We start from the raw sequence: 72,089 nt of genomic DNA on the forward strand, positions 1-72,089 counted from the left end.
ACCCAAAAGAGCTTGATTAAAACTCCCCAACCTTCGTATCCCTAACCCACTAGTAGCAATAGAACACACACTATCCCATGCCACCAAAGAGAACTTAACTTTTCATTCAAGGCACCCCACAGATAGTTTCTCTATAACCTCTCCAACCATTTAGCCACACTACAGGGAATCGTAAACAAGGAGAGGTAATACGTCGGTAAACTCAACAGTGCATTTTAAAAGCGCCAGTCTCCTACCCTCTGGCAATATCATCTTTCATTTCTTTCTTTGACATGGTATCATGAAGATACTATTATGGGTAGTACCCTTGTTTTATATGGGTGGTGAGTGGAAACGTTGGTAATGGCTCCAGTCTTCACCACTGTTGTTGTCGTGGAACAGTGGAACCAAGCCCATGGCTACTGCAGTTGGTGTTTTCCGATAAGAACAGGAGGCTTCATGGGCCTTTCATATCCTTTATAGTATGGGTACCGTGGTTCTCAACATGTTTCAACTTGGCTCAGTGTTTTTTCCTTTGATCTCACATCTCAGTGGTTAGTTGCCGAAGAATTGTAGCATTTCCTGTGTTCCTCAGTTGTCAATGGCAAGTTCCGTTGCCAGAGTGGTGGATGCCGACAGATTCCAAGTGCCATCCACAACATTGAATGCCAAAGTTAGAAGCAGAACCCCTTGTTTGGATCACAATGCTTGGTTCTCCCTATTCTAGGATAGGAATAGCCCCAAATTGTAAGTCCCACGTTTGTCTTTTTTTTTTTTTTTTTTGGGAAAGGTCCCATGTTTGTCTTTAGCCACTGTTTGGTTTTTTGTTTGATTCAGCCTTCTTATTATTTGTGGGCCCAGTTAATTTATATAAAGTGTTGAGCCCACAATACATTTTTGACCCACATTAAACCAAACCCAAATTGTATGCCTTGTAGGTATGCTCCATCAACCAATTGGTCCAATCTATCAACTCATTTGACCCACCAAGTCCAACCCACTTAGAAAGTTCATAATTCAATTTTAACTACGCTTTCCTATAGTTTTTAATTTTCAAATTTTCTAGAATGTGCTGTATGATGGAAGCAATGATGAGGCGGCCAACCAGGCATAATGATGTGGTGGTCAAGCATATCATCCCACATGGGAAGTTGATGTGGTAGTGTTCCTAAAGTAAGGCTTCTTTAACATGTGATTTAATGTTTTTAGAAATGTCATTATTGTTGTAAAAGTTAATTAAGCATGTGCTTAATTAAATTTAGAGATGGCTATAGCTTGTATTTGGGTTTTAGCATGGGATAAATGAACATGCTGAAATCAGGAAGTTTGTTATGAATGATGGTAAGGCGGTGCCATCGTGAGGTCATTATAACTAACCCATTAGGCTATAAATGTTAAATAGCTAAGCTTTAACCTTATAAAACTCAATAGTATACATTGAATAGGATTTTATCTTTGATCATATTGACGTTGAGATCCCCCCCCCCTCTCTCTCTCTCTCTCTCTAAGCCACTCTCTCTCTCTACTCAAATTCTCTCTCTTTCTTGAAAGCATTAATATTTTTCTTGCATCGCTATTAGATTGTAGCAATGGCCAATGAGTCATAGTAAATGTTAGTCCTTCTCCTAATTGGTTAGAAATTCTGAGTAAGTTTTCTTCATTATTATGAATCCTAGTAAGAGATTGAATTTAATAAACTTTCAGTAGCTTATTTTAAGTTTTGAGGGGGTGATTGCCTTCTCCTTCCTAAGTGTAATTACTTAGGGAATCTTGGTGTGATTTCCTATGGTTCATCTTCTTGTTCTTCTCATTATATTCACTGTTTAACACCAAACAGCCATCCATATTTATTAAAAATCCAATCTTTTATTTACCTAACCTTACCCAAACCCTTAAACATAAAACTATCTCAAGAATTCTTCTAGATCTCATCAAGAATCCTAATTTAGTGATTTTTTTATAAATATAACACATCAAAATTGGTATCAGAGTTTACTAAAGCTTTAGTAAGCTTCATACATATGATACATAGTCCCTGAGGAATACAAAAAGTGTATGTCAATTAGGAATATATAGAACGGTAATCTTTGTACACGTATTAAACGACTGAGAAGAATTTTTGTTTGTGAGCATAGTAGCTGCTGACAAAAATTCTATTTCAATTAGAAATAGGAATAGTAGTCCTTGTACACGTAACAAACTACTGGGAAGAGTTTTTGTCTATGAGAAGTTCAGCTATTGAGAATTTTTTGTTTGTAGTGGGTGGGAAGGTATTTCAACGTGGGGAGTGTTTTAGTTACATGTAGCTTCCCACTGTAAACCCAGGGGTTGGCCAAGTTGGTTGGACTCTTGGTCTCAAATTGCTTGTGCTGGGCTTGATTAGGTGTGCTTCCTAGTTTAAGTCCTGCTACTTGCACTTTGAAAAGAATTTTCTGGACCAGTGCTTTACCCCTTCGTGGGTCCATCCGGTATGAACAGTGATTAGTTTCTGGTTGAAAACCTTGAGGAAACACTGTGGGAAACCAAAAAAAAAAAAAAAAACTTCCCACTGTAACTATCATATGTGCATTACATTTTGATGAAGTAGTGTTTCAACTTTCAACGTGGGGTAGAAGTTACAGCGTGTCACATTCACACTCTTGTTAAAGATATTGTCATAAAAATAAGAAAATCGTACTTGATACTATCCACAAAAACTCACATGAAAGAAAGAAAAATAAATAGCGGGTTTTTGGGGAGTTACCTTCAACTTCAAAGCAAATATTTTCTCCTTCACGGTCACAATCCAACCATAACACCAAATAACCACAGCTGCGAGCTTCTTGACTTAAATGCCTACAAATATGAGCCTTATACCAAGAGAACCGGTCAAAATTATTGCAAAAGAAAGAAAGTCTGCAATATCCAAATCAGCATAGAAATGGAATTACGCTTCAACCCAACAACGATTTCTGACTATAAGTTTGATTTACATGGACAATTATCCAAAAAAAATTACTGGAAGACAATTATATGATACTAGTCTCTGAGCACGCGCTCATACGCATGCTCAAAGGCTCTTCTATTTTTTTGGAAAAAAGTTAATAATTTACATCCATTATAATTTGGAATTACTATGTTTTCCAATCACAAACAAATCTAGGAGTGTGATGAAAAAATTATTTCACCTGCTAATGCATAATACTCATCACACCTCTAGGTTTTTTTGTGATTGGAAAACGTAGTAATTCTAAATTATAATAGATACAAATTACTAATTTTTTTCCAAAACAATAGAAGAGCATCTGAGCACGCCCATGAGCGTGCTCAGAGGCTAGTGTGGATGAAAAATTTGCCATGGTTTAAAATCATGAGACACAATACTTAAAATTGTTGTGGGAATATCCATTACAAAAACTTGTTGTGCGAATGTCCATTACCAAAAAAAAAATTCCAAATACACTCCCCATTTTGATTATGAAAAAGGGAAAAATACTCTATGCAATATATATCTTCCCATTGTAATTGTGATTTATTTTTAGTTTTTTTTTTCACATTATTTTTCCTAAACAGGAAAAGTTTATGAAATTTCATAGCATAGTCCTCACATGAAAACTAACAAAAACAAAACATAACTTTTTTTTTTTTTTAGAAGACAAATATGAAGCCACCATAAAGAATTTCCAAATCCATTCATATGGATATGACTTTAAGCATTTGATACATTATATGAACTTACATTAAGAGGATGGGGCACCTTAAAGAGAAAGAGAGAAAGGGTAATAGATTTCATCGAAAGCAGTAAGCCTGTAACCACATATTTCATATTTACGCAATTTTCTAAACTTCCCTTGCCCTTCTTTTATCCCCTGATCCCCTTCCTCATCTCATATTCCTCCTAAAATGGTGATAGAAACAAATACCAATGCCTTGGTGCAAATCAAACTGACTTATGAATTCCGGGCAAATTGTTTTTCCTACTATGATCATCTAGGGCAGACCTCCCAGCTCCTAAGACAAATAGAAAGAAAAAAAATTAGAGAATTTATAGAAATCAAGGCATTACCTAAAAATGTCAATTAGATTTCATGGAAAAGTAAAATGTAAAATAATAAGTTCAAAGAATGCTAAAAAAAAAATAGATTCGTGAAAAGTAAGTCTTCAACCATAAAATTTCTAAAGCATCAACGTGTAGAAAAAAAAGTTTATGGTTCCATAGCATCCAAAGAAACAATTTTTCTTTAATTGAACAATGACCAAAAGAGAGAATGTTTATTTACTCAATTGGTATCCAGTGAAAATTGTAATGCTCACAAATGCCTCTCCCTTGGGCTTGTTCATATAGATTTACTGCATCATTGAAAATCCATTCTAAATCAAATTGTATATGAACAACAACCAGTTTTCATTTTCAAGTGTATTGCATCATCCTATGAAGCAGGGGATCCCAATTAAATAAGAATTACCAATCGAATAAACATATAGATTTATGTATTTGAAGTGTTACCTATTAATTATTATAAGATCTGGGAGTGAGAGTTGCACTTACTGCATATAATAATAACAGCTGTAGTATTCCCCAAGGAAAGTGACACCACTGCGTATGTTCCCAAAATAAAAGCTGTCATCAATGTTTAGATAGACCAATATGCCAAAGCATGGGCATGTATTGTAATTGTTCAATTAAAGAAAAAGTGTAAGACTTATTTAACTATAGGGTGAAGAACAAATAAGATGCTAAACTTATACGAAATTTTTTATCATGTGTCATTGTCAATGTCAAAATTTTTGGGAACCTACTTAAACAAATTGTAAACACTTCGTTATTGCCAGTGTCAAAATTTTTGGGAACCTACTTTAACAAATTGTAAACACTTCAATTTTCATTTTCAAAAACAAAGGAAGGGGAAAAAAAACCCAAAAATGTATTGTTAGCAAAATTCATTTAAATGCTACTCACTTTGATATGGCTAGCAATATTCTTTAAGGGGTTCAATGTTGAAAGTTGAGGATGGTGCATCTAGGAAGACTCTGCCTGTCTGCCATGGCTACTGCAGTCACGTTATAGTGGAAGGGTTTTGGTGTTGGTTTGTAGTTGTTGCAATGTTGGGAAGGAGATGGAGTGGAAGAAGAAGAGTGAGGAGGTAGTTTTGGTGTGTAGTGTGTGCATAGGAAACGGATGAACTGTATGTGGGTTAGTGGGAGGTTTAGATTTTTGGGATTTGTATGTGTTTATCCCTCTCGGTTTTTTTTTTTTTTTTTTTTTTTTTTTTTTTTTTTTTTTAATAATTTGCACAAAAGATGGGAGTGTTTCTTTTTTTTGGTAGAATTAAAAAAAAAAAAAAAAAAAAGTGGTCGGATGGGGATTTTTAAATTTTTTTTTTTTATATAGTTAAACCTATTTAATTGATGTGATAATTCATAATCTATTTTTCTGTTTAAAAAAAAAAAAAAACAATAAACGTATAGTTGCTTTGAAAAAGTGGATTAGTAAGAGAGTGTTCTTATTCTGTAGGTAATGTTTTAGTGCAAATTAGATATGTATTTTTATAGGACTATCCTTTAGTTTTGCCTCTACTTAAACCTAAGGGTGTAAGGATATTTTGGAAAGGAAAAAAATCTGGTTCAAACAGGAGGAAGCCTCTTAAATAGTAGTATAGACTAGCCTCTGAGCATGCGCGTAAGCGTGTGCTCAGAGGCTCTTCTATTTTTTGGGTAAGGGTTAATTTAGAATATTTATTATAATTTGGGACTACTACATTCTCCAATCAAAAAAAAAAAAAAAAAAAAAAAAAAAAAAAAAAAACCTGGGGTTGTAATGAAAAAATTATTTTACCACACATAATACTCATCACACCTCTAGGTTTTTTTGTGTGTGTGTGTGTGTGTGTGATTGGAGAACGTAGTAATCCTAAATTATAATAAATGTTCTAAATTAACCCTTACCTAAAAAATAGAAGAGCATCTGAGCACGCACGTGAGCGCGTGCTCAGAGGCTAGTATTCTGTAATTATTATCAATTTTTGCCAATTTTATTTATGTAGTAATCAATGTGTTATTGATTAGAAGATGATGCTATAATTTAGTATTAACCATTAGGGGAGGAAAAAAAAAAGATCCATTGAATAAATATTATAAATAATGTATATATTAAAAATGCATAATGAAATTGTAACAATAAAACTACTTACAAAATACATGTGATGACCTTCACAAAAGCTATTATGAAGAAGTTTTTTTTTTTTTTTTTGAGAAAGAAGACTATTATTTTATTGAAAACAGATCAGCCAGGATCAGCAAAGAGTACATCATAAAGGTGTGGTGGAATATCCTCCACCCACACCGACAAACCTCTAACATGTCTAGCATGTTTAGCTAGGTTGTGGGCAACTCTATTACCACTTCTACGAATATGTGAAAAAGCAATACAATTACTGGTAACTAGAGTGGATTTTGCAGACTCGAGAATATGGCCAAATGTTGACAGGGAAGCTTCTGTGTTTCGGAGGGTGTTTATCACAACTTCCGAATCTCCCTCAAGTATAAACTCGGTGATCCCAAGTTCCTGTGCAAAGGTCATCGCTCTCGCAGCAGCCATGGCTTCCACAATAACTGGTGCGAACGGTAACGGTGCTTGTTCAGAAAGTGAGGCAATGGCATTTCCATGGCTGTCGCGGACTACCACACCCAAACCAGCCTTGCCCAACTCCGAAAAAGTGGCCCCTTCAAAGTTTAGTTTAAGACAGTTTTCCGGAGGAGGACGCCACTGGACACTGTGCTGAGAACGTGTGGCTGCTGTGTGGTTTATGAGGGCGCATTGGGACTGTTGGAAAATAGCAAGAGCTTGTGAAGCTTGTTGGAAGATTTGTGCTTTGGGAAGAACACTAGAGTGTGCACGCTTTTGGTTTCGCCGATGCCATATCGTCCACATTACCATAGCCATGAGATCCACGTCCTTTCTTTTTTCGTGAGTCAGGTTGATCAGTTCTTTGATATTTGAAACATTAAACTGTCCCCGATCTTCAAAGCCTGGGATGTTTTGCCAAATCTCATCCAGCATGGGGCATTCCCATATAGCATGAGTTGTTGTTTCGGACTCCCCACCACACTTTTCGCATTTATCTTCGGTTAGGATCTTCCTCCTCAACAGATTGCGCTTAGCTGGTATGGCTTCTTTGCAAGCCCGCCACATGAAGTTCCGCACTTTATTTGGGACATTTAGCCCCCAAATCAACTTCCATACCTCAGTTTGCTGCTGTGTGTTACCTGCAGGAGCACCCAAAGAAGGTGGTTTAGTTAAGAACTTTGAACCTGAGTTTACCGTGTAGTTACCTGAGGGAGTGAAAGGCCAGATGATTTTGTCCTCTACAGGGGTGCGACTCAATGGAATACTAAGAACCAGTGCGGCTTCTTCAGATGACAACAACCCGTGCACTAAATTTGCATCCCATGTTCTTGTACTTGGATTAATTAGATCAGCAACTCTATAGTCTTCAAAACCTGGTACAATATCTGATAGGACTCGTGGATGTTCCTGTGATGGTAACCAGGAATCATTCGAAATACTAATATCCTCTCCACACCCCACCCTCCATCTAGCACCCTTTAATAGGACATCTCTTCCTTTTAGGATACTATGCCAAGCGTGTGATCCAAAGCTAGAATCTTGAGCCTCCCATAAACTACAATTTGGAAAGAACTTCGTTTTAAAGATTCTATAGAATAGAGAATCCTTATTGTGAAGTAATCTCCAAGCTTGCTTAGCTAAGAGAGCATCGTTGAAATTGGCCAAATCCTTGAATCCCATTCCACCTTCTTTTTTAGGAAGACACAGTGTATCCCATTTCACCCAATGGACTTTTCTTCGTTCTCCTTTCTGACCCCACTAGAATCTTCTTATTAGGCTCTCAATTTCTGAACAAAGCCCTATTGGAAGTTTGAAGCAACTCATGGTGTAGGTTGGAATAGCCTGAACAACTGCTTTGATTAATATCTCCCTTCCAGCTTGTGATAGGAGTTTCTCCTTCCAACCCTGCAATTTCTTCCAAACTCGGTCCTTTATGTAATTGAAGCTTGCTTTTTTGTTTCTACCTACCAATGAGGGTAACCCCAGGTATCTTTCATACTGCATAATTTCTGGAACTCCCAAAGCCAACTTGATTTGATTTCTGGTATCATCAGTGGTAGATTTACTGAAAAATATTGTCGTCTTGCTTCGGTTAATCTGTTGTCCTGAGCAACTTCCATACACATCTAGAATGTCTAAAACTTGTTGGCACTCCTCAATGGTGGCTCTGCAAAACAGCAAGCTATCATCTGCAAACAAAAGGTGTGTTAGGCGTGGGCTATTTCTGCAAAGAGAGTAACCCTTAATATATCCTTGGTGAGCAGCTTTATTGATTAATCCATTAAGACCTTCAGTACAAAGTAAGAAAAGGAAAGGAGAGAGAGGGTCTCCCTGTCTGATGCCCCTAGATGGTGTGATCATGCCCTTGGGTTCTCCATTCACCAATATCGAGTATGTCACAGTTTTAACACATAACATCATGAGATTGATCCAGTGCTCTGTGAACCCCATTTTTTCCATGACTGATTGTAGGTAGGACCATTCCACTCTATCATACGCTTTACTCATGTCCAGCTTGATGGCCATATAACCTTCCTTCCCTGTGTATTTCTGCATGCTGTGTAAAGACTCAAAAGCTACCAGAATATTGTCAGAAATAAGGCGGCTTTTTGTAAAAGCACTTTGATTCTCAGTGATAATATTAGGCAAAATTTTCTTAAGTCTATTTGCAAGAACTTTTGAGAAAATTTTATACAAAACATTGCACAAACTGATAGGTCTAAATTCAGAAGCAGATTCAGGATTATTCTTTTTTGGAATGAGGGTGATAAAAGTGTGATTTAGGTGCTCAGGTAAAGTGGCAGAATTAAGATAATGCAACACAGTTTTAGAAATGTCATCACCAATTAAATTCCAATAGTGTTGATAAAAGAGGGGTGGCATACCGTCTGGCCCGGGGGCCTTTAGCGGGGCCATTTGGTTAATGGCTTGCTTTACCTCAAGATGGGTGAACTCGGCTGAGAGCTTGGAGTTCATTTCCTCGGTAATCATGGTTTGAATAGAATCTGTAGCCGAAGAACAATAATGCTGGTTTGTTGAGCTAAAGAGGGTCTGATAGTACTGCACTAGACAGTCCGCTATACTTTCATTGTCCTCAACCACACGGCCATTGGAATCCTTCAGCTTCCGGATTAAATTTTTCCTCTTTCTTTGTGAAGCGTGGCTATGAAAGTATTTTGAGTTTCTATCTCCAAATTTTGCCCACATGACTTTTGATCTCTGGAACCAAAGTCTGTTTTCCTTATCCACCAGTTCAGCTATCTCTTTCTTCAAATCTCGGACTTGATGGTTATTTCCGGATCTCATAGCTACTTTTTCAGCCTCTTTTAATTCCTTTCTTTTTCGGCTCAACACCATTCTAACATTGCCAAAACAGTTCCTGTTCCATATTCTTAACTCTTTGCCACATTTGTCTATTTTACGAATTACATGATCATGAGCACCTTCGTCTTCCCTAGACAGCCACACCGCTTCTACAATATCTGAACACCCTCGATCCGAGAGCCACATTTCTTCAAACCTGAATGGTTTTGAGAAAGTCGGGATGTCTAAACCATCCAAGGTGATCCACAAAGGAGAATGATCAGAGGAGTCTGAATGCAAGTGGTGTATTTTTGTGCCCGAAAATTTCATGAACCAATCATGGTTGGATAACCCTCGGTCCAGTCTCTCCCATAGTGAGTGTCCATCAGCAAAATGCTTTCTCCATGTGAATTGCTCTCCCACATACCCAAGGTCAAGAAATCCGCACTCATCAATGACATCCCTGAAAAGTTGCATCTGAGCTTGACTTCTGTTATTGCCTCCCATTTTTTCTGAGTGTCTTACGATTTCATTAAAGTCTCCAGCACAAAGCCAAGGAAGGTCATGTTTATTATTGAGTAAGCGAAGTTTGTTCCAAGCTTCAATCCTTTTATGTGTGGCCGGCTCACCATAGAAACCTGTGAATCTCCATGCTTCATCACTTCCTTTATTGATTATTGAATCTATGTGATATTTAGAAAAAGAATCCACATGAACATCAAAGGAATTTTTCCAATACAGAGCCAGTCCCCCACCACCTCTAGGATTTCTATCCACATAAAACAAATTATCGAACTTAATATTCCTTTGAATTTCTTTTAGCCTAGCTTCATCCGCCCATGTTTCGGCTAAAAACACGACGGAGGGATCTTTAGCCCGAATCAATACTTCAAGCTCCTTCCCTGTACGCAGGTTCCCAAGCCCGCGACAGTTCCATACTAAGAGACTCATTGTGCTTGGCGGGGCTGCTGAGCAGCCTCCACCATTAGATTTTGTTGACTGTCTTCCTTCGAAACCTGTAGTTTTTTGGCAGGTAACTCAGAAAAATACTCCATTACTTCTTCTCTGCTTCTTTTTGTATCCGTGGGTCCATGTGGTGTGTCAGTCTCCATATTGGTTTCTCGTGCCAACCTTTTCCACGTGCGTAGAGTTCTATTTGATGGAGTAGGAGATGTTGGGTTCTCTATCACGTGGGCTGCTTGCTCCTGACTTACTGCATGTTGTGCTGGCGGTGAGGGAGTTGCTTGCTTCCCATTTTTAGCTAAGACTTGAGAGGTGTCAGTTGTCCTAGGATCCACGTGCTCCTCCTTTTTGTCATACTTTCCAATAGCCAAATCTAATTCCTGAATCTGCGCTTCAAAATCAGAGTGATTAGTATGGAAAGAAATTAAATCCGGATTGGAATCAATTACCTTTAATGTCGGGTTGCTAATATCTTGGTGTATTTGCGTGGTTTGCTCCCCTGCATCTTGAATTTCCATAATTGTCACACGCTCCAGGTCCGCTCCAGCCACCTCACCGGAGTTAGCTCGTTCCAGATTTTCTCTGCTTGTCTTAGCCACTGTCGCAAATGGCTTCTCTGTGGTTGCAGGTTGAGAATTTTTCGTAGCGCCTCCCAGACCATCGCCCAAGCCAGCAACCACAATGAATGGAGTTCTTCCTGGGTTATATGGTGCAGCTCTTAGCCATGGTCCATATTCATAAGGTTCTATGTTTGCTGAATCCTTCCTTGCTAACCAGGTCTCGCAATCTTTTCCATCATGAGAAATCATACCACACCAATAACAGAAATTGGGTAGTTTCTCATATTTAAAAGAAACCCAGATTTCTTCCTCTGCATCCAGTGTAATCCGTCGACCCCGGCAGAGAGGCTTTGAGATATCAATTTCTACATAGACACGTAGAAACTCCCCTCCCACCAACTCGCTGAGATTCTCACACGGAGATACCTGTCCAAGTGTTTCTCCCAACTCAATTGCCGTCTTAGAGTCCAGTAAACGCATCGGCAAACCATGTATTTGCACCCAAAATTTCAGTTTGGTGAACCTCAAGTACCTTGACGGTATAGACCCATCAAATCTCTGTAACAAGACAGCATGTTTATCAAACGTCCATGGTTCATTAGCAAGGACCCGTTCTGCATCAGATTTGAGTTCAAATACGAACAAGAGTAGATGGTCGCCCGCTTCGCGCACCTTAAAGTCCTTTTTGGCTCTCCACAGAGGTTTAAACGTGCGGCCTATTGCTTCCACATTAAGGGCTCTCTTGGTAAGGAACTTGGCAGCCAAAACATACTCCTTGCTTCGTAAGTTTTTGGATTTCGACAGACTAAGCTTCACGTCTTCCTCGTCTGTCAGTGAAAGTTTCTTCCAGTCGTAAAGTATATCTTCCATGAATGCAAAGCTATGTTGAAAGGATATAATGGAGAAGAATAGACCACAAGTACCGGGACAAAGATCAAAGAAAACCCTACAGCTAGAAAGGATTAGCAGAGGGGGAGGTTTATCATTCCAGGGAAGATAACGGCGTTCTACGTTCTAGTCTCTCTAGAGAGAAACTAGGGCGAGAAAAAAAGTTTTTTTCAAATGGAATTGAATTGAATGTGGGAAATTGAAATATTTACATAAGGTAAAGCTGTAAAATAATTCACTACATCTAAAACGTGGAATAGGTGAGCATACTCATAACATAAGCCAAGATAAGCATACGCATAACATAAGCCAAGGTAAGCATGATTCATACAACATCAATAAAAGAGAATGATTTAATAATTAAGATTTATTTGTGTCAGCTACTTACTACACATTCTAAAGGGTTCATAATTCTTGAGTTGATAGATAGATAATACTGGCACAATTAAAAGGAGTATTAGGAAAGCTATGGTTTTTATTTTTATTTTCTATTTTTAAATTTTATATCAGGAAGAAGGGGTCTTTAAATCACCAAGATTGAAAATGGAAACAACAGTGCGGAGAGACGAAGAAATCTAGGCGGGTATTGTTTAATTTTTGTGTAATTGTTTGTTCAATTCGTTTGTGTCACACAATTAAATTACCCTTTGGAATATAGAAGCAATTATCTATCTTTAAATTGGAAGTGAACTTGAAATAGGATGTTATATGTGTAGTTGATTATGCTGTTAACATAGATGCATCCGTTTTTTAGTTTTTGGTGTGTTGTTGTTTTATTTGTGGCAGTTATCAAGTTATATTTAATCTTAAAATGTAGTGTTTGTTGAGGGCCAAAATTTTACAAGAAAGCCCATTCCATGAAAAGTAAGGAAAGATCATGGGTCTTAACAAAAGAATGCCAAATTCATGAAGTTAAGAAGGACCATGAAGGCCCAAAGTCCTAAAAAGAAGGAAAAAGAAAGAAATAATAAAGAAAAAAGAAGAGGATCTAGGGCAAGACCAAAAGACATGCGGCAAGGATCTCGGGTAAGACCAGAGGACATGCAGCAAGGATCTCGGCCAGGCCAGAGGATATGCAGCAAGAAGAATCAACATCAAGGCTTTATGTATGTTCAGATTTCCAACAAAAAGGTCATTAAAAATCCAGCAAAATCCAGTGAAAGAACTGGGCTGAGATATCCAGAGGCTGCTAGAGGCTCGGGATCCTCGAGACGTGTAGCACAGCTAAAGTGGGATTGAGACAGCTCAAAAGGGGTATCATGAAATACAAGAAACGAAAAACAGATATGTCATTCTCAAGCACCTAGTGGTGCAACAAAGAACTAGAGAGGTTGGAGAGTGACAATTCATGAACAAAAGGCTGGTACCTCGGGGAACCCAAAATGAAGAACTATAAGGAGAAATGGTTGGGAAAACCTTTAACCTAGCAGAAATGGATTCTGTTCACCTGGGAAAAATGACAGCAAAGAAAGACAACCAAAAACTGAGTTTGAAAAGTAAGAAACCTTGAAAGAAGAGAGATTGAAAGTTAGCTGCCCAAGGACGCCCCGGAATGGAAAGTCAGCAAGTGACTTTTAGAGAAACAGCACTAAAAGATGAAAACTATCAGAAACAGGGAAAGAACCAGCCATTAAAGTGGCTGACATAACAGTTGCTTTGGGACCCAGGGAGCCAAGAGGGGAGAATCAGTGGTATTTGAACCTTAGAATGACATTATAAAAGGGGAAGACAGTCAACATTGAAAGGGAGATTTAGCAATAGGAAATCAGAACAAGAATCGTTGAGAAAACTCTGTCAAAAACTCAAAGAAAGTAGAAAACAACACCTGGTATCTTAGAAACAGCCACTATAGAACATACTTGGATTCAAAAGGATTCAAATTTTGCAAGTCTTAGAGGCTTAGATAGCCATCTAAGTCTGTAATTTTTAAGCTTATTTGGACCTTGTAACACTTTCTAGTGAGCACATTGTAATCCACAATTAAGAAAAATAATGAAATATCTCATATTGATTTAAGGATCTCTAATAATTATTTCGCGTATTTATTTATTACATTGTCTTCCTTTACTGTTTCTTGCTGCTCAATACATATATTCTTGCTTGTTAGTTTTTCTTTTTACTCAACCAAAAGCTGAGTCTTTTTACAGGGGTCCTCACTTCAACTTAGGCCTTGGACACACTTAACCTCCAAAAAAACATATGCCAAAACATGCACACATCAGATATTACTCTCTCTCACAAAAATCCTTCTCACCTAACTATCTTGGAAGGCAAAGACACTTGGACTTGAGTTCCAAATTCCACAAGTCTCGTGCAAAGGCACTTAGTCTGTGAGAATTGGGGTCAGGATCCTCGTGACTGAATCATTCTCATGAAATTCATTTACATATATGTATATGTATTAAAATGTATATCCTAATCTAAGAAACTACTAATTATTTGAAGATATGTGTATTGTATAGTGTGTTTTTTATGCAGGATCTATAGAGGTAAAGGGAAAGGACAAAACTCTATTGCATAATAAGCATGGAGAAAGATCATATAGTTCAGAGAATCAGTATTCTGGGTTCTTACAAGCCTAGTACATCTCGGGATCCCACGATAGTACGCCTGGGATCCTACGACAATACGCTTGGGGTTCCAAGTGAAGGAACTCTTTTAAATGTTTATATAATAAAAGATAAGTCTTAAATATTCTATTTCAATCTCTTTCTCATTGTGAATATTATGAATACTTATTTTACTTATTTTGTAAGAGTAAAGGGTCATTTTATGACACTAAAACACTTATAATGGTATTTTTTATTACTTAGGAGGAATCGCATTTTCGTCTTGAGGAGCTTTATATGACTTGCGCACAACTTGGTTTCTAATTAGCCCAATTTAGCTGCGGTGAACCAAGCCCAGTCCACCAAAACAAGTAAAGGGCCCAAGATCCTTATTTCTACATGGGCCTGTGTGTTAAGAAAAAAAAGCACCCTCGCAATGTTTTAATCCTAAAATTTAGCCTTGAACTACACATCCATAACAAAAACTAAAAAAAAAGCTTATATTTAAAATTTAGCAACTACCATTTTTTTTTGTAAATTTTTTCCTTTTACTGTAAAAGGCTCAGATATTTGTTGTTTTAGTTTTTTATTTTTTTATTTTTATTTTTATAATTTTGGTGGTGTTGTTGTTGACCTTACTTGATTCTATTCCTGTCATTTAAATTGCATTAGTTAGTTGTGTGCTATTTTTTTCATGGCTTCTTTATGTTAGATTGGTCAAAAAGGTGACATTGGCCATTGGTATGTAGCCTTACGTTTAAGTCCACAAATTTAAGTGTATGCTCTTATTCCTATTGTCATGTTTATCAGATACACATCTACTATGTCGTTGGTGCTGGCAATGGCAAGCATGGGAGTTATCATGGCTTCAGGTTACTAGAGTGGCATAAATATCTTAGCATTAGCCATCAAAAGTGTGTTGAACTTGGGGATTTAAGAATTAAGAATTGTAACTCTTTTAGGGGACTGAATATCTTATCTGTGTCATAGATGCTTGATTATTTCATTGAGTCATTCATGTAATTATACTATTAATTTTTTTAACTTGCTAGCGGACATGTTGATTATTAGCTTTGCGCATTCAAATTTGTATTGTTGAGTTTTCAAACATTATTATTATGTAAACGCAAAGTAACATTGTTTTATAGAAACTTGTGCGCTTGCTGTGAAGCTTTGAATTGCTTGATTTTGATTTAACCTTGGAGTGTTTATAATCTTCAATATATTTTATTCTAATGCTGCTTTTGGAAATGCATAGAAAATGCTTGTGAAATTGTATGTTATAAATTTTGAAGTGATGTTAAACTATTTATATGCATGTTGTGCAGTCGTAAGGGTGATTTGTCAGATTGAAAAATGCACCATGCCTCTACTGGACCCATGGAACGACAAGTCAAGGAGTTCTTTCGTTGGATTGTGCCCTGCCAAACCCAAACTATCACAATCCCACCTACACCATATCTGATTAATAATTGTTTTCAATTCCAATGTTAAAACCAAAACATTTTTGCTATTGTATAGCCATAACATTGTTTTTGCATTTTATTGTTGCTATTGTATAATCGAATCACTTAGCAAGTTGTTGCATCTTTATGTTTTTTTTATTAATTTTGGAAGTTAAAAAAATGTATTTTAGTCATTTTTTTTTTTTTTAATTTAAGGTTTTATGAGTATTTCTGTTATTTTGAGGTTTAAGGGATAGTTTGATAATTTTGCAGTCACTTTATATGTTAATGAGGGAATTTTGGTCATATTCAAGGCCTTGTGGTATTTTTCTTTTTCATTTCATAGATTTTAGGACTATTTTTGAACATCTGTAATTTCCATGGTATTTTTGTAAATTTTAAGATTTGTGCTTATTTTGGGATGATTCATTGTTAAAATTTTAATTATTACTAAAAAAATCAAATATTAGAATGTTTGGTTCTTAGTTTCTTTATATTTAGTTCCCAAAGAATCGCATCATATATAAAGTGTTTTTGGCAAGCATGTAAGCACATATTGAAAGTTTATGAGTGATTTCATCAAAGCCCATTGCACTCAAAAGTTGTGCGAGATCATGAATCATTTTCTTTATCATCTTTATTTAATTTCTTGTGCTTGCTTAAGGACATTTTTTTTTTTGAAATAGAATGACGAAACATATTTTGAACCATTTGCCCTTAAAGCTCATTATAGAAAAATAAATAATCCCTACGAATTAGTCTTTGACTCTCTCTACGCTTCTATCTCTTTGGTCTCTACGCTTCTTCTCTTTGTAAGCTTCTTCTCTTCCAAAGCCACGACTACTAAACAAAACCCTAAGCAAGACCCACAAAAGAAGAAACAAAGTATTTCAATTATGGTTGCTCTCAGCTTTGGCGATGGAGAGGATTTTATGTCAAGTTCTTCAGTTTTTCTTTTTAGTCGGATGTGATGTTAGTATTGCTTAATATGATAACGGAACCGTCAAATGTGAGTCAAATGTGAGAAAAAAGATGAGGGAGCCATCAAATGCAGGGCCGGCCCTTCCACTAGGCGAACTAGGCAATTGCCTAAGGCCCCAACTGGAAGGGAGGCCCCAAAATTTTAGAAAATAAGGGGTAGCCGGGGAAAAAAAATTTGGTTTCAGATTAATATAAAAAAATCCGGCACATTCTTTGGACCAAAAAACAAAATTTCTGTTATACCCAGTTAAACATTGGTAGCACCAAAAAAAAAAATTGGTCTAAATAAAATTAATTGTCTCAAAATTAACATCATTATATTCTAGATAAACCAAAATTCAACAAAATAAACTACAAATTCGGTCTAAGAAATTAACCACGAAACAATCAATAACCAAAACAAATAAAAAACCTTAAATCCCTAAAATTTTTACCATCTCTTTCTCATTCTTGCTCTCCGCTTCTCTCATTCTTTCTCTTCACTGTTGCTGGGCCTGGCTGCCTAGCTCAAGCTTCCTTTCCTCCGATCTAATCTAAATCATCCGACTGCCTGGCTTAAGCAGTCAAGCTTCCTTTCCTCCGCCGACTGCCCTTTTTTTTTTTTCGCTGCTGCCGTCAGTGCCGTGCTACGTTTTGATTCTAGCTGGGTAATGGGTTTTGACTTTTGAGCTTCAAGTATAACTAATAAGGCTTGCTTCCTATTCTACTTTAGATTTGTTAAGAGGGCTGGGTCATGTTTTATGGTTTTTGTGGGTCAGTGGGTACAGGGTGGGTCTTGGCAGGTTTTTTTTTTTTTTGTTAAGCCTGTGTTTTTTTTTTTCTTTTTTTTTTTCTTTTTTTGGTTATAGGTGTAAATGTAATAGGATTTGTTTTATGTTTTTTATGGGTGGGTCTTGGCAGGTTATTGGCTGGGCTGGGCTTGTTTTTGACTTTTTGTTATGGCTATGATTATTTATTTTTTTATATTTTAATCTTGTGTTTATATATATATATTTTAGTTATTGGTAATATAATGAATAAATATTTATTTATGCAGGTTGAGATTGTTTAAAACTTGTTATTATTCGGTGAAATTACAACAATATTTTTTATATAAATCAGGTTCTCTTTCTCATTTACTCTACGCTTGAAAGTTATTTTTTATTTTAGTTTTTATAAATATATTGTTTGATTAGAAATGTCTACTAGAAAGTATGCATTTGGATATGAAAAACTTAAAAAAAGAAACAAAGAAGAAAAATTAATTGAGTCTCAAAAAGGATCGATGGATAAATTTTTTATTAGTAATAAACAAAATATAACAAAAAATTTAGATGAAAGTATCAAAAATGAACAAGAATTTGAATACAAAAAGTATCGATTGAAAATGAGATGTTAGAAGAATTTGAATACAAAAATTTAATTAGTCAATTTGCATTTCAAAAGGTAAGAAAAATAGATTTTAAATAAAACATATTATAATATAAAAATATTATGTAAATATTAATTTAATTAATACATAAGTATAAAAAAAACCTCATTTTAGTTCTCGCCTTAGGCCCCAAAATGTCTAGGGCCAACCTTGATCAAATGTGGTAAAAGTATAGTCACAGGTGTTGTTGATACTACTAATATGACGATGGAATTGTCAAATGTAAAGGAAAAAAAAAAAAGGATGCCACCGAATGTGAAAAAGAATAAGGGTATTTTGGTCATTTTCTATGTTTCAAGGTGTGGGGATCATTCGGTCGATAGGCCCATAGGATTCAGAATTGGTTGAGGATTGTTGGGCCAGTGGCCCATCCGAGGTCGTGCACCCGTCCGAGGACGCCATCCTCCTCGGCAGTATGCGTCCGAGGACGATCGCGTCCGAAGACGATCAGGACGTGGTATCACCACGATCAGACCTCAGAAGTAGGTCATCTCAAGGGGTAGAGTAGCCGACTAAAGATGAAAGAGATAAGGCCAACAAATATCTAAAACTATAGCTGCCTCCGCATTAATGACCTCTCAACCAACTCTCTGGCCGCATTAATGTGGAGGTGATACCTGAGCAGCAGGAAAGCAGCCTTACAGCTGCCCATAGGAAGTTCCAGGAGGCGCCAGATGGGACAGAAAGAAATCCCCTGGGCACAATCTACACGTGTTCGGTGAAGATGGATCGCGCAGGGGAGTATATAAACTAAAAGAGGAACATGGAGAAGGGGATCGAGAAAAAAAGGAGAACACACATAAAACTGAAGAGAAAAAAGGAAGAAGAGAAGGAGAGAGAGTAACACTAGGGATTTAAGAAAAGACGTTGATTATACCAACAAAAGAGAAGGAAAACATGGTATGGGCTTGAAAGAAAATTTTGGAGGTAGATACCACCGTTAATCTAGCTCTTTACACCCACGCTCTACAAATCATATTGTCTGGGCCTTTTACGTACGAACCCAATACTGTTTAGGTTCGTCACCAAATCGTGTCCTTACACAAGGTATTTTTGGTCATTTTTTAGATTTCAAGGTCATTTCGGTCATTTTTTATTTATTTATGTTTTAAGGGTATTTTGATAATTTTTTAGGTTCTAAGGGTATTCCAGTCTTTTTAGAGGGTTTTATGGGTATTTCAGTCATTTTTTAGGTTTCGAGGGTATTTTGGTCATTTTTTAGGTTTCAAGTGCATTACGAAAATATTATGTTACATTAAGCTGTAATATTACGTTATTATAATCTCAATATAATAATACAACATTAAGTTGATTATGAAGGTGATGAAATTTAGATGATGTGATATATTTTGTAATTTTAAAATTAGTAATATTAGAAAAAATAAAATACACCAAAAACCTCAATGTTAAATCATTGTAATGTGAATTACATCAAAGACACATCATAGCGAACCAAATGCTCCCTAAGGGTATTTCAGATACTTTTTACATTACAAGGTCATTTAAGTAATTTTTTAGGTTTCAGGTGTTTTACAGTCATTTTTTAGAATCTAAGGGTATTTAAGTCACTTTTTAAATTATATGGTTATTTCAATTATTTTTTAGGTTTTAGGATCGTTTATATCTTTTTTTAAGTTCTAAGGGTATTTCAGTAATTTTTTAGGTTTACAGGGTATTTCGATCATTTTTTAGGTTCTAGGGTTATTTCAGTCATTTTATAGGTTCTAAGGGTATTTCAATCATTTTTTTATGTTTTAAGAGTATTTCAGTCATTTTTTAAGTTTTAAGGGTATCTAGAAAATGATATTGGTACTACTTCATGTGAAAATGGAATCATCAAATGTAAGAAAAAAAATAAAGGAACCACCAAATGTGATAAAAGTACTGTCAAATGTGATGTTAGAACAGCATAGTGTGAAGATGGAATCGTCAAATGTGAGAGAAAATAAGGGAACCACTAAATATGACAAAAGAACTGTCATATGTGATGTTGGTATTGTGCAATGTGAGACTGGTACCATAAAATGTGAGAAAAAAAAATAAGGGAATCATTGAATGTGACAAAAGAATGTGATGTTCAAACTGTACAATGTGAGGATAAAATCGTTAAATGTGAGAAAAAATAAGGGAATCACTAAATATGACAAACGAACTGTCATATGTGATGTTGATACTATGCAATGTGAGGCTGGTACCATAAAATGTGAAGAAAAAAAAAAAGAACTTTTGAATGTGACAAAAGTACAGTCACATGTGATGTTAGAACTGCGTTTTGTAAGACTGGTACCATAAAATGTGAGAAAAAAAATAAGAGAACCATCGAATATGACAAAAGTACAATTACATGTGATGTTGATACTGTGCAATATGAGGATAGTACCATAAAATGTGAGAAAAAAATAAGGGAACTACCGAATGTGACAAAAATACAGTCACATGTGATGTTGGTACTGCGCAATGTGTGGATGGTACTATCAAATGTGAGAAAAAAATAACGGAACCACCAAATGTGGCAAAATACAATCACATGTGATGTTGGTAATGCGCAATGTGTGAATGGTACCATCAAATGTGAGAAAAAAATAATGGAACCACCAAATGTGGCAAAATACAATCACATGTGATGTTGGTACTGCAAAATATGAGGATGGTACCATCAAATGTGAGAAAAAAAAATAAAAAAGCCATCGAATGTGACAAAAGTACAGTTACATGTGATGTTAGTACTACGAAATGTGAGGATAATATCATCAAATATGAAAAAAAAAAATAAGGGAACCACTGAATGTGACAAAAGTATAAACACATGTAATGTTAGTACTACACAATATGAGGATAGTACCACCAAATGTGAGGAAAAATAAAATAAAAGAACCACTGAATGTGACAAAAGTATAGTCACATGTGATGTTGGTAATATACAATGTGAAGATGGTACCATCAAATGTGAGAAAAAAAAAACAATTGAAAGAAACAAAAGTACAGTAACATGTGATGTTGGTATTATGCAATGTGAGGATAGTACCATCGAATGTGAGAAAAAATAAGGGAACCAGGGAATGTAACAAAAGTATAATCACATGTGATGTTAGTACTACACAATGTGAGGATAGTACCATCAAATGTGAGGAAAAAAAATAAAAAAACCACCGAATGTGACAAAAGTACAGTTACATGTGATTTTGATAATGCATAATGTGAGGGTGGTACCATCAAATGTGAGAAAAAATAAAGGAACCATCAAATGTGACAAAAGTACAATCACAAATGATGTTAGTACTACACAATGTGAAGATGGTACCATCAAATGTGATGTTTTGGTAACTTGATATAGCAGGTTGCCCACTAGTAGGTACCGTACCTGAAAAAAAAGGGAGGGCATTGTAGAATTACTCGAACAAAAAATACCACGCTTCAATAATTTTTTTTATTAAAATTTCAATAGCAAAATTCGGTACTTGAATTTAAGAGAAGTTTGTAGTAGTTAGTGACCACTGTTACTGGGCTGTTAGTAATATTTAGTAGGAAGTTATTGTGAGGAACAAGTGGAGAGTTTTCTTGATGGAGTATTTTTTTTTTTTTTTTTTAAACCAAATTAACGTGCAGGAGAGGAAAAAAAAAGATCTTGCAAAAAAGAATTTTTTTTTTAATGATAGGATAAGGATAATAATTAAAAAAAAAGGGATAAGAGTAAGGGGTTTTTCCCCCACAAAAAGAACTAAGGCTTTTTCTAAAAGGCAACTTAACGTGTAGGAGAGGAAGAAAAAAAAAAAAAGGAGATCCTGCAAAAGAGATTTTTTTTTTTTAAAAGAAGAAGAAGAAGAAGAAAAGGATGGTACCATCAAATAAAATGTCTTGGTAACCTAATATAGCAGGTTGCCTACTAGTGGGGACTGTACCCCCCAAAAAAAGGGAGGGTATTGTAGAATTACCCGAACAAAAAATATTACGCTTCAATTATTTTTTTATTAAAATTTCAATAGCAAAATTCGGTGCTTGAGTTTAGGAGAAGTTTGTTGTAGTTAGTGACCACTATTACTGGGTTGTTAGTAATATTTAGCAGGAAGTTATTTTAAGGAACACGTGGAGAGTTTTACTGATGGAGTTTTGTTTGGATAAGGATAAGCAAAAAAAAAAAAAAGTAAGAGTTTTTCTTTTCTTCTTTTTTTTTAAAAAAAAAAAAAAACGATATCAACGTGAAGAAGAGGAAAAAAAAAGATGTCGCAAAAAAGAAATTTTTTTTTTTAATGATGGGATAAGGATAATAATTATAAAAAAAAAAGGGATAAGAGTAACGGGTTTTTCCCCCATAAAAAGAAGTAAGTCTTTTTTTAAAAAGCAACTTAATGTGTATGAGAGGGAAAAAAAAAAAATCCTACAAAGAATTTTAAAAAAAAAAAAAAAAAGATAAAAAGAAGAAGAAGAGGATGGTACCATCAAATGCGATGTTTTGGTAACCTGACATGGCAGGTTGCCTACCAGTGGGTACCGTACCCTAAAAAAAAGGGAACGTATTGTAGAATTACCCGAACAAAGAATACCACACTTCAATTATTTTTTTATTAAAATTTAGAAAACAAAATCCGGTGCTTGAATTTAGGAGAAGTTTATTGTAGTTAGTGACCACTGTTACTGGGCTATTAGTAATATTTAGTAGGAAGTTATTGTAAGGAACACGTGGAGAGTTTTCCTGGTAGAGTTTTTTTGGATAAAGATAAGCAAAAAAAAAAAAGGAAGATTTTTTTTTTTTTTAATTTACAGTTAAATTTTATTTTTTTTTAAACCAAATTAACATCAAGGAGAGGAAAAAAGAAATCTTGTAAAAAAGAATTTTTTTTAATGATGGGATAAGTATAATAATTATAAAAAAAGGGGCATAAGAGTAAGGAGTTTTTCCCCCCGTAAAAAGAAGTAAGGCCTTTTTCAAAAAGCAACATAACGTGTAAGGGAGGGAAAAAAAGAGGAGATCCTGCAAAAGATATTTTTTTTATTTTTTATTTTTTAAAAAAAGAAAAGAAGAAGAAGAAGAGGATGGTACCAACAAATGTGATGTTTTGGAAATCTGATATAGCAGATTGCCTATTAGTGGGTACCGCACCCCCAAAAAAAAGGGAGGGTACCGTAGAATTACCCGAATAAAAAATACTATGTTTCAATTATTTTTTTTATTAAAATTTCAATAGCAAAATTCGGTGCTCGAATTTAGGAGAAGTTTGTTGTAGTTAGTGACCACTGTTACTGGGTTGTTAGTAATATTTAGTAGGAAGTTATTGTAAGGAACATGTGGAGAGTTTCCCTGATGGAGTTTTTTTTGGATAAGGATAAGCAACAAAAAAAAAGTAAGAGTTATTCATTTTTTTTTTTAGAACGAAATTAACGTGAAGGTGAGGAAAAAAAAGATGTTGCAAAATTTTATTTTTTTTAATGATGGGATAAGGATAATAATTATAAAAAAAAGGGATAAGAGTAAGAGGTTTTTCCCCCATAAAAAGAAGTAAGGCTTTTTTAAAAAGCAACATAATGTGTAGAAGAGGGAAAAAAAGAGGACATCTTGCAAAAGAGAATTAAAAAAAAAAAAAAAAGAACAAGAGGATGGTACCATCAAATGTGATGTTTTGGTAACCTGATATAGCAGGTTGCCTACTAGTGGGTACTGTACCCCCAAAAACAAAGGAGGGTATTGTAGAATTACCCGAACAAAAAATACCACGCTTCAATTTTTTTTTTTAATTAAAATTTCAATAGCAAAATTCGGTGCTTGAATTTAGGAGAAGTTTGTTGTAGTTGGTGACCACTATTAAGTAATATTTAGTAGGAAGTTATTGTAAGGAACACGTGAAGAGTTTTCCTGATAGAGTTTGTTTTTTGGATTAGGATAAGCAAAAAAAAAAAAGGAAGAGTTTTTCTTTTCTTTATTTTTTTTAAACGAAATTAATGTGATGGAGAGGAAAAAAAAAAAGATGTTGCAAAAAAGAATTATTTTTAATGATGGGATAAGGATAATAATTATAAAAAAAGGGATAAGAGTAAGGGGTTTTTCCCCCATCAAAAGAACTAAGGCTTTTTCTAAAAAGCAACTTAACGTTTAGGAGAGGAATAAAAAGGAGGAAATCCTGCAAAAGAGATTTTTTAAAAAAAAAAAGAAAAAAAGAAGAAGAAGAGGATGGTACCATCAAATGTGATGTCTTTGTAATCTGATATAGCAGGTAAGAAAAAAAAAAAAGTAAGAGTTTTTATTTTCTTCACATTTAAAAAAAAAAAAAATTAATGTGAAGGAGAGGAAGAAAAAGATGTTGCAAAAAATAATTTTTTTTAATGATGGGATAACGAAAATAATTATAAAAAAAAGGGAAAGAGTAACGAGTTTTTCCCCCATAAAAAGAAGTAAGTATTTTTTTAAAAAGCAACTTAACGTGTAGCAGAGGGAAAAAAAAAAGGAGATCCTACAAAAGGGTTTTTTTTTAAAGAAAAAAGAAAAAAAGAAGAAGAAGAGGATGATACCATCAAATGCAATGTTTTGGTAAACTGATATAGCAGGTTGCCTACCAGTGGGTACCGTACCTAAAAAAAAAAAAGGGAAGGTACTGTAGAATTACCCGAACAAAAAATACCACACTTCAATTATTTTTTTATTAAAATTTAAAAAATGAAATTGGGTGCCTGAATTTAGGAGAAGTTTGTTGTAGTTAGTGACCACTATTACTGGGCTGTTAGTAATATTTAGTAGAAAGTTATTGTAAGGAACACGCGGAGAGTTTTCCTGGTAGAGTTTTTTTTGGATATGGAAAAGCAAAAAACAAAGTAAGAGTTTTTTTTTTTTTTTTTTTTTTCATTTTAATTTTATTTTTATCTTTTTAAAACCAAATTAACATGAAGGAGAGGAAAAAAAAAGATCTTGTAAAAAAGAATTATTTTTAATGATGGGATAAGGATAATAATTATAAAAAAAGGGGGATAAGAGTAAGGGGTTTTTCCCCGGTAAAAAGAAGTAAGGCCTTTTTTAAAAAGCAACTTAACGTGTAGGGGAGGGAAAAAAAGAGGAGATCCTGCAAAAGAGAGTTTTTTTTTTTTTTTTAAAAGAAGAAGAAGAAGAGAAGAAGAAGAAGAAGAGGTACCAACAAATGTGATGTTTTGGAAACTTGATATAGCAGATTGCCTATTAGTGAGTACCACACCCCAAAAAAAAATGGAGGGTACCGTAGAATTACCCGAATAAAAAATACCATGTTTCAATTATTTTTTTTATTAAAATTTCAATAGCAAAATTCGGTTCTTGAATTTAGGAGAAGTTTGTTGTAGTTAGTAACCACTGCTACTGGATTGTTACTAATATTTAGTAGGAAGTTATTGTAAGGAACATGTGGAGAGTTTTCCTGATAGCCTTTTTTTTGGATAAGGATAAGCAAAAAAAAAAAAAGTAATATTTATTCATTTATTTTTTTAGAACGAAATTAACGTGAAGGAGAGGAAAAAAAAAGATGCTGCAAAAATGAATTTTTTTTAATGATGGGATAAGGATAATAATTATAAAAAAAAAAAAAAGGGATAAGAGTAAGGGGTTTTGCCCCCATAACAAGAGGTAAGGCTTTTTTTAAAAAGCAACTTAACGTGTAGAAGAGAGAAAAAAAGAGGACATCCTACAAAAGAGAATTTAAAAAAAGAAAAAGAAAAAAAGAACAAGAGGATGGTACCATCAAATGTGATGTTTTGGTAACCTGATGTAGTAGGTTGCCTACTAGTGGGTACTGCACCCTCAAAAAAAAGGGAGGGTATTGTGGAATTACCCGAACAAAAAATACCACGTTTCAATTCTTTTTTTATTAAAATTTCAATAGCAAAATTCAGTGCATGAATTTAGGAGAAGTTTGTTGTAGTTGGTGATCACTATTACTGGGCAGTTAGTAATATTTAGTAGGAAGTTATTGTAAGGAACACGTGGAGAGTTTTCTTGATGGAGTTTTTTTTTTTTTGGATAAGGATAAACCAATAAAAAAAAAGTAAGAGTTTTTCTTTTCTTTGTTTTTTTAAACGAAATTAACGTGATAGAGAGGAAAAAAAAAAGATGTTGCAAAAAAGAATTTTTTTTAATGATGGGATAAGGCTAATAATTATAAAAAAAAAGGGATAAGAGTAAGGGGTTTTTCCCCCATAAAGAAAAAAAGAAGATCCCGCAAAAGAGATTTTTTTTTAAAAAAAAAAAAAAAAAGAAAAAAAGAAGAAGAAGAGGATGGTACCATCAAATGTGATGTTTTGGTAACCTGATATAGCAGGTTGCTAACTAGTGGGTACCGTACCCCAAAAAAAATGGAGGGTACCGTTGAATTACCCGAACAAAAAATACCACGCTTCAATTATTTTTGTATTAAAATTTAAATAGCAAAATTCGGTACTTGAATTTAGTAGAAGTTTGTGGTAGTTAGTGACCACTGTTACTAGGCTGTTAGTAATATTTAGTAGGAAGTTATTGTAAGGAACACGTGGAGAGTTTTCGTAATAGAGTTTTTTCTGGATAAGGATAAGATTAAAAATTAAAAAAAAGTAAGAGTTATTTTATTTTATTTTGTTTTTATTTTTTTAAAAACCAAATTAATATGAAGGAGAGGAAAAAAAAGATCTTGTAAAAAAGAATTTTTTTTAATGACGGGATAAGGATAATAATTATAAAAAAAGGGGATAAGAGTAAGGGGTTTTTCCCCCGTAAAAAGAAGTAAGGCCATTTTTAAAAAGAAACTTAACGTGTAGGAGAGGGAAAAATAGTGGAGATCCTGCAAAAGAGATTTTTTTTTCAAAAAATAGAAAAAAGAAAGAAAGAAGAAGAAGAGGATGGTATCGACAAATGTGATGTTTTGGAAACTTGATATAGCAGGTTGCCTATTAGTGGGTACCGTATCCAAAAAAAAAAAATGGAAGGTACCGTAGAATTACCCAAATAAAAAACACCATGTCTCAATTATTTTTTTATTAAAATTTCAATAGCAAAATTTGGTGCTTGAATTTAGGAGAAGTTTGTTGTAGTTAGTGACCATTGTTACTGGGTTGTTACTTGTTAGTAATATTTAGTAGGAAGTTATTGTAAGGAACACGTGGAGATTTTTCTTGATGGAGTTTTTTTTGGATAAGGATAAGCAAAATAAAAAAAGTAAGAGTTATTCTTTTTTTTTTTTGGAATGAAATTAACGTGAAGGAGAGGAAAAAAAAAGATGTTGCAAAAAAGAATTTTTTTTAATGATGGGATAAGGATAATAATTATAAAAGAAAGGGGTAAGAGTAAGGGGTTTTTCCACATAAAAAGAAGTAAGGCTTTTTAAAAAAAGCAACTTAACGTGTAGGAGAGGGAAAAAAAAAGGAGAACCTACAAAATAGATTTTTTTTTTTTTTAAGAAAAAAAGAAAAAATGAAGAAGAAGAGGATGGTACCGTCAAATGTGATGTTTTGGTAACCTTATATAACAGGTTGCCTACTAGTGGGTGCCGTACCCCCAAAAAATATGGAGGCTGCAGTAGAATTACCCGAACAAAAAATACCACGCTTCAATTGTTTTTTTATTAAAATTTAAATAGCAAAATTCGGTGCTTGAATTTAGGAGAAGTTTGTTGTAGTTAGTGACCACTGTTACTGGGTTGTTAGTAATATTTAGTAGGAAGTTATTGTAAGGAACACGTGGAGAGTTTTCCTGATGGAGTTTTTTTTGGATAAGGATAAGCCAAAAAAAAAAAAAGTAAGAGTTATTCTTTTGTTTTTAGAACAAAATTAACGTGAAGGAGAGGAAAAAAAGAGATGTTGCAAAAAAGAATTTTTTTTAATTATGGGATAAGGATAATAATTATAAAAAAAAGGGATAAGAGTTAGGGGTTTTTCCCCCATAAAAAGAAGTAAGGCTTTTTTCAAAAAGCAACTTAACGTGTAGGAGAGGGAAAAAAAAGGGAGAACCTGCAAAATAGATTTTTTTTTTTTTTTTTAAAGAAAAAAAGAAGAAGAAGAGGATGGTACCATCAAATGTGATGTTTTGGTAACTTGATATAGCAGGTTGCCTACTAGTCAGTACCGTACCCCCAAAAAAAAGGTGGGTACTGTAGAATTACCCGAACAAAAAATACCACGCTTCAATTGTTTTTTTTTATTAAAACTTAAATTGCATAATTCGGTGCTTGAATTTAGGAGAAGCTTATTGTAGGTAGTGACCACTGTTACTTGGATGTTAGTAATATTTAGTAGGAAGTTATTGTAAGGAACACGTGGAGAGTTTTCCTGATGGAGTTTTTTTTGGATAAGGATAAGCCAAAAAAAAAAAAAGTAAGAGTTATTCTTTTGTTTTTAGAACAAAATTAACGTGAAGGAGAGGAAAAAAAGAGATGTTGCAAAAAAGAATTTTTTTTAATTATGGGATAAGGATAATAATTATAAAAAAAAGGGATAAGAGTTAGGGGTTTTTCCCCCATAAAAAGAAGTAAGGCTTTTTTCAAAAAGCAACTTAACGTGTAGGAGAGGGAAAAAAAAGGGAGAACCTGCAAAATAGATTTTTTTTTTTTTTTTTAAAGAAAAAAAGAAGAAGAAGAGGATGGTACCATCAAATGTGATGTTTTGGTAACTTGATATAGCAGGTTGCCTACTAGTCAGTACCGTACCCCCAAAAAAAAGGTGGGTACTGTAGAATTACCCGAACAAAAAATACCACGCTTCAATTGTTTTTTTTTATTAAAACTTAAATTGCATAATTCGGTGCTTGAATTTAGGAGAAGCTTATTGTAGGTAGTGACCACTGTTACTTGGATGTTAGTAATATTTAGTAGGAAGTTATTGTAAGGAACACGTGGAGAGTTTTCCTGATGGAGTTTTTTTTGGATAAGGTAAGCAAAAAAAAAAAAAAAAAAAAGTAAGAAATTTTTTTTTTTTAAACCAAATTAACATGAAGGAGAGGAAAAAAAAAAGATCTTGCAAAAAAAGATTTTTTTTAATGATGGGATAAGGATAATAATTAGAAAAAAAAGGGATAAGAGCAAGGGTTTTTCCCCCAGAAAAAAGAAGTATGGCTTTTTTTAAAAAGCAAGTTAACGTGTAGGTGAGGAAAAAAAGGAGGAGATCTTGCAAAAGAGATCTTCTTTTAAAAAAAAAAAAAAAAAGAAAAAAAGAAGAAGAAAAGGATGGTACCATCAAATGTGATGTTTTGGTAACCTGATGTAGCATGTTGGCTACTAGTGGGTACCGTACCCTCACAAAAAAGGGAGGGTACTGTAGAATTACCCGAACAAAAAATACCACGCTTCAATTATTTTTTTATTAAAATTTCAATAGCAAAATTTGGTGCTTGAATTTAGGAGAGGTTTTTTGTAGTTGGTGATCACTATTACTGGGCTGTTAGTAATATTCAGTAGGAAGTTATTGTAAGGAACACGTGGAGAGTTTTCCTGATTTAGTTTTTTTGATAAGGATAAGGTGAAAAAAAACAGAAAGAGCTTTTCTTTTAAAAAAAAAAAAAAATTAACGTGAGGGAGTGGAAAAAAAAAATGTTGCCAAAAAGAATTTTTTTTAACGATGGGATAACGATTATAATTATAAAAAAAAGGGATATGAGTGAGGGGTTTATCCACCATAAAAAGAAGTAATTCTTTTTATAAAAAGCAACTTAACGTGTAGGAGAGGGAAAAAAAAAAGGAGATCCTAGAAAAGTGATTTTTTAGAAAGAAAAAGAAAAGAAAAAAGAAGAAAAGAATGGTACCATCAAATGCGATGTTTTGGTAACCTGATATAGCAAGTTGCCTACTAGTGCGTACTGTATCCCCAAAAAAATGGGAGGGTATGGTAGAATTACCCGGACAAAAAATACCATGCTTCAATTATGTTTTTATTAAAATTTAAATTGCAAAATTCTGTGCTTGAATTTCGGAGAAGTTTGTTGTAGTTAGTGACCGCTGTTACAAGGTTGTTAGTTATATTTAGTAGGAAGTTATTGTAAGGAACAAGTGGAGAGTTTTCCCGATAGAGTTTTTTTTGGATAAGGATAAGCACAAAAAAAATAAAAAGACTTTTTCTTCTTTTCCATTTTTTTAAAAACCAAATTAACATGAAGGAGAGGACAAAAAAAAAAGATCTTGCAGAAAAGAATTTTTTTTAATGATCGGATAAGGATAATAATTATAAAAAATGGGGATAAGAGTAAGGGGTTTTTCCCCAGAAAAAGATGTAAGGCTTTTTTAAAAAAACAACTTAACGTGTAGGAGAGGGAAAAAAAGAAGATATCTTGCAAAAGAGATTGTTTTTTTTTAAAAAAAAAGAAAAAGAAAAAATGATGAAGAAGAGGATGGTACCACCAAATGTGATGTTTTGGTAACCTGATATAGCAGGTTGCCTACTAGTGGATACCGTACCCCCAAAACAAGGGAGGGTACTGTAGAATTACTCGAACAAAAAATACCACGCTTCAATTCTTTTTTTATTAAAATTTAATAGCAAAATTCGATGATTGAATTTAGGAGAAGTTTGTTGTAATTAGTGACCATTGTTACAGGGATGTTAGTAATATTTAGTAGAAAGTTATTGTACGAACACGTGGAGAGTTTTCCTGATGGAGTTTTTTTTTGGATAAGGATAAGCAAAATATAAAGTAAGAGTTTTTTTTTTTTTTTAAACGAAATTAACGTGAAGAAGAGGAAAAAAAAGATGTTGCAAAAAATTATTATTTTTTATGATGGGATTAGGATAATAATTATAAAAAAAGGGATAAGAAGGAAGGGTTTTTCCGCCATAAAAAGAAGTAAGGCTTTTTAAAAAAAGCAACTTAACGTGTAGGAGGGGCAAAAAAAGAGGAGACCTTGCAAAAGAGATTTTTTTTTTTTTTTTTTTTAAAAAAAAAAAAAAAGGAAGAAGAAGAGGATGGTACCATCAAATGTGATGTTTTGGTAACCTGTTATAGCAGATTGCCTATTAGTGGGTACTGTATCCCCATAAAAAAGGGTGGGTATTATAGAATTACCCGAACAAAAAATACCACGCTTTAATTATTTTTTTATAAAAATTTCAATTGCAAATTCGGTGCTTGAATTTTGGAGAAGTTTGTTGTAGTTTGTGACCACTGTTACTGAGATGTTAGTAATATTTAGTAGGAAGTAATTGTAAGGAACACGTGACAAGTTTTCAAGATAGAGTTTTTTTTTGGATAAGGATAAGCAAAAAAAAGAGTAAGAGTTTTTTTTTTTTTTTTTTAAAACCAAATTAACATGGAGGGGAAAAAAAAAAAGAAGTTGCAAAAAAGAAATTTTTTTTTTTATATGATGGGAGAAGGATAATAATTATAAAAAAAATGGGGATATGAGTAAGGGGTTTTTCCCCCATAAAAAGAAGTATGGCTTTTTTAAAAGCAACTTAACGTGTAGGAGAGGGAAAAAAAGAGGATATTTTGCAAAAGTGATTTTTTTTTAAAAAAAAAAAAGAAAGAAAGAAAGAAGAGGAAGTGGATGGTACCATCAAATGTGATGTTTTGGTAACCGGATATAGCAGGTTGCCTTTTAGTGGGTACCGTACCCCTAAAAAAAAAGGGAGGGTACTGTAGAATTATCCGAACAAAAAATACCACTCTTCAATTATTTTTTTTATTAAAATTTCTATTGTAAAATTCGGTGCTTGAATTTAGGAGAAGTTTGTTGTAGTTAGTGATCACTGTTACTGGGCTATTAGTAATATTTAGTAGGAAGTTACTGTAAGGAACACATGGATAGTTTTCTAGATGGAGTTTTATTTGAATAAGGATATGCAAAAAAATAAAAATAAAAACCAAATTAACGTGAAGGAGTGGATAAAAAAAAGATCTTGCAAAAAAGAATTTTTTTTAATGATGGGATAAGGATAATAATTATAAAAAAGGGGATAAGAATAAGGCGTTTTTCCCCCAAAAAATGATGTAAGGCTTTTTTTAAAAAGCAACTTAACGTGTAGGAGAGGAAAAAAAGATGTGATCTTGCAAAAGAGATTTAAAAAAAAAAAAAAAAAAAGAAGAAGAAGAAGAAGAGGATGGTACCATCAAATGTGATGTTTTGGTAACCTAATATAGCAGGTTACTTACTAGTGGATACTGTATCCCCAAAAAAAGAGGAGGGTACTGTAGAATTACCCGAACAAAAAATACTACGCTTCAAATTATTTTTTTATTAAAATTTCAATAGCAAAATTCGGTGCTTGAATTTAGGAGAAGTTTGTTGTAGTTAGTGACCACTATTATTGGGATGTTAGTAATATTTAGTAGGAAGTTATTGTAATGAACACGTGGAGAGTTTTCCTGATGGAGTTTTTTCTGGATAAGGATAAGCAAAAAAAAAAGTAAGAGTGTTTCTTTTCTTTTCTTTTTTTTTAAATGAAATTAACGTGAAGGAGAGGGAAAAAAAAGATGTTGCAAAAAAGAATTTTTTTTAATGATGAATAAGGATAATAATTATAAAAAAAAAGGGATAAGAATAAGGGGCTTTTCTTCCATAAAAAGAAGTAAGGCTTTTTTTAAAAAGCAACTTATCGTGTAGGAGAGGGTAAAAAATAGGAGATCCTGCAAAAGAGATTTTTTTTTTTTTTTGAAAAAAGAAAAGAAAAAAGGAAGAAAAAGATGATGGAACCATCAAATGTGATGTTTTGGTAGCTTGATATAGTAGATTGCCTACTAGTGAGTACCGTACTCCTAAACAAAAAGGTGGGTACTGTAGAATTACCTGAACATGAAGGAGAGGAAAAAAGAAAGATCTTGCAAAAAAGAATTTTTTTTAGTGATGGGTTGAGGATAATAATTATAAAAAAGGGGATAAGAGTAAGGGGTTTTTCCCCCATAAAAAGAAGTAAGGCTTTTTAAAAAAAACAACTTAACGTGTAGGAGAGGGAAAAAAAGAGGAGATCCAGGAAAAAAGATTATTTAAAAAAAAAAAGAAGAAGAAGAAGAAGAAGAAGAAGAGGATGGTACCACCAAATGTGATGTTTTGGTAACCTGATATAGCAGGTTGCCTACTAGTAGGTACCGTACCCCAAAAAAAGGGACGATACTCTAGAATTACCTGAACAAAAAATACTATGCTTCAATTATTTTTTTAATTTAAATTTCAATAGCAAAATTCGATGATTGAATTTAGGAGAAGTTTGTTGTAGTTAGTGACCATTGTTACAGGGATGTTAGTAATATTTAGTAAGAAATTATTGTAAGAACACGTGGAGAGTTTTCCTAATAGGGATTTTTTTGGATAAGAATAAGCAAAAAAAGAAGTAAGAGTTTGTTTTTTTTTTTTTTTAAACGAAATTAATGTGAAGAAGAGGATAAAAAAAAGATGTTGCAAAAAAGAATTTTTTTTAATGATGGGATAAGGATAATAATTATAAAAAATGGGATAAGAGTAAGGGGTTTTTCCGCCATAAAAGGAAGTAAGGCTTTTTTTAAAAAGCAACTTAATGTGTCGGAGAGGGAAAAAAAGAGGAGACCTTGCAAAAGAGATTTTTTTTTTTTTTTTAAAAGAAAAAGAAAAAAGGAAGAAGAAGAGGATGGTACCATCAAATGTGATGTTTTGGTAACCTGATATAGCAGATTGCCTACTAGTGGGTACTGCACCCCCACAAAAAAGGGAGGGTACTATAGAATTACCCGAACAAAAAATACCACACTTCCATTATTTTTTTATAAAAATTTCAATTGAAAATTCGGTGCTTGAATTTAGGAGAAGTTTGTTGTAGTTAGTGACCACTGTTACTACGTTGTTAGTAATATTTAGTGGGAAGTTATTGTAAGGAACACGTGGAGAGTTTTCTAGATAGAGTTTTTTTTTGGATAAGGATAAGCAAAAAAAAAAAAAAAAAAGTAAGAGTTTTTTTTGAAAAAAAAAAAAAAACAAAATTAACATGAAGGAGAGGAAGAAAAAAACAAGTTGCAAAAAAGAATTTTTTTTTTAATGATGGGATAAGGATAATAATTATAAAAAAAAGGCGATAAGAGTAAGGGGTTTTTCCCCCATAAAAAGAAGTAAGGCTTTTTTTAAAAAGCAACTTAACGTGTAGGAGAGGGAAAAAAAAAAAAAAAGAGATTTTGCATAAGAGATTTTTTTTTAAAAAAAAAGAAAGAAAGAAAGAAGAGGAAGAGGATGGTACCATCAAATGTGATGTTTTGGTAACTTGATATAGCAGGTTACCTTCTAGTGGGTACCGTACCTCCAAAAAAATGGGAGGGTACTGTGGAATTATCCGAACAAAAAATTCAACTCTTCATTTCTTTTTTTATTAAAATTTCTATTGCAAAATTCGGTGCTTGAATTTAGGAGAAGTTTGTTGTAGTTAGTGACCATTGTTACTGTGCTGTTAGTAATATTTAGTAGGAAGTTTTTGTAAGGAACACGTAGAGAGTTTTCCAGATGGAAATAAGGATAAAAAAAAAAAATGTAAGAGTTTTTTTATTTTTTTAAAACCAAATTAACGTGAAGGAGTGGTAAAAAAAAAAGATCTTGCAAAAAAAATTTTTTTTAATGATGGGATAAGGATAATAATTATAAAAAAAGGGATAAGAATAAGGTGTTTTTCCCCCAAAAAAAGAAGTAAAGCTTTTTTTAAAAAGCAACTTAACTTGTAGGAGAGGGAAAAAAAAAAAAAGGAGATTTTGCATAAGAGATTTTTTTTTTAAAAAAAAAAGAAAGAAAGAAAGAAGAGGAAAAGGATGGTACCATCAAATGTGATGTTTTGGTAACTTGATGTAGCAGGTTGCCTTCTAGTGGGTACTGTACCTCCAAAAAAACAGGAGGGTACTGTGGAATTATCCGAACAAAAAATTCAACTCTTCATTTATTTTTTTATTAAAATTTCTATTGCAAAATTCGGTGCTTGAATTTAGGAGAAGTTTGTTGTAGTTAGTGACCATTGTTATTGTGCTGTTAGTAATATTTAGTAGGAAGTTTTTGTAAGGAACATGTGGAGAGTTTTCCAGATGGAGTTTTTTTTTTTTTTAATAAGGATATGTAAAAAAAAAAAAATGTAAGAGCTTTTTTATTTTTTTAAAACCAAATTAATGTGAAGAAGTGGTAAAAAAAAAGATCTTGCAAAAAAGAATTTTTTTTAATGATGGGATAAGGATAATAATTATAAAAAAAGGGATAAGAATAAGGTATTTTTCCCCCAAAAAAAGAAGTAAAGCTTTTTTTAAAAAGCAACTTAACGTGTAGGAGAGGGAAAAAAAGAGGAGATCCTACAAAAGAGATTTTTTTTTTTTTTAAAAAAAACAAAAAAGAAAAAAGAAGAAGAAGAGGATGGTACCATCAAATATGATGTTTTGGTAACCTAATATAGCAGGTTACTTACTAGTAGATACCGTATCACTAAAAAAAGGGGAGGGTACTGTAGAATTACCCTAACAAAAAATACTACGCTTCAATTATTTTTTTTATTAAAATTTCAATAGCAAAATTCGGTGCTTGAATTTAGGAGAAGTTTGTTGTAGTTAGTGACCACTGTTATTGGGCCGTTAGTAATATTTAGTAGGAATTTATTGTAAGGAACACGTGGAGACTTTTCCTCCTGCAATTTTTTTGGGATAAGGATAAGTAAAAAAAAAAAAAGTAAGAATTTTTTTTTTAAAACCAAATTAACATGAAGGAGAGGAAAAAAAAAAAGATCTTGCAAAAAAGATTTTTTTTTAATGATGGGATAAGGATAATAATTATAAAAAAAAAAAAAATGGGATAAGAGTAAGGTGTTTTTCCCCCCATAAAAAGAAGTATGGCTTTTTTAAAAAAGCAACTTAACGTGTAGGAGAGGGAAAAAAAGAGGAGATCCTGCAAAAGAGATTTTTTTTTAAAAAAAAGAAAGAAAGAAAGAAAGAAGGAGAGGATGGTACCATCAAATGTGATGTTTTGGTAACCTGATATAGCAAGTTGTCTACTAGTGGGTACCATACCCCCAAAAAAAGGGAGGGTACTGTAGAATTACCCGAACAAAAGATACCACGCTTCAATTATTTTTTATTAAAATTTCAATAGCAAAATTCGATACTTGAATTTAGGAGAAGTTTGTTGTAATTAGTGACAATTGTTACTAGGCTGTTAGTAATATTTAATAGGAAGTTATTGAAAGGAACATATGGAGAGTTTTCCAGATGGAGTTTTTTTTTGGATAAGGACATGCAAAAAAAAAAAAAGTAAGAGTTTTTTTTTTTTTTTTTAACCAAATTAACGTGAAGGAGAGAAAAAAAAAAGATCTTGCAAAAAAGAATTTTTTTTTTTTAATGATGGGATAAGGATAATAATTATAAAAAAAGCGTTGAGAATAAGGCGTTTTTCCCCCAAAAAAAGAAGTAAGGCTTTTTTTAAAAATCAACTTAACGTGTAGGAGAGGGAAAAAAAGAGGAGATCCTGCAAAAGTGATTTTAAAAAAAAAATAAAAAAAATAAAAAAAGAAGATGAAGTGGATGGTACCATCAAATGTGATGTTTTGATAACTTGATATAGCAGGTTACTTACTAGTAGGTACTGTATTCCCAAAAAAAGGGAAGGGTACTGTAGAATTGCCCGAACAAAAAATACCACGCTTCAATTATTTTTTTATTAAAATTTCAATAGCAAAATTCGGTGCTTGAATTTAGGAGAAGTTTGTAGTAGTTAGTGACCACTGTTACTGGACTGTTAGTAATATTTAGTAGGAAGTTATTGTAAGGAACACGTGGATAGTTTTCTTCTAGGAGTTTTTTTTGGAGAAGGATAAGCAAAAAAAAAAAAAGTAAGAGTTTAAAAAAAAAAAAAAAAAAAAAAACCAAATTAACATGAAGGAGAGGAAAAGAAAAAAGAACTTGCAAAAAAGAATTTTTTTTTTAATGATGGGATAAGGATAATTATTATAAAAAAAGGGGATAAGAGTAAGGGGTTTTTCCCCCGTAGAAAGAAGTATGGCTTTTTTTAGAAAGCAACTTAACGTGTAGGAGAGCGAAAAAAAGTGGAGATCCTGCAAAAGAGTTTTTTTTTTTTTTTTTTTTTTAAATGAAAGAAAGAAGAAGAAGAGGATGGTACCATCAAATGTGATGTTTTGTTAACCTGATATAGCAGGTTGCCTACTAGTGGGTACTGTACTCCCAAAAAAAAGGGAGGGTACTATTGAATTACCCGAACAAAAAATACTACGTTTCAATTATTTTTTATTAAAATTTCAATAGCAAAATTCGGTGCTTGAATTGAGGAGAAGTTTGTTGTAGTTAGTGACCACTGTTACTGGGTTGTTAGTAATATTTAGTAGGGAGTTATTGTAAGGAACACGTGGAGAGTTTTCGAGATGGAGTTTTTTTTTGGATAAGGATAAGCAAAAAAAAAAAGTAAGAGTTTTTCTTTTCTTTTCTTTCTTTTTTAAAAATGAAATTAATGTGAAGGAGAGGGGAAAAAAAAAGATGTGGAAAAAAAAAAGATGTTGCAAAAAAGAATTATTTTTAATGATGGGATAAGGATAATAATTATTAAAAAAAGAGATAAGAGTAAGGGGTTTTTCCCCCATAAAAAGAAGGCTTTTTATAAAAAGCAACTTAACGTGTAGGAGAGGGAAAAAAAGGGGAGATCCTGCAAAAGAGATTTTTTTTTTAAAAAAGAAAAAAAGTAGAAGAAGAGGATGGTACCATCAAATATGATGTTTTGGTAATCTGATATAGCAGGTTGCCTACTAGCGGGTACCGTACCCCCCAAAAAAAGGGAGGGTACTGTAAAATTACCCGAACAAAAAATACCATGCTTCAATTATTTTTTTATTAAAATTTCAATAGCAAAATTTGGTTCTTGAATTTAGGAGAAGTTTGTTGTAGTTAGTGACCACTGTTACTAGGCTGTTAGTAATATTTAGTAGGAAGTTATTGTAAGGAACACATGGAGAGTTTTCCTAATGGAGTATTTTTTGGATAAAGATAAGCAAGAAAAAAAAAAAAAAAGGTAAGAGTTTTTCTTTTCTTTTTTCTTTTTTTTTTATTAATACCTAATTAACGTGAAGGAGAGGAAAAAAACGAAAGATGTTGCAAAAAAGAATTTTTTTTAATGATGGGATAAGGATAATAAATATAAAGAAAGGGATAAGAATAAGGGGTTTTTCCCCCATAAAAAGATGTAAGGCTTTTTTTAAAAAGCAACTTAATGTTTAGGAGAGGGAAAAAAAAGAGGAGATCCCGCAAAAGAGATTTTTTTTTTTGAAAAAGAAAAAAGAAAAAATGAAGAAGAAGAGGATAGTTGGTTGCCAGATTTTGATAGGAGTGTTTGTAGCAAATTTGAATTTTAGTTGTAGTGGTTTAGTGGATGTGAAGTTATTTAGTAGTGGGTTGTTTAAAAGTTAGAAATATAATTTTACTTGATTGTCCTCTAATTTTGTCCAGGTGTAGGGGTATTTGGGAACCAAAAAAAAAATCCAATCCAAATATGATTAGCCCCTTAAATAGCAGTATAGGTAAATTCAAATCCAGAAATTTTACTTGTTGCACCTCTTGCGGGAGGAAAAAAAATTTGCATGCATGACATGGGACAAGAACTTGCAAAAGATGTCGACTGATGCAAGCAAGCGGACATGCCCACAGTCACTGATATGTCCACATATCTGATTCATTAAAATCTTCTATATTCAAACACTCATAACAGCTTCCCGAACTTCCAAGAACCACAAAATACAAGCAACACATCGCATAGTTTCTTAATACTGCCATATAAAACAAATAATTCTTTTTGGCTAAGTAAATAAAACAAATAATACTATGTATACTTTCTTTTTATATAAGTAATAATGCTTCATTAAAAAAAAAAATGAAAGAGTACAAAGAAACAAAGCACAGGCAGTGTGCTAAGAACCCAGCGAACATACAAAACTATGACACATGAAAATTACAACTATCAAGCAAATCAAGCAAAGAAGAAAAAGTAAAAACTTCTGATGCATTTGTCCACTCTAAACAAAGTCTAGAAGAGCGCAAGCTTCAAATCCTGAATTGATCTTTCACACCCTTCAAAGGTCCGAGTATTCCTATCCTGCCACATACCCCACATGAGGCAATGAGGGATCATACTCCAACAAGCAAGAAGCCCCTTTAACACCACTAGGCATAAAAAAATGTACCCCAAAGAGCAAGAGTGACATATTCTACGACTCCCTAGCTACAGGACAATGTAATAGTAAATGATCTGTGGACTCCCCATCCTTTTTGCACATGCAACACCAATGACCACAATGATTGGGCACCTCATCATCAATGGTTAATTTTTTTTCCCCACGCCATAGTCCATAGAAAAACTAAACTTGTTTGGAACTTTAGGTTTCCACAAAAGCTTCCAAGGAAAAGCCGATTTAGCTATAGAATGCAACACCTTATAATAGGATTAACTTCTAAAATACCTCCAGAAGACACTTTCCAACATATCCTATTCATTCCATCCCGTCTCACAACCTTCTAAAAAAAAAATCCCGCTGTGACTTCTCCATGAGCCGCACAATACTCATTGGGATTGGGAACAGAGATAGATAGTAAGTAGGCAAGCTAGATAAAGTACTCTTAATCAATGTGGGCTGTCCACCATTAGAAAGCTACATGCTCTTCCAACCAGCCAAGTGCCTCTCCATTTTCTCTAGAACACCAGGCCAATCAGCTTTTGCTGTAAAAGTGGAGCCTAGAGATAGACCCAAATAAGTCATGGGCAAGTGAGCTACCTTACACCTCAAAAAACCGACCACAACTTCAGGCCCTGGCACTCAGATTTCCCTAGATTAATCTTCAAACCAGATATAAGTTAAAACCATAGAAAAACTGCTTTCATGTGCCAAATCTGTTCTATATGTGCGTATCTTTCATGTACTCAGAATCTCGGATAATGCACCTTACATATCCAGCAAACAATATTTCAGCATGTAAAAGGTTATGCCAAGTTGCCAACTACTGCAAGAACTCTGGTTTGGGATTGGGACAAGTTATCAAAAAATAAAAAAGGTTTTGGGCCACAAAGGAAAATTCATTCCAACCAGTCCTTTTAAATTAGTACAAAAATTCCAGAATTTTTTTTTTGGGGGGTGGGGGCCGGGGGGGGGGGGGGTGTGTGGAGGAAGAAAAAAAAATATGAACATGGAAAGAAAAAGAAACTAAAAATAGAAAGGAAGCATAAAAAAGGCTATACCTTAGGGTTTGATTCTGCCTTAGTAATTTGAGCTTGGAAAAGATCCAAAGGGTCGGTGGCTGTCCAAGTTTGATATGTTGCTGAAAAATCTACACTAGATTCACACAAAGAAAAAACAGTACATTGAAAAATCTAACCACAAGTCATCAAGACCGGCAAAGCATAGAAAGTTGTACTAGATAGAATTAACAATTCAAAAGCAGTGGTGAATTAAAACTAATGCTACTTGTTACATTTGCTAAACACTGGAAATTTCCAGATTCTCTCAGATGATTAGACTTACAAGTTACAACTACTCGAGTAACTGAACACGACGAATACAAATGATGACATTATAATTTAAAATCAATATTCAAATCTGCGAAATCAGAATTCACTTGGTTCCTTGTCAGTTTCTATGAAAACAGAAACATTTTATGTGTTCCAACAAAAGATTTCATTTTTTTTTCTCTCAACTGGAACTAGCATTTCTTCCTATGCTCAAACTATGCACAAATTTTGAATTTATTAGTGGAAGAGAGCACATGCTCACTGGAAAATTACAAAGAAAAAACACTGATGGCATAACTTGTAACAAGAAATCGTTTAAAGATAGTACATGGATGCATCCAAATATTGTAAAGCATAAATAAGAATCAATGAAGACCAAATAATACATAGAAGTCCAAAATACACTGCTGATCCTAAACTTTAACCTGTGAGCAATTTTAGTCCCCAAAAAAACTTAAAGTGCTCAATTTTAGCAAAAATGCTAGGACAACAACTTTTGTCACAATTTGTCCATGTGGCAAGTTATGAGTGGTGGATCCACAATTCCACCACTCAACTTGCCCCGTTGACAAGTTGTGGCTTTAGTTGTGGTCCTAGTATTACTGCAATTTTAGTCCCTAAAAAAGCTTAAAGTTACCACTTTTAGTCCTTACGGAGTGATAACATGTCAGTTTTTTGTTTGGCCTCGTCATATAAAGGACCAAAGCAAACACTTCATTTAAGCCTACATTGAACAAGCACATTACAGTAAACAAAGAAAGTTGAATTTAAGGGCATCAAGTAACCAGTATAATATTGATTAAAGTGCAATTTTTGGGAGATTTCTGAGAGAATAATGACCTGAACACATGCCCAATGACTAAGTTGACTTTAAATTGAGTGCGAAAGCCAAGAAACATTCCCTCGAATTCATGCACATCTTCTTTTGCAACTTATTTTAATAGCCTTTTTCCAAACTCGGACTTTTCCAAAATTAAGTTTTATATATGCAATTCTTGTGTTTGTTTTGGGTGAAAATCACTTCCGAAAATGTTTTTCCGTAAATGCGGGTGTTTGGTTGGTCCGGAAAATAGAATTTTCTGGAAATCAATTTCAGTTGACTGTAAAAAATACCCTTTGACCAAGGAAATTCATTTCTGTTGCTATTTTCACTTCAAATGAATTCCAGAGAGAGAGAGAGAGAGAGAGAGAGAGAGGAAGAAGAGGGTGAACCCCGAGCTCCAGTCCAGTCTGATGATCGCCGGCGAACCTCGAGCTCCAATCCGACGATCGCACGCACCAGTCGCACCGGTCTCGTCGATCGCAGCACCACGCCGATCGCAACGCGCTGCTCTATCTCGCCTTCGATCTCGCCTCCGCGCGATCTCGCCTTCGACCCACTGATCTCTCTCTCTCTGTGATTTTGATTTTTGTTGTTGTCGCGATGGTGTGGTGGTGGTGTTTTGGTGGTTGTGGCTTTTGATTGCCAGAGTTTGCTATCGTGGGTTGAATTGCCATGTGAAAAATTTGTAAGAAAATAGCATTTTCAACAATATAACCAAACACTAGAAAATATTTTTCATAACATTTTCTAAAATGCAATCAAACACTTAAAAATATTTTTCTTTCCGGAAAATAGCATTTCCCGAAAATAAGTATTTTCCGGAAAATCACTTACATGAAACAAACACAGCCTCAGTGATATATAGCAAGTGTGGAACTCATTTTCTTAAACTCAAGTTCCACTAAATTGTATAGAACTTGATTTTAGAAAAAAAATCAAGTTTCATGTTGGAACTTGACTTTCTATAAAATAAAATTTTAAAAAAAAGTTACATAACTAAATAAGTTGTGATGGAAGCTTTGAAACAATTTTTTTTTTTTTCCAAAAACCAAATATTTAGCAAAAAAATGCCTTTAAACGTGTATTTAATAAAAAACAAAAATATGTAATCTGATTTTTTTCCCTTTTTTTTCCTTATTGGATATTGGTTAGAAATGCTCCTACTAACAACTACCCCAACCCCTATCCCTTTAACCCCAAACACTTAGCAAAATGTTTAGTCAACTGTAATTTAGCTAAAATGTAGTTTAGTTTTTTTTTTTATTAAAAGGAATAGTCATTATTTATGAATAACTATCTATCTATTTATCTATTATATTATATAATATAAAAATTAGATTTCCAAATTGGAAGATGCACACAGTAATGACATACGTCTCTTTCTAAAGACATAAAACAAAGACAAGTCATCTTTTTTATTGCTTTCAATGTCCATTAATTACTTTTCACAAACAAAATTACAAAACAAAAAATTAAAAAAATAGATATAAATGGTAGGTTATAAAATAACTATGTACTTATTTATTTATTTATATGTATATATTTATTTTTACAATGATTTTTTTAGAAAAATATTGAAAATGAATATAAAAAATATAGAATAGAAAATCTAATTCTCATTTATAAAAGAAATTATTTTCTCTCAAAAAAAATTTTTGGTAAAAAAATTAATAATGAATATGAAAAGTCTCAAAGTTTTCCATAAACCTATATGGTAGCCCAAAAGGCCTTTATTCAAACCTACTATTATGCTACCACATTAGATTCGACGGGGTTTTTTTCTTCTTTCAAAAAAAAAAAAAAATCGCATTAACTATTCAACTTACCAGATATATATACACTTTTTAATTACCAAAACATAAAAGGCCTCTTCCTCTTCCTTAATATTTCCCTCCCTCAACACCATTGAATACTTTATTTTCTTCCTTTACATATTTTTCATATACATATCTTATGACGAACAAGTTAAGTATTTGTGATGGAGAAATTTTCTTTTTCTTTTATGGCTAAATTTTTTTTTTACTATTCACAAATGATTGTTACTATTTCGAGCGGCAAGTGTGCAACCACCTTGATATGCGTGCTATGGGAAGCAAGAGGCGTAATTTTATTGATCTTCATTCTTAAAGATTGACCCACCACTAAGCAAATGATATGAAGTTCACACATGAGAAATAATAAAGGATTTTGACATTGAGAAACTTTTCTTTTTCCTCTTTAAATTTATTTTTTCTTTTAGATTCAATTTGCATTTTGATTTATATATTGTGTATGTGATGATAATGTGAGAGGTTTTGGTACTTGTAGGTACAATAATTGATTTTAGAAATACTACACCTTTGACCTAGCACTTTCTTTTTTTCTATGATTCCAATATTATGTTGATAAAAATTGGTTTTTAATTATGGTGTTGCTATTATCATGGAATTACTAGAAAATGAGGGGAAAATAAAAGTCTTCCATGATTGAATTATTATTTCCCATAAACAATACTTGATCATCATTTTTTATCTCAATCTTTTCTTTTTAGAATTTGTTAGATGGGTAATATTATTATTGCTCTCCATTAAATCTATCCAAGATAGTAAACTTTTCAAATGATAAGTCCTATAAAGTTGAGAATTCAAAACCTTACATTTAATAAGTATTGTTTTTCCTTAATTTTATATAATTTTATCCCGTAATTAGACAATAATGAAAATAATGAATTTATTACCATATACCAGGGGTGGCAAATCCAACATGACCCATGAACCTGACATGACATGAATTTAGCAGGTTATAGGTTGAAACTTAACAGGTTCGTATCATATTTGAGTTGATACGACTAACCTGTTTAATAAACGTGTCGTGTTTGGGTCCAACTCATGGGACTCGTTTGACATGTCTAACTAAATGTCATTTTACTAATACATCCTTCAAAATCCTAGGTATATAAACTTATTAGTTGTATGTTTATTTTGTTTGACATATTGTGATTAATCATTTGTGATATTAAGATATGCTTTAGTTTTAAATTATTATTTGTAATGTAATTATTCATTAGTTCTAAATTTTATATTTAAAAAATCTATTTGTTTGGTTTTTCATAGTTTAGATCAATTGGGTTAAAAATAAAATTTGTATTTTTTTCCACTTTGATAAAATTTGATAAACAAGTCAACAAAACTGACCCGTTTAATAAATATGTCGTGTTAAAGTTGAGGAATCTTGACCCATTTAATAAACGTGTCAAGTTAGTGTTAACTCATATAGTTAAATATTCACAGGTCGACATGACAAGAATCTAATACGCGAACACGAATTATCATCTCTACCATATACGTTATTGGTGGTAAAAATGACAATGAATATGTTTCTAAACCAAAGAATTGACATGGAAATATAAAATATAACTATAGATTCCAATTATTCCAAAGTATCACAAGTTAGCGACAAGTGATCTGTGTTGTCATGGTGGTGATTGTCAGTGACATCACCAAGAAAAATCTAACTTCCTTCTTTCTCTTTTTTTTTTTTTTTTTTAAATAGTTTTTAAATAGATCAATTTTTGTTTTCTAACTAAAATAGCCGATATTACTCAGTATATCCGGTATTGTCTGTCACCAACTGGTATGTAAAGCAGCACAAAATGAGGAGGTTTCTGTACCGATTCACTAATCGGCACAAAAAATTTTGATTGAACCGGCCGATACAGTACAATATTGACTCCATTGCCTGTAAAATATCATTTTTTTTTAATCTTTATAAAGTAACCCAAATTTAAAATAAAAAAAGAAAATAAATCAGGCACTTTACATAATGTTTAGTTGGGAGAATGGGAAAAAGTTGGAGATGATTGAAAGTGAGAGAATAAAAAATATTTTAATTTTTCATCATAAGTGCTTAGGGTCTGTTTAGAAATCGCTTATTTTGCTGAAATTGAAAACTTTTTGCTAAAAGTATTGTAAACGAAGGTAAAAATTAGTTGAAATAGTATAGTGAGACCCATGAATAATACCAAAAAGTGTAATGGAGCTCATGAATAATAGCAAAAATAAGCTAAATGGTAAAATAATATAGCTTTTTAAGTAAGTGCCAAACACACACTTAGTAGGAGGGATGAAAAAGTGGAATGGTAGAAAGTAAATTACTATTATACCCTTGTTGTAGTTTGAAATAATAGAGTAATAAGGGTAATAATGTCTTTTGATACTCACACACATTTTTATTCTTATTTTCCTTTAATTTTGAAGGATAAGTTTGAGTAGGCATGAGTAGAAAACAACCACATCTACCATAAACTATCCACCCAATTAAACAATAAAAGCTCCCACAACAATCCTCTCATATTGATTATAAAATAAATAAATAAATAAAAACAATCCTCCAGTTTTCCATCCAACCAAACGGGAAGAGTAAGACAAAGATTTTTATTTCCAAGTTTCAAGTTTCAACCAAGAATGGACCAAAATGGTGCATAATTAATTTGACTTGGATTGTTTTTAATTGATATAGGTTTTTCTCTCTCTCTCTGAGGAATAATTGCTATCTATTGTTTCTTGTTAGTATCTTGTACAATTACTGCTTCCTTTTTAATTGAACGATGCCTTAAACTTTGGGAGGGTACGTAGAAGATGTAAAACCCATATTGGCCGGATATATAAGATAATTATTGGGAGGGGAAAGGAGAACTAGGAAGTGGTCATGTCTTGTTCTAGTTATTCATCTGTTTAAATATTCCATGTTCATCAAGCTCAATTCAACTATAAGAATCTCATATCAAATGCAGAACTCATGGAGATTAATTTATCACAGTTCTCTTCAATCAAGATGATTTACAGTGCGTTTAGATTTAGTTTGCTTATTTCCGGTAACTTATTTGCATAGTGTTTATCAAAAGATTTATTTTTTGATAACTTTTATGTTAAATGTGTGATAAAAAGTTATTTTATAATTAATCAATATTATAAAATTTAGATTATTTGCCTGGTTACATGTATCATTTTCTTTGTGGTGCGCTAGAGAAATTCGACCTTATTGTGCTTTCGGGAATGTCGGCCTAATGTGCCTTAGGATTTAGACTTTAAGGATCACAAAAAAGCATATTTGCCAACATGTTATATATCTTGAAGTTTTAGGTAATCAACATATATAACTTTCCAAGTGAAATTGAGATCGATTTTGTTAATATTTATATTTATATATATATATATATATATATATATATATTGTGTGTGTGTGTGAGAGAGAGATGCTTATTCCCACTGATGCGCACAATATATGGCACATTGCAAACAAATCCTATTAAAAAGTTATAAATGAAAAAAGAGAGAGAACTAGTTCTCTTAGCCCTCTTAAGATGCGAACTGTATCGAAGAATTAAAGCATGTAGTAATATCTTAATCTGCAACTTGGGCATGCTTACGGTATGGAATTAGTGACATCAACCACTTCTATTCAATATCCAATAAATTAATGCAGATCTTTTTCTTTTTTTTTTTGAGAAAAAATTAATTAATGGGTTTGTTTTGTGGTTTATGTAGAATCTGTTGAAGATATATATATATATATATATATATATATTAATGGGTTTGTTTTGTGGTTTATTATGTGTAATGATATAAGAGATTAAATTATATTATAAGTCTTTTCTCAACAAAAAAAAAAAAATAAAAAATTATATTATAAGTCTGTCTCTCTCCTTCTTTGTTTATCTATTTATTTATTATTTACCTTAAGATCTTTTTTTAATTTTATTTATTTTTTATCTTAAGATCTGAAATAGAATTCTATTATTCTAGTCTAATTTAAGTAGATGTATATCTGTGATGCTCCATCTAATCTGTCTCGGACTGACCCTAGTCCCTGACCTGACTCTTATATATATATATATATATATATATATATATATATACTTTATTAGGGTTGATTGTAATATAAAACTACTTGAGAATATGGTAAAGATTTTTATCCAAGGAAGTCAATATCGCATTAAAGGCTGTACCGGTTTGGCCAGCGATACGATATATTTTGGGTACCAGTCAATATCGGTATACTGTTTCGAGTTTACCGTTATTTTATATATTTAATCTATATATATATATAAAACCGAAGCCTTTGCTGGCACTACAATTTTCCACGTCAACACAATATTTAAAAAATAAAAAATAAATAAAAATTATAACTCCTCAAAACCCTAGCAACATTACCCCTCTCTCAAGTTAAGAAATATAAAACCACGATTTCTGCAAACTCTCTCTCTCTCCAGACGTAGGAAGCCCTAAAGCATTCAAGATCTACAAAACCCTAGCAACCTTACCCCCCTCTCAAGTTAAGAAATATAAAGCCACGGTTTCTGCAAACTCTCTCTTTCCAGACGTAGGAAGCCCTAAAGCATTCAAGATCTACAATGCACGGTATAGATTTTAGCTTATAAAGTTCAGCTTTTGTAAGGTTAGTTTTGTTTATATATTCATTATTACATAGTACTTTGTTGACCATTGAATACTCATATAATCAATTTCCAATTCAGTGTTCAAGAATTAAACCAAAATTCTAATTGCGCTATCATAAAATATTATTATTAATATGAATTTTATGGAGTTGCGGTTTTCAAGAATTAAACCAAAATTCTTTTAAATTATCTATAATATTTTGTCCTTTGAAAATTTTATCTCTTTGATTTTAGTATATTGTGTTTCTTAAGCTATAGAGAGATTTTCTTTGGTTTCTGCAAACTCTCTCTCTCTCTCCAGATGTAGGAAACCCTAAACACACGGTATAGCATTCAAGATCTGCAACTCACGGTATAGATTTTAGCTTATAAAGTTCAGCTTTTGTAAGGTTAGTTTGTTTATATATTTAGTCCTTACGTTTAGGTTTAGTTTAGGTTTAGGTTTTAAGAGATTTATATATTACTACTATGTGGCTGAATTTCCCGTGACATCAGTTTTATGTTTTTAACTAAATAAATCAGGAAAGCAAGAGAAGGCGCATAAATATTTAGTCCTTACGTTTACGTTTAAGTTTAGGTTTAGGTTTTAAGAGATTTATATATTATTACTATGTGGCTGAATTTCCCGTGACATCAGTTTTATGTTTTTTTTTTTTTTTAAAAAAAATTTGTTTTATGTAAGATTAGTTTGTTTACATCAGTTCTTTATCTCAAAGATATGGCTTTTATTTCTACCGCAAGAACTATTTAGGTATGTATCCCTTGCAAGTACACATGAACTTAAATTGTCTTTTAATATATGCATGCTTTATTATTTTCTAATAGTTTTCCCGTGCATCGCACGGGTTAGCGACTAGTATATATATATATATATATATATACACACACATACAAAATCTCTATTTAACATAAAACATTACTTCAAAAATCTCTGTTTATCGTAAAACATTACTTCAATTGTTCATTGCTTATAAAAAAAAAAAACAATATAAAAAACAGAAAAGTTTAATTGATCGCATAAAAAAACTAAAAAGTTGCTACTAAAAAAAAAAAAAAGAAACCTAAAAGGTTCTATTGATGTGATGCAATTAATGCATCACACAACGTGGGGCTCAAAACTGAAAAAGAAGTAAAGGCTGAACCATCCCATATTTTATTAAAAAAATATAAGTTTTCAACATTTCGAAAATTTCAAATAAGATACAAAATAAAGAAAGAGAAACCGCGTAGCAATGTTCATTGTTCAGCAAAAAAGAGAAGAAATCAGAGCAGTGAAGAAGGACAACAGACAAGAAGAAGAAAAAAATAATAATAATAAAAAGGAAGAAGAAGATCTAATCGGCGATGTCAATGTGGTGGCAACTTGCTGCACTGGGGTTTGTTCAAATCATGCATTTCTTTTATTTTTCCTTTTAGTTTTTGTACCGGCCGAATTTCTCTTTTCCGGCCGCAACGTCCGGTATACTCCAGTACGGCCGGTATTGTCCGATATAGGCCGGTATCTTGAGCGGTACATTTTGAAGGTGTTACGGTACCGATTCATCAACAGGTATGAAGAATTCCGGCCGTACCAACCGGTACAATACGCTGTTGACTTCCTTGTTTTTATCTCGTCAGGCTGAATGATTTTGTGTTTTCTTTCTTTCTTTCACATGCTTCCACTTTTCTATATTCTCTATGATACCTTTTCTCTTTATTCTCAACAGAATCTTTCCAATGTAAACGGTAGAATTAGTTTTCGCTGTAATGCATGACAGATCTGATCGATCAAATTATCATTAGAATCTTTTGCCGTAGCTTTCCTTTACAAATATTTTGGCATGTGATTCTATGTATATATATATGGAGGAGAAAGATTTGGGTTGTATTCGTATATCACACCTCACCATGGCCCATGGCATCACTTTCCCCCAAACAACTTTCTCAAAAAAAAAAAAAAAAAACTTTCCCCCAAACAATTATTTTTTTTGTTGAGAAAAACCTCCAAACAATTAAATGAAGGAAATTCAGGGATTCCTAAAATAAAAGAATAATATAACAAAACACATCGTGGGAATAAGATTAATTAAAATGGAAATTCCTATGCGTGAACCTTTCTTCCTGCAGGCTGCGCAGCCATGCATCCCTCTTATGGAACCTAAGAAATAATTTCTCTCTTTAGTTTGAAACATTGTAATTTTCCTATTTATCTTTTTTTTTAATGAAAATTTTATCCCCTCCATCAATTTTTTTTTTGGGGGTCAAAATTAATGAAAAATTCTTTTCTTTTTTTTTTAAGAAGAAAATTCTTTTTTAAATGTGTCTACACCCAGATGTTAATGAGTGGATGTGATATTTTTGTTATTGAAAGGCAATAAAGTTATGAGTTTAAATTCTATAGTGTAAAACTCAAATTTCACATCCTCCAATCCTAACATGCCACGTCATCTTATCACATATTAAAGAATAAGCACGTTCAATCAATTTTAATACTAATCTGTTTCTCAAAAAAAAAAAAAAAATTTAATACTCATCTAAAAATCCAACCAAATTAGGAGTTTATTGAAATGCTAATAGGTGTGGTAGAACGTATTGAATTTTAAGTAAAAAGTTAATGTGACAATCTCTTATTGGATGGTGTAAAACATGGGTTTTATACTCCATCTTTACCAAATTCTGATTCTAAAGTTATTATTATACATGTTATATCTTTTATTATTATTATTATTATTATTGTTATTATTATTAGAAGAAAGTATTACGATCTTTAACCTAGTGAGTTCAGACACATATTTCAAACAATTAGATTTCTCATTCATTTGAGAAAATACTAGCACATAGCCTCATTGGGTAAAGTACAGTGCTCCTTATAAAAAGGGGATCATTACAATGTTTGGAAACTAATGGAAGGACATTGCTAACTATCCTATAAGGGCTAGCTTTATCTATCTTATATACCTAAAGGGGGAAAGTGCAATCCACCTAATATATGCGATCCATTGCTAAGATATGCAATTTAACTAATTTGATTGATTCCTAAATCAGGACCATAGATTCGTCAGAAATGCATCCAATCAAGTTGATTACCTTGATGTTCATGGGCTGCATGCTTTAGCAATTGTTCAATTTGGCAACTCCTATTCCTCTATCAAATTTCCAATAAGCTATATAGCTAGCATCCACTATTAATCTAGATCAAAACTCTCTCTCACACACAAGCAAAGCCAAAGCATATTTTACAATTAAAGATTCTTACAAATGGTAAGCAGTGTAACGTGTACTACTAGAATTTGGTTATAAATATTCCTCAATCCTTTTACTTCATCTTCAAGGTTCACATACAAAGTTTCCACTACATCTTCTAGTTAGATTCTTATATCTAATATTTAGTACTAGGAGTGGGCAGTTGATTTTCTTCAATTATAAATATACCCGGCCGTATGCTTCATTGGCAAGGTCCATCCATTGTCTTGTATATTAAGCTTGAGTGCCTTATAGTTCCCTCAATTCCATCACTCCAATCTTGTTGGAACTTGTTCAAGAGTATGTGGAAAAAGATATCAAAGTCCATAAGAAATTTACTTTGCCTTCAACCAAACCGTCTCCTGCACCGTAATGAAGTTCTTAATGAGACACTGCATGGTGCCCACCGTAATGAAGTTCTTAATGAGACACTGCATGGTGCCAACTTGGATGTGCACTGGGTGAGCTCCCATGTTTGTTTAGAGGAAAGCAAACCATGCATGTGTAATCACAGCATTAAGAACTTAGAGTCTGTCGAAAATGACATAGCCATTGAGCATAATGTGGGGGCTACTGGTTCTTTTGCTCATGCTGTCATTAATATGATTGGGATGCTCATAGGTAATCAAGTTCTTCCATCATCTAATTAGTATAATTTTTGTAAATTTTATGTTAAATGTATGAAAAAAAAGAAGCTAAAAACTAGATTATTTATTAAAAAAAAGATTTGTTAATCTTTTTTAATAAAAATATCGAAGACAAAAAGCTAATTTTATTTGGCCAAACAAACACTTAGTATTCTATTAGAGATATAGGTTTATGTGTTTAAGAAATGTTACATTTACAACAAATCCTGAATGATAAGTTGCTACTAGCTAGCTAGTAACAATCTGTTACTTAGGATTTGTTATGAAAATGTTGTTAACTTAGCATTTCTCTTGTTTTGCCCAAGAGTCCAATTATAGTGTTAAGTCTATATATACCTAAACCTATCTCCTACTTAAGGTTCATTGTAACCATAATTTAATTAATATAGTGAAGATATAGCCAGCAAAGATTTTCTTACATGGATGTATGCGTTTACGCTGAACCATGTAATTTCTTGTATTATCTTTCTTTCTTCATTTTTCTTCTTTGTTTTCTCACCTACAATTAATTATTTTTCTCCTTGAATTTCAAGATATTCCATTTTATGTTCTAATAATTGTAGCCTGTCACACGTCCCTTTTTTCTCCTAGTAAAGCAAACAATTTTTTATTTTTTTTTTAAATCAAGCATATAATAGGCTGCAATGGAGATATAGTATAAAGTGAAATACTAAGTGAGAAAGAAGATTTGTATTCTCAATTATCAAATCCATTGTTGATGTCAAGCAACTTAATTGGTTATCTTTTTACTTATTTTCTCACAGGGTTGGGGCAATTATCAACTCCATATGCACTGGAAAGAGGAGGGTGGGTATCTTCTTTTCTGCTTATAGGACTTGGGATAATATGTGCATATACTTCTCATCTACTTGGAAAATGTCTTGACAAGAATCCCAAGTCAAGAAGTTTTACAGATATTGGACAGCATGCATTTGGAACAAAAGGAAAAGTATTAGTTACAACCTTCATCTACTTGGAAATTTTCATGGCACTAGTGTCCTATACAATATCATTGCATGACAACCTTATTCCAGTACTTTCAGGGATGCAGATTAAGGTGCCATGGGCTAAACTATCTTCATCTCAGCTCCTAACAATGATGGCAGTCTTAATAGCACTCCCTAGTGTGTGGCTGAGAAATTTATCTTCAATATCTTTCATCTCATCTGCCGGAATTCTCATGTCGCTTCTCATTTTTATATCAGTGCCATGCACTTCCATTTTTGGAGGTGTAAAACCCAATCACAAGATACCAGTCCTCCAGCTCCATAACATTCCTGCAATATCTGGGCTATATATCTTCAGCTATGCAGGGCACATTGTTTTCCCTAATTTATATAAAGAAATGAAAGATCCATCTAGGTTTACCAAGGTATGCACTATGCAGGTTCTCTTATTCGTCTCCCATTTATAAAGCACTTGATAGTTGATACACCCCCCCCCCCCACACACATATATATAGTTTACACACCTAACTTTTGAACTGAAATTGTAAATTGAAGACACAATTTCATTATGAGTTGAAGACACAATTTGAATTATATCTTCAACTCAAGATTTCAATTTTAAAAAATTAAATGTGTGTAACAAATACTACCTTATACATAGGTATATAATCCTACCTCTTTTTATAAAGTTGGATGTACAACGCTCTTATACATTAACCTAGGGCTGTCCAAGCAACCCGGAGACCCGGTCAAATCGACCAGACCCGACCCATCACGGCCAAATCCGACACCTCCGGCGGTCGGTGACGATTCCTATCCTCTGAAACCTGACTTCGACGAGTTGAGTGGCGGGTTTCGGTCTCTAAAACCCGAGCCATCCAATCCGACCGACAAATGCTAAGAAAAAGCTAAAATTTCCTAGATCTGGTGACTTTCTAGAGTTCCTTAGCTCCGATCTGGCCACCCTTTGTCTTCCTTCACTCAAATCCAATGGTATTTGCTCAGATTCACTCAAATCCGGCCAAATCTACTCTCCTCCTTCATTAGATTTGCTCAAATCCGACAATATATGGTTAGATCTGACTCATATCAACGAAGATAGGCTTAGATCGGCAAAGATAGACTCAGTTATTTGGTTGAATCCGACTATTCTTACTAAGATCAACAAAGATAGACTCCAATCTACTCAAATCCGGTGCCTTCAACTCAGATCGGTGAAGATAGAACTTCTCCTCCGCCCGCCATCGCTGATCATCGGACTCGATCTACTTGACCGTTCGTTCCCCTAAGCTTGGCCAACCCGACTTGTGGTGGTCGGCGGTTGGTTGCAGGTGTGTTTGTTCCACCCGATCTGAGCAGGTTGATCCGAGTTGAGGCCAAAACCAATCCGGACTGACCCGTGGACAACCCTACATTAACCTTATATAAGAATGGATTTAATATTCTGTAGACGTCACTTAGCTTGTGGTGGTAAAGTGTATGATCCTTGAATAAGAAACAGATGTCAAAGCAGTAAAGTCCAGAATAAAAAAACTTAAAGATTGAATTCATGTCAAGTGATAAAGTCTAGAAAAAATCCCACGGATTTTAAGTGTTACACAATTAAAGGTTTAGACATAAAATAATACGTAAAAAGTTCTGTGTTACACTCAGAACCTCAAAGGAGTTCAAGTGCGCAGGCACATGCATACAAACAAGAAAAGAAAAAAAAAAATCAAAGATCCCCCCTTCCCCCTTGATTTCAAATGACATGAGAACACAATCACATTTAAATTGGTTAAATATTAAATCTTTATGTTGCAATATTAGAACCTCCCTATTTTACAAACAAATTAAGAGAATCTTTTTTCCACATGAGGCTTGGGAATTTAGAGAAAGGCCTGAAGAGAGATAGCACTAGCTGGCCTTTGATAAAAAAAAAAAAAAAAATAGAGCTAATATTTCGTTTTCTACTTTATTTATTTATTCATCTTGGAATTTCAGGTATCTATTGTCAGCTTCACAATAGTGACAGCATTATATACAGCATTAGCTTTCCTGGGAGCCAAATTGTTTGGGCCAGAAGTAAATTCTCAAATCACTCTCAGCATGCCTCCACATCTTCTTGTGACAAAGATTGCATTATGGGCCACTGTGCTGACACCCATGACCAAATATGCATTGGAAATAGCACCATTTTCCATTCAACTTGAGCATAACCTTCCGGCTTCAATGGGTTCCAAGCTAAAGATGATCATAAGGGGTTGCGTAGGTTCATTTCTACTTCTATTAATACTAGCACTGGCTCTTTCTGTTCCATATTTTCAGTACGTTCTCAGCCTTACTGGTTCCCTTGTTAGCATTGCCATCTGCGTAATCTTTCCTTGTGCATTCCACACCAAGATTTGTTGGGGTCAAATATCAAAACCTCTCATAATTCTCAACTTGACCCTCGTTGCATTTGGCTCTCTTCTTGGGGTTTTTGGTACCGTTTCCTCATCCAAGTTACTTGTGCAAAGCCTACGAAGAAGAGCTCATCACTTAGCCTAAGAATATGATAATATATAGCAGATTTTTTTTTTTTTTTTTTTTTTTTTTTTTTTTTTTTGCTGTTGAAAAAAATGGAAGTGCTTTTGTTTTGCACTTCTTCTGAAAGCATCTATACTTGTTGCACATTAGTGTATATGGACACAAGTTTGCAACAATTGAAATCATGAAATAAAAACACAATTTCAGTTGTTTGCACACTTGCGTATACATACACTCTGATGTGCAACAATCATTGCTCTCTTTGTAAGATCAACTATCTATGTAATTCTCATCATCCAAATGGTGGCATATACCAAAAAAAAAGAAAAAAAAACTAATTTAAGCTTGCTTTCTCCTCGGTGATCATTTTGGGTGTTATTTAGAAAAAGTAATAACAAAAGTTATAACCAAAAAATTTTAAGATAATAAAAGTTGAAAAATAATCTCAAAGGAAAATTAAAGGAAGGATGTTTCCTGGCATTCTTAAAGGAAGGATGTGTTGGGCAAGGAAATAAAATGAAATTCAGGCAAAGATGCACAATCCAATTTATTATACAAAGCATCTTTCTTTTTCTTTTTTTCTTTTTTTTTTTTTGAGAAAAATTATACAAAGCATCTAATACCCAATGCTACGCCATAAGAATATATTATATGTCCAAGTAGCCGCAGCCTCACCATTCCAGGCCTAGCTTTCTAAAAACTAAAATAATTAGGGCTCGTTTGGTAAGAGATTTCAAGCAATATTGTTTAAGTTTTGTGGAAATACTTGTGGATGAAAAAATGTGTGGAAATACGTGTTATGGTGTTTAAACAACAGTTTTTGTTATTTAAACACCGTTACCAAACGGGGCCTTAATACTTTTCTTATGAAGTGATTAAACTGTCATTTTAGCCTAAGCAATTATTTTACTAATTATATTTTTGATAGATAGCCTAAGCAATTTTAATTCAAAGGTATTGCACTATTTAGAAAAATCAAAAAAATATTAGTTTAAAACAACGTTTATAAATTGATAATACACCCTCATATTTAAGAGTGACAGCACACCCAAATCCTAATAGCCAATATGTATTTGTGTCCATTTTTGTTACTTTTTTGCCGTTAACATCACATTCATAATTTAAAACGAAAAAAACAAGACAGAAATGAAAACAAATTCAAATTTTGACCTGAACATCCCAATAGAGAAGGATGTCATTTGTTCCCTCTCTCACTCTCACATTATTTAAGACCAACAGAGAAGCAGCAGCCAACGACTAGAAGAGCTGAAGCTTAAACGACATGTCTCAGTTAGTGTTGTTATTTAAACGACAACGATTTTCAGTATTTAAATAACATTATACATATTTCCACACATTTTTTCACCCATACATATTTCCAAAAAATACAAACAACGGTACTAGAACAACATTACCAAACACTCCCTAATTACTTAAATACTAGCACATGTAAAGCACATGACTTACTGTAACAGGTGGACCCACTTAGTTTGTTATATTATAAATTTGAATTATTTTTAGCTAAAAAAAAAAAAAAAGGCTCAAAAGTAAAATCATTTAAACTCTCTCTTCCTTTAATTTTATATATATAGCTTGTGTTTGAATAGATTATATTTGGCCGCTTATTTTGCTATTCAGCTTATTTTTAGTACTATTCATGGGTCCCATTGCACTTTTTGATACTATTCGTGGATCTCACTATACTATTTTAGCTAACTTTTACCTTTATCTACAGTATTTTCAGTAAAAAGTTTTTTGTTTCAGCAAAATGAGTGTATCCTAAACGGACCCATAGTGTCTGTTTGGCTAGCTTATTTTTTGTTAAATTATTTTACTATTCAGCTTGTTTTTGCTACTATTCATGGATCCTATTGACTTTTTAATACAATTCATGAGTCCCACTGTACTATTTCGACTAACATTTACCTTTATCTACCGTATTTTCAGTAAAAAGTTTTCAGTTTCAGTAAAATAAGTGGACCTCAAATAGATCCATAGAGTTAAATATATAATTATTATTTTATGGTTTATTTATATTTGACTCATCGTTTTCTACACTGAAATAACTCAATTGGCACCCAAAAAAAAAACACTTAGACAAAAAATGACATATGACACAAAATTATACTCTAATTGAAATTCAACTAGTATGTGACCCATGCTTACTCACTATAATTTGTCAATTGTAGTGGTGCTATGGGTTATTTTTAGGATAAACTACATAATTGGTCTGTGGGGCCCAAATGATTTACGGGCCAGGCCCATCTACTTGGGGAAAATCCGAAGGCCCAAGCCGAGGAGGGCTATGGCCCAAGCTCGACAAAATAGCCTGTGGATATCGCCGAGGACGGCTCAGTCCTCGGCAGACCCAAAGTCCCCCCCCTGAAGGAAGGGTAAAAACGGTATAGGACCGAAATCAGGGCGAAAGATCTAAAATATCCAGGGAAAGCTGCTCTCACTGCCATTCAATGCTCTGAACCTGACAGATCCGCAGTCTTAGGCTTTTACAACCACCCCCAACGACTTTGAATATGGGCTGATGGGACAAGTATCAATTTTGGAAAGGTTGACCCCATACGTGGGCGAAGGACAGTGGACGCAGGCGAGTATAAAAGGAAAAATAAGTAACCTAAAGAAGGGGTTGGGAAAAATGGCCAAAAACCAGAGCCTCCCAGCCCACCTCCAGGAGAAAGACTCCAGGGGTGTAGGAAAACTTAAACTGGTACGAACACCGCGAAAAACCCACCGCCTATCGATCAAGGCCTAGCCTTCCAAACCCACGCTCTACAAATGATGTTGTTAGGGGCCTTTTCACGTGCGAACCCGACACTGTTACGGTCCGCCACGAATCGCGTCCTTACAATTGGCGCCGTCTGTGGGAAAGGCTTGTGTGTTGGTATAGGAAGTGGGTCGATAGAGTTTCTTCGTTATATCTAACCGTTGGTTATAGAGTTCTAGTACAAAGTTCTGTTACGGACTACGTTTCTTGACTAGGGGCTTGGTTGAGGGGCTAACTCCCTTAAAACCAAGGTCCCCAGTAAAGAGCAAACTAGGCGCGTGGTAACGTTAACCGTATGGATAAACTCTAGGGGCTTGGCTGCGGAGCTAACTCCCCTAAAGCCAAGATCCCACACAAAGAGAAAACTAGGTTTTTGGACAGAACCAAGGCATTGCATAGTCCTCGGACTCAAGCCTCTGGGGAAACCAACTACCTGGATGTGGAAAACTAGGTTCTGGACAGAACCAAGGCATTGCATGGTCTACGGACTCAAGCCTCTGGGGAAACCAACTACCTGGATGTGGAAAACTAGGTTTTGGACAGAACCAAGGCATTGCATGGTCTACGGACTCAAGCCTCTGGGGAAACCAACTACCTGGACGAGGAAAACTAGGTTTTTGGACAAAACCAAGGCATTGCATAGTCCTCGGACTCAAGCCTCTGGGGAAACCAACTACCTGGATGTGGAAAACTAGGTTCTGGACAGAACCAAGGCATTACATAGTCCTCGGACTCAAGCCTCTGGGGAAACCAACTACCTGGATGTGGAAAACTAGGTTCTGGACAGAACCAAGGCATTGCATGGTCTACGGATTCAAGCCTCTGGGGAAACCAACTACCTGGATGAGGAAACTAGGTGGAAGAACCAAGGCATAGGTTCTGGACAGGATGTGGAAAACCAAGGCATTGCATGGTCTACGGACTCAAGCCTCTGGGGAAACCAACTACCTGGATGTGGAAAACTAGGTTTTGGACAGAACCAAGGCATTGCATGGTCTACGGACTCAAGCCTCTGGGGAAACCAACTACCTGGATGTGGAAAACTAGGTTTTGGACAGAACCAAGGCATTGCATGGTCTACGGACTCAAGCCTCTGGGGAAACCAACTACCTGGATGTGGAAAACTAGGTTCTGGACAGAACCAAGGCATTGCATAGTCCTCGGACTCAAGCCTCTGGGGAAACCAACTACCTGGATGTGGAAAACTAGGTTTTGGACAGAACCAAGGCATTGCATGGTCTACGGACTCAAGCCTCTGGGGAAACCAACTACCTGGATGTGGAAAACTAGGTTTTGGACAGAACCAAGGCATTGTATAGTCCTCGGACTCAAGCCTCTGGGGAAACCAACTACCTGGATGAGGAAAACTAGGTTTTGGACAGAACCAAGGCATTGCATAGTCCTCGGACTCAAGTCTCTGGGGAAACCAACTACCTGGATGGGGAACCAACTATTTAAAAAAAAAAAACTATGGCACATAAACCTCAAAATTCATCCGAAGAGAGCTCCGCGTTAACAGATGGGTTAATACCTTGATTGCGCGGATTCCTCGGTCCACCCTCTGATCCCCCAATATCAAAGGGGTTGATGCGATACGGCGTAACATATTATCCAGAAGCACAACCAAAGCCCCTCGCTACTCAGCTACCTTCTCGGACGAATTACTTAGAGTTTGTCGTACTCGAACATTGCTCTTGTATGCATCGCGTAGCACTCAGCCGTTATCCCGGTTAGTTCCAAGAGTTTAATTTATTTGATGACTAACCTTGTTATGTTTGATAATATTTGTAAGTCTAAACTAGTAGGAATCTGTGTTAAGGCCTTTCTCTGCCTAGAATATCATTAAGAGCAAACTCATATTTAATATTCATGCATAAAGTAGTGGTTACGGAGAAGAAAGATATGTATAGAGAAATAAACACATATTTTATTAAAACAAAGGAACAGTACAGTGTACAATGGAAAGCTGAAACAAAGCCTACATCGAAGCTAACTACGTAAGTAACGAAGAATACAAGAGAGTAAAGATAAAGCCAAGGAGGTAGTTCAGAGGAGAGGTTGGCTACTGCCTCGAGACCTTATTCCCCCTCCATGCTTTTGCACGCCCATAATTCAGGCAGCAAAAGAACCCAACTTGGGGCCTGCACCGGTACAGAAAAGGTGCAGGAAACCTGACCTCAAGCTAACATCATCTACAGAAAAGGTGTAGGGAGCCGGAAGTTGGGAAGCCCCCGCAAAAATTTGCCTGCTACAAGGCAGACGGCGCTGATGGCGGAAATTCCTTTTTCTGACATACCAAAAATCTGGCATGACCAGAACCTGCTTCGGATTTTGACTAAAAGAAGGAGGAATACCATCTTCCTCCTATCAAGGCGGAGGACTGGCTTGAATCTGTGCCATCCTTGTCCATACCATATCACCTTGAGGATTCGGTGCCTCTGAAGCACTCGGATTTCATCCCTATCCAAGCCTCAAACATCTTGCTTTGGGGCAGTGGCACTAGAAAGAGAGATCGCGGATATGGAAGAAATATAGTTCTGAAGGGAATGGGAGAGTTCATGTGCAAGTAAAGTGATCCCCTATCCCATTTATACCCAGAAGTAAATCGATGGCATTTAATTCGCGCAGCGTCCCAAGGAACGCTACAGACAAAATGTCTCTGGCTCGATTTCCAACGTCGTCTGCAACCCTGAGGATAAAGGAGTCTCGAGAGGGTGCACCTCGAACACTGGGACGCCAAAAGGTACCGCGTGATCAAAGGTTATGGAAACACCTCTTAATTTGTGGGCCCAGTAAATTCGCGGCCCAGGCCCGTTCAGCATATGGGCCCAGGGACAGACAGAACCAAGGCCTTGTATGGTCCTCGGACCCAAGCCTGTGGTTTTGGACAGAACCAAGGCCTTGTATGGTCCTCAACCCAAGCCTATGGGGAAACCAAGTACAAAAAATTATAAAAATTACAAGTTTTGGACAGAACCAAGGCCTTGTATGGTCCTCGGACCCAAGCCTATGGGGAAACCAAGTACAAAAAATTATAAAAATTACAAGTTTTGGACAGAACCAAGGCCTTGTATGGTCCTCGGACCCAAGCCAATGGGGAAACCAAATACTTGGATAAGAAAAGGTTTGAATCCCGTAAGATGGGTTACTTGGTAAAAATGTCAGGTCACTTCATCCACGGCTTAAACACCATAAAAGGTTAAGGCCAATAAAGGTGTAAGGAAGGGGGTGGAAAGCCCCAGCACTAAGTCATATAAAAAGGCCGCTCATTTGGTGGGCGCTATATCTTCAAATGGTTATTCCTTACATGACATCAAGCCTTCGTTTCTCTCCTCGGCTAGCATGGGGTAAGTATTACTCTTCACTGATCGGCCCTATTATGTCAAGCATTTCTATTAAAGTTATGGCGACGTCTTTTTATTATCAAATCTTTTGGTCTTAGCCGTCATTGATTTAGATGCTATATTAATATGCCGAGCAGCGTTTGTAGATCCAAAAGAAAAAAAAAGCATAGAGACAAAACATGTGAAATAAAATAACAACGATTTTTATTAATACGAAAAATTATTACAATGTACAAAGAAGGGCTCGAACGAGCCTATACAAAATGCGAACTGTCTAAGCGATAGTTACATCCGTAGTACAGATAACTAAACTCCCAGGCGTCTTCTAAACTCGTTTTCAAAGTCTCTCCAATCTTTGCCTCGATACTGCTCATATAATGATAAGAACCTTCTTTGGGAAGAAATGGCGGAAAGGGAAATATTAAGGAAGAAATCAATGAAGAAGATGGAAGAGATGAATGAAGAAGATGGAGGACATGAGTAAAGAAGGAGGAGAAGAAGAGAGAAGAGATGAAAAGAAAGAAAAAGGAGCAAAAGAGGGAGAAGTGAAAGCACCAGGATGGAACTGGTGCTGGGAAGACTAAGAAAGGGAGATGGAGAATAGCTCCAGTGAAGGAAGAGAGGAAGAAGTAGAGACGCTTAGTCCCGGCCTCGATCCTGACTCCCAACACACTGGAGCCATACTAGGTATGCTCATAGGAGAGCGGTGGGTACTGATGATGGGTGTTCTCGACTCAGTCACGCCGAAAGTTTGACGTGACGAGTCCCTGCTTCGGATTTTGATTGAAAGAAGGGTGAGGTTGATTTTGAGTCTTCGCCATCCCTGTCCCGATCGAGCCATAAGGAGCTTTATTGGAACATGGCGTCTATGGGAGGGGTTTGGCTCCTGCATCACTCGTTGTTATGATAAAGTGTATCACGATTTAGTTTGTGGACCAGTGGGTAAAATGAACCCTCGGGGAGGCCAAATATTTCAAATCTCAGAAAGATGAGAAGGAATTCTTTACAAAAACAATAACCTCCGTCTTTCCTTCTTATACTGAAGGGTGGAGCGGGAGACATTTAATAGGTTCAGATATCCAAAGGAATCTGCCAACACGAACATGCCGGTTCCGTTTCCCCACCCCATCAAAATAAACCGCCGAATTAAAGCAGTCTCGTAAATAGTGGTCATTAAAAGCACGTTTTGGCATACCCAAACGATAAGAGCGCATCAAGCGCGAAATCAAAAGGCTGCCTCATAGACCGGCGCGTTTCTTGGACAGATGAGGAGCCGCCAGCATTAAAAGGCCAAATTGATTGGGCCGTAGGAAGAGGTTTGGCATCACCAAAACCCCCCTTTCCAACCAAGAGGTTGGACAGCCGGGTTTTGAGGGGCTATTGTGGGGCCCAAATGATTTACGGGCCAGGCCCATCTACCTGGGGAAAATCCGAAGGCCCAAGCCGAGGAGGGCTATGGCCCAAGCTCGACAAAATAGCCTGTGGATATCGCCGAGGACGGCTCAGTCCTCGGCAGACCCAAAGTCCCCCCCCCTGAAGGAAGGGTAAAAACGGTATAGGACCGAAATCAGGGCGAAAGATCTAAAATATCCAGGGAAAGCTGCTCTCACTGCCATTCAATGCTCTGAACCTGACAGATCCGCAGTCTTAGGCTTTTACAACCACCCCCAACGACTTTGAATATGGGCTGATGGGACAAGTATCAATTTTGGAAAGGTTGACCCCATACGTGGGCGAAGGACAGTGGACGCAGGCGAGTATAAAAGGAAAAATAAGTAACCTAAAGAAGGGGTTGGGAAAAATGGCCAAAAACCAGAGCCTCCCAGCCCACCTCCAGGAGAAAGACTCCAGGGGTGTAGGAAAACTTAAACTGGTACGAACACCGCGAAAAACCCACCGCCTATCGATCAAGGCCTAGCCTTCCAAACCCACGCTCTACAAATGATGTTGTTAGGGGCCTTTTCACGTGCGAACCCGACACTGTTACGGTCCGCCACGAATCGCGTCCTTACATGGTCCATATCATTTACATCATATGTCAATTTGGTTCCTAAAATTTCAATTGTGTCAATTTGGTCCCTAACCTTTTGGTGTCGTGTCAATTTGATCTTTAATGTTATGTATTGGATGGAAATATCCGACGTGTCTAACGGACTAACAATAAAAATTTAAAAAAAAAAAAAATCTGCCATATCAACAAACAACTGTACAACCACGTCATACTAAAAAAACCTAACTTCTATTCTTGTCTGGGGGAAAATTAATCCCTAACTCTCACTCTCTCTCGTTAGACCCAAATCCCTTTCCTTCACTCTCACGCCATAACCCTAATCCTAATGGAGCCAAAGAGTCCCTAATTGGTGGAACTTCGTTGCCGTAGAAGAGAACCCAGTTTTGGCTTCTTTATTCGTAAGATTCTCAACACTAGTAGTACCCACCTTTGAATGTCCTTTTAGTGTCCAAGCTTACCCTTTTCTTGATGGATTCACAGAGATTGAAACATCATACACAAAGTATGAAAAAACCAGTACCATTTCCATCCTAAGAAGTTAATCCATTGATTTTGGAGGATGATTAGGAGCTTGGTTTTCTTGGCTGTGAAAATTACAATTTGCAAGAGAGATAGTACTAACGGTAAAGTTGAAAATCTTGAGATGGAACAAGTTGCTAAGAGCATTTCCATCCAGGGTTCCAAAAAAGTTCTATTTAACAATCTTAAAACTTACTTTATCTATTTTACTATTTTATTTTATGACTCACCCAATATCTCAGTTTTGTATTTTTATATATAACTCCTTAAAATAATATAAACTACACCATCAAATAATATAAAAAATTCAGTTTCTCTCTCTTCACTTCCATCTCTCTTTCCTCTCAATCTTTTTGTCTCTCTCTCCAGCAAACCCACACAACACCTTCACCTAAACTCAGCTTAAAAAAAAAAAAAAAAAAAAAAATTCTGCAAAATTGCTAGTCTGCAAACTAGTTTCTTGCTTCCCCTGAGTTTGCTGGTCTACCAATCAACCCACACCCTCAATCACCCCCACTATCAATCAGCCATCACTGCCACAACCACCATGACCCAAACCCATTGGTCTACAAAACAATTTCCATGACTGAAGACCCAAAACCCAAGACCCACGACCACCACCATGAATAGCACCTCCACACCGATCTGAGAGGGAGACAAGCAAAATAGAGAGATGAAATAGATAAAGGGAACAAAGCTCAACAGAGGGGAGTGAGATGAATGAGAGAGTGAAACGTGAGAGAGTAGAGAGAGAAGATGAAGAAAAATGAGAAAGGAGTGAGGAGAGAGACAATTTATTAGAATTAAAAAATTCTTACAACATACTACAATAGGTTCTATAAATAAGAACCCACCGTAGCGGGTTTGTAAAAAATTTTAACTTTCCACCCCCAGATTTGGTATGTAGGGTGTAAAATAGCAACTTTGGGGGCTTTACACCTCCCAATGCTAATACTTTAATACTCCAACTTTCAACGTGAGTTTTTGTGGAGAGATTAGGGGTCCGTTTAGATTGAACTTATTGTTACTGAAACTGAAAATTGAAAACACTGTAGTAAAATAATTTTTAAATGTGTGAATAGTGTCGTGGGACCGGTGAACAGTGCATAAACAGTACATGAACAGTGCATGAACAGTGTTTTTTGTCTCATGAACAGTAAATTTTGTCTCTCCCTTAAACGCGTGAAAGCCAAAAAAAAGAAAAAAAAAGAAAGAAAGAGGAAAACGTGACGCAGGATTCAACAGAAATGCTGAATCCAAACCCACACTAAGAGTTACATCTAAGAAGTTAGAGGGGCAGCCCTTAAAGAATCTAATGGCAGAATTAAGAAGAATGAGGTGCTTAAATGATCGTCTTTCCTTGCTCAGATCAATAGTTTCTAAGATAAGCCAGGTGATCTAACATTTTCATCGACAAAATTTGTCAAATAGCACATTTTAAAAATATATATATTAGGAGAATAGCACACAGACAAAGTTATTTAGTTATATAGCACATTTTTTGAACTCGAGTTTGTCAAACTCAAGTTTGGGTTGGAACTCAAGTTTGACAAATTCGAGTTCTAAAAATATGCTACTTAACTAAATAACTTTGTTTGTGTGCTATTTTTCTAAAATGGTGCTATAGAGCAAATTTTGCCCATTTTCATTTGTTCTTGTTGTTCCACAACCAATAAATCTATTAGAATTTTTCTTTCTATAGTTCGTTGTCTCCCCCAATCTAACAAAAGTTTTTTTTTTCTTTTTAATTTTAGTATGAAGTGGTTGTACATAAGGCACTTGATGTGGCATAATTTTTTTTATTAGTCCATTAGACACGTCAGATATTTCCATTCAAGAGATAATGGTAGGGACTAAACTTACAAAGCACCAAAAGGTTAAGGACCTAATTGACACAATTGAAAGGTTAAGAACCAAATTAACATATGGTGTAAAGAATAGGAACCAATCATGTAGTTTACCCGTTATTTTTATATTTTAGTTTATTTATTATTTTTATCAAAATATGTAAACTTCCTTAAGTCATAGGATTAGCTAAAAATAATGATAAAATTCTATTAGTAAAATGTAACAAAACTTGATTTTTTTTTTGTTAAATCTTTAGACATTATTTTTTTTGTAAGAATGGTGTCGATGCCTGAAATTCTTTGCATTTTTTTTTAAGAAGTAAATTTTTTTTAAGAAATCTTTTAGTTATAGGATAATTAAATTCCTTCAAGAGAAGTAAATTAAAAAAAGAAAGAAAGTATTTTAGTAGTATGACTACGATTTTTACAAAGTTGGCTATACCACCTGCTAAACGTATACCAAATTAGCTATGCCACTTGTTATTATGTGAGACAATTTAAGCATTTAATTTAATTTTTTTTTGTTTGAAAAGTGCTTTTAAAATTTATTGAAACTAGCCATAATAGGAAGAACATAAGTCTTTTAATTATTGGACTTCGAATTTGTGGGATGGTGCAATATTAGATATTAGATTATTTTTGTTATTCAATTTTTTTTTTTCAAGAATTGTGGCAGCAATTGGACTAAAATAAAAAACAAAGAAATAAACTACTGTGGCATCACTTGCATTTTTTCAACAGCCAAATTCATTTTTTCCCTAGCATTTTGGGAGCACTTGGGGATTTTCTTTTTTCTTTTTTTTTTTATATATAAAAGAATTGTGTCTGTAATTAGACTTCTTTTAACTTTTTTTTAAAAAAAAAATACTTTTTTAATAAGTTTGTAATAGTTGGATAATGATATCTACAAAAGCAGTTATGTCACTCGACAAAATTTATGCAGTATTAGTGATACAATGATATTTATAAATAGGGACGGACCTACAGTAGGGCAGCCCCCCCACCCCCCCCCCCAAAAAAAAAACTGGTATACGAATGCAATCTGAAAAAATAACCGACTAACTCATCCACAAAAATAATAATAACCGACAAATTAAAAGTACAAAAAATAAAATAAATATGGATTGAACCTAAATTACAATTCTCAAAACTTTACCCTAACCTCACTTTTCCTCCACTCAACTTCATTAACGCCTCCATCACTGCTGCTGCTATTCTTTTCCTTAGATCAGATTTGGGTGTTGCTGCTGTTGCTGCTCTTTTCCTTAGATCAAATCTGGTGTTGTTGCTACTACTCCTCCTCAGATCCTTGTTCACAGTCACACACGAGTCTGGTAAATCTAAGAAATTTCTCTCCTTTCTCAAGTTCATTTTTTTGCTTTTTTGTTTTTGTCTTGCTCTGCCTTAGCCGGTTAGCCATCTGCCCTCTGCGTTTTTTTTATGAACTGTTGTGTTTGTGATTGTGGCTTTTTAGTTTTTATGGACTAGCCACTAGTGTGTTGTGTCATGTGTGGATCGTAGACTAGTTTGTGGTTGTGGCTTTGTATTGAGTAACGTGTAATTGAGGCTTTTTGTGTGGACTAGTCACATGTGTTTGAGTGTTTCCACTGTTTGTAACTTCTTCTTTTTTGGGTCTTGGTTTTATCTATAAAGAAGTAAACTGGGACCAGTAGGAGTAGGACCTGAGTGTTGAATTGACAAAATGGTGATAGTGAATTTGAATTTGTGAGACTAGTCTTTGATGAGTCATAAGACCAATTGATCAAAGTCTATGGTCTGATTGTTTTCATGTTCTAGTTTTATCAAAAATTGTCTTTCTCACTTTGTGTGATGTGGCTAATATTAATAATATATATGAATTTGTGAATTTTGTCTTTGTTACTTTGTGTGATGTGACTAATATTAGTAATATATATAAACTAGTGCTTGTCTGTTTGTAATTATTTTGGTTTTAGATATTTTTTTTTTTGTTGAGAAGTCCCTTTTTTTAGTTAGTGTATAGAACTACGAAATATGGAAATAATGAAACTTTTTTTTTTTTTTTGATTTGTAGATCATGAGCAAGTCCACTACAATATTAAATTTTTTTAAAAGAAAAAACCTAAATAATTCTGAAGTTATAGCTGATGATACAAGATTGTCAACATTTTTATAATATCAAATGTTTAAGAAATGTTTATTTTATATGTAGTGTTTTGTTAAATATGAAATATATGTTAGTTTTTATTTTCATTAAAAAATAAAATTCTTTTAAGCTTTGGCCCCCCAGGTTTGAATCCAGGTTCCGTCCTTGTTTATAAATTTGGCTATGCCCCTTGACAAAATTTATACAAATATTAGCTATACGACTTGTCAATAGATGAGACAATTTAGAGTTTTTAGGGATTGCTTTGAAATGGAATTGGACCTCAAAAATTAATACTTTGTTGAATCTTAGTAAAACATAAAAATTGGAAAAAAAAAAAATTGAAAGAAAACACAAAAGTGTTCTTTAAAAAAATGAAAATATAAAATTCAAAACATCTCTACATTTTATTTTGTATCTTTTTTTTTTCTTTTTCTTTTTTTATGCCGAGTCATTATTCAATTAAAGAGAAAGAAAGGGAATAAAGAAAAACCTATCTTTTGTCGCAACTGATTTGGATTTCAAAATTAACATTTGAATAAATCTTAGAACAACAAAACAAAAAAACATTTGTGAAAATGGGAAAAAACACAAACTTGAAAATGCATATCGTTGATATCAATCCTACAAAAGACAGTGGAAATTTTGGTCGATTAAGAGATCATATAGATGTCCAAAAAGCCCAAAAATATGATCTCATAGAGAAAGCAAACAAGACCAATTTGTCTAAAATGTACAAATGCTAACCCACACATGCATGATCTTATTGTATACAATAAAAAAATTTATTTTTGAAGGAACAATATTTTGTTATGCAATGCAGGGCCAGAGTATGAGTCCACTAACCAAGCATCCATCAATTCCACAATCTTGCCTCCTTTCCAATCTCCATGCCTAAAAAATATTGAAACCGATTTGTCTTATTGAAACCGATTTGTCTTTGGTTGGTCTAACATATCCTAAAAAGAAGTACTAACTATTAAAGATATATATCCTATGTGGTTAAGGCTAAAAATTAAAGATTGAAGCAAGAGATATATAGCTTGGTGCACTACCTTCCTTGGTTTTAAATTATGAATTTAAGAGATAGATTGAAGAACGCAAAGGTCTAAGAGAGAGAGAGAGAGAGAGAGAGAGATTGAGTTTGTTAATGTTTAATTAGGTGAATGAATGTAATTATTGTGGTCTCCTTGATTTTTGAGTTGTGTGTTGTCAATGAGTCATTTGGCAATAAAATTTAAATAATAATTAGATTAGAGACATGGCGCAAAATTGGACTCCTATTGTAGAAACTAATTGAATTTTCTTTGAACTTTGACTTTATATAAAGGGCAAGGAGTTGCTGCAACCTTGATTGTAGTGAGTCTTGCATAACGGTGGATGTGGCAATATGTTAGAATGACACATGTCCATTAGTGTTTGTCACTCTTCTCTTTCACCCCTCTCTCTTAACACTCACCATTGTCTCTCTCACACATTCACACAACATGCAGGACTTGCTGCAACCAAGCTTGCAGCAATTTTTTACCCTTTATAAACTAGTATGCAACCCATACTTACACACGGAAATGGTTAATTGTAGTTGTGCTGTTGATGTTAGTTTGAGTTATTAAATATATATGACATTTAAATGTACTAAAATGGTTTTTCCTTACAATTTTCATAATATTGGTTACGTCAAGTTTTTTATTACACTACACAATTACATTTCAAATAATCACAATTAAATATATAAAAAATTTGGTTGAATATACACATTAATTTCAATTTTTCATTAAAAAATAAACTCTAATCATTACAAGAAAAATTTATATTACGTGCCTTTTTGTTTTTGATAGTACAAAAAAAAGATATACATATTTTGACCATATGCTACTTCCTTCATACCAACTAAGGAAAAATATATATATTTTTTGACAATATGCTACTTCTTTTATACCAATCAAAGGACAGACTCAACAATCATTAAACAATTACTACTTTATAAGAAGAATCCCTTAATGGAAATGCCTCATTCATTTAAAGCGATATTGTTCAAACTATAAAAGAAATATACAATCAAAACCAAAAAAAAATATATATTTATTTAAGGTTGCAATTCAAAAAACTCATTTTTTGCACAAGCCCACACCTTAGCTTGCTATGAAGTACCATCAACCAACTGCCAAAGGGTCTCAATAAGTCAAAATAGCATTGGGTTGAACCCTTAAATCAACTAAAGATCACAAATAGCTTTTCTACAGCCTACTTCACTAAAACGGATGATACAACATTTATAAACAAAAAGAACCAAGTACAAACAAAAACAAAACTTTAAAATTACATTTATTTGGATCTTATAGATGAGAAATACCACCCAATAAGAATCATAGATGCGATGTGACAAATTGCATCCAATAGCAATAAAAACATCTTGATTAGTTGAGCAATTGATCATAGATGTATTGAGTTAGATGCTTCACTTAAGTATGGAAATTGCTTGGAAGAGGTTGTAGCAATACATTAAACATGTCTTATCAACACATGGGAGTAAAAAAAGGATAAATCCAAATGATTTGCTTAACATAGAATTCAGTGCATTCACTGTAAGAGTACTCAACAATCATAAACCATAATAACAGCAAGCTAAAAACTTGTAGCTGTAAAAGTAAGAAAGAAAAAGGAATGTAGACATATTAAAAGTAATAGGTTTTACAAAAATTAATAGGTTTTACAAAAATTAGTCTCTTTTCACAAAAGGAATGAACCACGCATATCTAAACTAAATCTCCAATTCTTTTAAATCCAACGTGAGCCCATTTCTCTAGATCAACTTAGAAAAACATATTCAAATATGCATTGCCAGATACATTTCCATGTCCTCTCCTTAGTTTCCATTGTTCAAAATAAAGAACATTCCTTTCAAATTCTACACCAAACACAAAGAATAAACAAAATTAGTCTAATTTCAAACCATATTATTTGCCATTGAAAAAAACATTTAAGATTGATGAAAATAGATAAATATATTAGATCTCAAATGAAGGCAAAAGAACTCTGACCCAAAACAACAAACACTCTCACACCACTCTTCTCGCTCCTTTTGAGTTTGAAGTTTGTATTGATTCATATTTGCAACCACTACTTGTGCCTGGAAATACAACCACCACAAACTATTAGACCATCCCATTTAAAAGTATATACAAAATTAGGAAATAGATATTAATAGCCATCAAAAGCAAGCAATACCACTATGTATCAAAAGAAATGGAACTTGAAAACACTTAAAGGATATTAAATGATCATTGCTTTGTGTTAGTTGTAAAAATAATAATCCTTTTGGTTTTCTAAAACCAATGAAAAAGTCTTTGTTAAAACAATGGTAAAAAAAAAAAAAAAAAGAGGTTTTGCAAATTGAGATTATCCATTACCACTATTTTTTTCATTGTAAACATTAAAGCCATATTTACATACTATTAGAAACTAAAAAGAATATGGACAGACATCCAAAGTGAGCATGTCCCTTTGTTTGCCTCAGAATGATTGTAATATCTAGGAGTTATAGAGTAATGGTTTGAACCGTTACTCTACCCCACTAAGTCCACTATTTCACTCAATATTAATGGAATGGTGTGTATATAAACACCAACTGTGGTACCCATTGCACAGTGAACGAATTCTACATTTCTCATAATATTTACAGAGTGTTGTGAGGCTTTTAAGTTATGGGTATGTTTGCATCACTCTAGTAGTGTGCAACACCGTCGAAGAAACGTTTTTGGTTTGTAGATTATACAAACTGGAATTTAGAACGTGTTTAAATAGCTAGTCTGCGTGGAGGCTGGCTCTCGACAGTGTAGAACAATTTTAAAGCCCCTATGTGATCATCGGTTTAGGCCAAGAGAGGTATGCCGAAAAATCAATTACTTATATTCCATTGCAAGTTTCTATTTCTTACATTGGTATCAAAGCGTTTATAGGTTGTTCTCTATGTCATAGGCATATATGATTAGTTCTTAATGCGTTTTATTCTTCTGAGATATGCTATGAATTTCTATGCACCTCACATGGCTTTCAATGACAAGTTTTGATTTTGAGCATTTCATGCCTTCAAATTAATATATGTTGTTTATATTGCATGTATTAATATATACCTTAAGTTTCGTAGCAAATCTCTAAGTGTTCCATGAGATATAGTTTAACAAAACTTAGAACACTAAAACTTTAAGGACAAAACTGCTCTTATATGATTTTTATTTGCAAAATATGATTTCATATTATGAATCTATATGTTATAAGCTTTAAATCGGTATATGGTATGTCAAAAACGGA

General features: G+C 34.0%; 1 protein-coding gene and 1 long non-coding RNA gene across 2 annotated transcripts; one reads left to right on the forward strand and one right to left on the reverse strand.

The window, feature by feature from the left end:
* Nucleotides 1-2,041: 2,041 nt before the first annotated feature.
* On the reverse strand, nucleotides 2,042-40,366 carry LOC115949658. The gene is made up of 3 exons (XR_004083036.1): nucleotides 40,301-40,366; nucleotides 2,723-2,828; nucleotides 2,042-2,491 (listed from the first exon to the last, which is right to left on the reverse strand). It is a non-coding gene; the product is annotated as an uncharacterized LOC115949658 (long non-coding RNA).
* A 10,793-nt stretch (nucleotides 40,367-51,159) lies between these two features.
* LOC115994020 (amino acid transporter AVT1H-like) lies at nucleotides 51,160-55,335 on the forward strand. The gene is made up of 3 exons (XM_031118033.1): nucleotides 51,160-51,672; nucleotides 52,463-53,070; nucleotides 54,629-55,335. Exons 1-3 carry the CDS (start codon nucleotides 51,249-51,251, stop codon nucleotides 55,172-55,174), a joined length of 1,578 nt encoding a protein of 525 aa, XP_030973893.1. The 5' UTR covers nucleotides 51,160-51,248; the 3' UTR covers nucleotides 55,175-55,335.
* The last annotated feature ends 16,754 nt before the right edge of the window (nucleotides 55,336-72,089 follow it).

The sequence above is a fragment of the Quercus lobata genome, chromosome 6 (assembly GCF_001633185.2).
Source record: "Quercus lobata isolate SW786 chromosome 6, ValleyOak3.0 Primary Assembly, whole genome shotgun sequence".
In the NCBI taxonomy this organism is placed as follows: Eukaryota; Viridiplantae; Streptophyta; class Magnoliopsida; order Fagales; family Fagaceae; genus Quercus; species Quercus lobata.

What these genes read in the sequence shown, in the direction of transcription:
- LOC115994020 (XM_031118033.1), top strand. Translation starts at nt 51,249, where the DNA reads ATGCTTCATTGGCAAGGTCCATCCATTGTCTTGTATATTAAGCTTGAG. An exon ending in TATGATTGGGATGCTCATAG is followed by an intron (nt 51,673 to 52,462) that starts GTAATCAAGTTC and finishes ATTTTCTCACAG; the next exon opens with GGTTGGGGCAATTATCAACT. An exon ending in ATCCATCTAGGTTTACCAAG is followed by an intron (nt 53,071 to 54,628) that starts GTATGCACTATG and finishes TTGGAATTTCAG; the next exon opens with GTATCTATTGTCAGCTTCAC.